Source organism: Benincasa hispida, chromosome 10 (genome assembly GCF_009727055.1).
Source record: "Benincasa hispida cultivar B227 chromosome 10, ASM972705v1, whole genome shotgun sequence".
In the NCBI taxonomy this organism is placed as follows: domain Eukaryota; kingdom Viridiplantae; phylum Streptophyta; class Magnoliopsida; order Cucurbitales; family Cucurbitaceae; genus Benincasa; species Benincasa hispida.
This window is the reverse complement of record NC_052358.1, coordinates 9,249,552-9,319,772: the sequence shown is the minus strand read 5'-3', so window position 1 is coordinate 9,319,772 and position 70,221 is coordinate 9,249,552. Positions and strand designations below refer to the sequence as shown.

Sequence of the window (70,221 nt, the reverse complement as noted above, 5' to 3'; positions counted from 1 at the left end):
AGGGAAACCCCAAATGCGGAAGTGATGTAAACTAGCTTTACGCCCGTTCCACAGCTCTAGAGGTGTTCTTGCAACACTCTTGAAGGGAACACAGTTGAGTACGTACACCATGGTCTCCACTACGACACCCCAAAACGAGTCCCGTAAGGAAACGTAACTCATCATCGAGCGAACCATGTCTAACAAGGATTTATTTCTCCTCTCCGCTACATCATTCCGTTGAGGTGTACCCGACGCTGAGAGTTGGGAAACGTTTCCATGTTCTATCAAATAGTCCAGAAATGTCGAGTCCAAAAATTCTCCACCTCGATCCGATCGAAGTGTTCTAATTTGTCTATCTAATGCGTTTTCAACTTCAGCCTTGAACTCTTTTAACTTTTCAAAGGATTCAGACTTCCGTTGCATAAGATAAACATACTCGTACCTAGAATAATCATTAGTAAAACTGATAAAATACTCATAGCCACTTTGGGCTCGTACATTCATAGGACCACAAAGGTCAGAATGTAGTAACTCAAGAGGCAAGATTCGCACACAGTTAAAGAATTTTCTTCTAACTCACTTAGAAGTCCATTCTTCACCAATCTCTCAATCCTATTGAGATTGATGTGCCTTAAACGTAGATGCCAAAGTTGGGCATTTTCTTTTGGAGAAATTCATCGACGTTTTGATTGAGTTATGACAGTTCTGAACATTTCAGTATTATGGAGGGAATTAATGGCTAACGGCCTTAGCACATATAAATTCGATTCCAGATTTATTGTGCAAATAAAAACACCATCTTTATGAATAAACGTTTTCTTTAAATCAAAAGAGACAGTATATTTACTTTTCAATAAACACTTTACAGAAATAAGTTTCCTTTTTAGTTCAGGAACAATATATACATCATTTAAAACAAGAAACCTATTATGTAAAGCTAACTAGAGTCCTCCCACTGCCACAGCTGAGATGACGTGCCCCGTGCCTACTTACATCATTATCTCACCAGCCTCCAACTGTCGCCAAGATCTAATTCCCTAAAAAGAAGCATGGTTAGTGGCACCTGAATCAATTATCCAGGCAGAATCATCATTCTCCACTAACAAGTTTCAAGCACAAATAAATCATATTTATCTTTATCGGCCTTGGCCTTAGCCTTGGTTGCTTTCTTCTCTTTTAGATACCGAGGCCAGTTTCTTTTCCAGCGTTCATCTTGGTTGCAATGGAAACACTTTCCTTTAGCAACTTGTGGATGCCTCCTTGAGGCGACAGGTGGTGGGTTAGCAGGTGCCTTCCCTTTACTTTTACCACCCTTATTCTTCTTCCCCTTTGCAGAGTTAGAAGAGGAAGGTGCAGATTTCGTTCCTGGAGGTCGAACCTCTATGGAACGTCCTGGAAAGATGAAGTAATATTTCCCTCACCCTTTCTGCCTCTCCTTACTTTTCAGTAAAGATTGTAATGTCTGCAATTCTTTGAGGAGAGTTTGTAAGGTTACTATCTTCACTTTGTAAGAATCACATTGCTACAATAGTGCAGGAAGCTCTCGGCAAAGAATGCAAGGATTATGCTAACCTGGCTGCCCCTCATCGTATATAGACCATTCCAACTCCTGTCACATTGAAGTGGACCATCATGGTTTAGCACATGTTACAGACAGGGTGTGTTCTTGCATTTTTGGGAGTTGAATATTATTAAGAGCCCTCATGTAATAAAGCTGTTTAGACAGTTGTCCAAACATTCCCGTAAGGACTCCATGATCTCACGCGCTGAGACCATAGGCTCATGTTTTCTTGTCAAGACTTCAGAAAGATTTTTAAGATTGTAAGATCAAGCCCTTCTCATTCGCCTTGTCTATCGCTCGTATGCCCTCCCGAAATTTCGAGTGGCATTTGGGCTGGAATAGAAGGACAAGCCACGTGAGAGTGAACATGAGAATCCTTGATGATTAAGGATCGTCATGATCACGTGTTTCCATGTTGAAAAATTATCGCTAGTTAGTTTTTTGAAAGCTTAACAACGATAACGTGGCTGTTTGCCATTTGAAAATATTGCTGAATACGAAACAAAACTTTATTAGATTTTGCTAACACCCTTCTTAAAACCAATTAAGTTTTGCAAAAAACCAGTTTCAATACCTGAGTTATAGACTTCTATTTCGCAATGATGCCCCTAGTGAGGCAGGACAAATGCCACCGATGGGTTGTGATCAGTTGCCCCTTGCGTGGGATGAGACATTCTCACATTTAGGAGAACCAACTCTTGAACTGGAAACCTAACAGCCACCATTTTTTCGGTCCAGAATTGTTTAACTTTAACTATTCCGCATAAGTGTAACCCCTCGCTTTTCGATGCCAAGCCTGCCCTAATGCATTACTGTAGGAAAAAAAATAGATTAGGAACAAGAAGGACAAGTTACGTTATCTCTCTTACAGGGGATTCAAATAAAGAAAACGTGCAAACTATCGATCCCTTTAGGGGGACACTCCCAAGGTGCCTCGAGGCGAAGCGCAGTAACTTTATTCAACCTAACGAGAGAGACCGAGGGATATACTGTCGCACTTCCCGCTCCCACTTACTATGAACATTCTCTCCATCCACCTTGATATTGACCTACCCAAACACCATCCGTTGGGGGGACATGCCAAAGGTGCCGTGAGGCCGAAGATCGATCTCACGGTGTGGACTATTGAGGAGAAAAGTGAAAGGTTTAAGTGAGACATCTTATGCCTCAAGTATCTCCCACTGAATGTTCTACCTAGGGATTCATTAATCTAGACAATCTGGCTACTGATTTTAGTCTAAGTCATCTTTTTAAACTCTGCTCATAAACAACGTTTGTCTATGAAATATGAACAAGTTCAAGTAGTCACATTTAAATACTTTAATGAACTGTCCTTAACTTGCATGCATGCATCAAATCTATCCAATTCACCTTTCCAGGTAAGTTCCCAAGTAGGGGTGTTACATTTCCGTCAACTTAAATACCCCAGCTTAGACAGAACCCGCCTTAGACAAAAAGTCCCTTATAGATAGATTTGCTACACTTTAACCTTTTATTAGCCAATTTAATCTTATTAAACTGATTAAAAGGCTAAAGCCTTAGGGTTGCTAATCGTATTAAAACCGTGATCTTAGGTCTATGTGATCCAAGTTTTAAACACTTTAAAACCATGAATTAAACCTAAGTGAGCATGCATGTCTTTCTTATTTCTTTTAGTTCTAATTTCTCTTTAACTTTTAAAAAGAAAGAACTAAAACTATTGTGCACAACGAGGCATTTATAACATTTATAAAATAACCTATGTGTCATGCTTCATGTAATGTCCGGTCATTACTATATATAACTTTTATATAACACGCAACAACCAATCAAACATGCTACTATTCACCCTTATACTATAACATTTATAATATAAAGATGATGCATGTCAATGCTTTTTATGCATGCATAAATATAACTCTTATATTAATGATGCATGAGCATGCTCTTACATAATTAAATCATGCTTCTCTAAATTATAACAATTACAATAAAGAGATGATGCATGATCATTTCATAACCTAAGTTGGGATTTACTATATGTGCATACCATATGACATATAAAAACATACATCGCATGTAATAAATAAAGGATTAATGGACCGCGATGAGCCTTTACAAAAAAAAAGGGGAATGAAAAACCCTATCTATTACATTTTTCATCGAGCAAACCGGGTCTTGAACCGCCAGGAGGTCTTCATCGTGTAGCAAACTCCAGCAGGTAGACGATCGTTCAACGCGCACTAGACGATAGAAGCATAAGAAAACGATTGCGTAGACGACGACGAGGCTGCGAAGCCTGACCGTCCATGCGATCGTGTAGCGCGACGACAGGTAAACGATTTACCTTGAGTTACTAAGCAATCGTTTAGTCAATTACTAAGCGATGAAGCTTGCTGACCTAAATGATCGTCCAGTGTGCGCATGCGTTAAATGCTGTCTCTTATACACATCTAGATGTGTATAAGAGACAGAGTGCGCGCGCTTTAAATGATACACTAGTGTCTCATCATCTACACGATGCGTGCAACTAGGTAAACGATTTACCTTACGATACTAAGCGATCGTTTAGTCAGTTACTAAGCGATGAAGCTTATTGACCCAAACAATAGTATAGCGCGCGCGCTTTAAATGATACGTGAGTGTCTCATCATCTACACGATGCGTGCAACTAGGTAAACGATTTACCTTACGATACTAAGCAATCGTTTAGTCAGTTACTAAGCGATGAAGCTTGCTGACCTAAACGATCGTCTAGTGCGCGCATTAAATAATACTCAACGATCGCGTACTCGATCGTCAACCCGATGAGATCGACTCTTGATCGCATTCCCTATCGTTTAACCAATGCGTTCAACCGCGATCGCGTACTCCTTCATCTTTACGATGCGATGGACAGCGATCACGTAGAACTTCTTCTGCACGATGCGATCAACCCTAGATCGCCTTCTTCCTTGAAGAGCTGTAACGCTTGCCCAGAATTTCGATGAACGACTCAAAACTTCAAAAAAAACTTTGAATACTGACTCGATAACGATATTAATGCCAAAAAACGCAGGGGCCTTTACAAATAACTGCAAATGTAAAAGGATCTTAAAAAAACCAAGCTAATCATCCCGAAAACATCCATTAATCCGACACATCCACAGCAGATTTAACAATTAAAACAGCGTAGAAATGCACCCACTATGAATGTATATGTCATTTCGTTGCAACAGATGAAATCGGAGTATCAGAACCTAGCTCTGATACCAATTAAAGGATCTCATACCGAGAGTTCCATGAGCGTGTTCAAATCGCTCCGATCTCACCGTGACCGAAATATAACAATATACATTCATCACGTACAGTTATGCCAATAAATCTAATTATCGACATGCTCAGAACAAGATAATTAACAGAGAAAGGGTTCCATACCAGTTGAAGACTATCTTCGAACTTCAGAACCCCAACACAGTGGATCCCTCCAACAGATCTACCAACACCCGGCGGGAACGCCGACTGCAACAACACGATCAAGCGAACACAAACGCCGCAATGGGGACGACACCATCACTAATGAGCCCTGGGTATTCTCGAAGTGAAAACCCAAAGAGTGGGCTTTGGTGAATTTGGTAGAGAACGAAGGACAAACGAGTCGTGTAGGCGATAAGCAAGTGGGAGAGAAAACAATTCTATCGTATAGTAGAAGTGCTTATCGCATAGAGGAGCTACACGATCATGTAGGAAATGTTGAACGATCGTTTAGGAAAAACGTATACGATCATTTAGATATATCGCGAGGTAGACGATCGTTTAGACGGAGAAGCAACTATCGTATAGGCTCTTGGGCGATCTTTTCCTTTCACTAACGCGCGCTTCACAATTATTTTGGGCGATCTGATCGGCGATCGAATGAACGATTCAAAAATGAAAACCTTTTTCATTTTAACCCATCGGTTACCATAACCAACGCTGCCCATTAACCACGTCCGAATGTGGAAAAATGATTAATTATCATATAATTAATCAATCAATTAATTAATTAATATAATCATATTATATTTATATCCTATAGTTTGATATCACATATCTACTAGAGTATTTTCTCCTCTACTTGATATAAATCATATTTATATCTAATTTCCTCCAAAATAATGTATCTCATACATTTAGCCAATTATATCATATATAATTAACCAGTCCAATTATATCATATATAATCGAAATTCCTCTTGTCAATTTGAACATTTCAAATTAACCCAAATACTGGTTCTCGACTTTTATCCAAGCTACCTAGGGGACCTAATGGACCTGTGGCTCGAAGTTCCAACGGTACGTGTATAGCTGACTAAACTCTTTAGCCATGAGATCCACTATCCGTTAACTGTTAGTGATTCCACTAAAGACCAACAGCTGAACTCTTCTTACCACAGATATATTTCTGTGTCCATCGGATATAACAATCATGAGTATGATGACTCTTCACAGATGCTCGCCAATTTACCGTTTTGCCCCTATAGTTACATCTCACTCCTTAAGTACCACTGATTCCTTTAATGAACAATACAACATAGTCCAACTATGTGTAAACACCTCTCGGGCCAAGAGAATGTGTGTGGCGCCATATCGTTCAAGCCCCGGAATCAGCCCTTAAGGGAGCCATCTATTTACTTACCCCTGCCTCGGGGAAGGAATGAATTCCATCTTGTGTAGCTGAGTTCCCAGCTCTCAAATCAAACGAATCCCCAAAATGGTAGGTTTGAATCGGTGACCTGGCCACTTGCACCCATACAAATCAAAGGACTGCCCTCAATGGCAGGAGTTCCCAACTCACTCAGGATTGAGATCATGTTAGCTATGGTCATCCTAGTGAAGTGAAGTCTCTTTCATGAACGGTGTTATATAACGAGATGTTAACACTTCGTGATCAGGTCTTATACAAACTCTTTGTATAGGACGCCCCCACTCGCATGTCACCAACACTACGGGGATTATCACTTAAGACATGATCCACTTGTATGTCACCACATACATGCTTGAGTCACATACAGATAACCAGGGATTTTATGTTTATTGGTTTGTGGTAAAGCAAATAAAACAAGTAAATAAGCAAAATACAAGATGTGAAGTAAATATCATATATTAACAACACAAGCATTCGTACAAACTGTTTACAAACTACAGGACACGAGACTTTAGGGCATCAACCCCAACACATAGGTGACATAACTTTAATTCTGAGTGAGTTGGGAACTTTTGCCTATGAAGGCGGTCCTTTTATTTGTATGGGTGATAGTAGCCAGATTGCCAACTTAACAAGCCTACTATTTTGGGGATTCGTTTTACTGGAGAACTTGAAACTCAGCTACACAAGACAGAATTCACTCCTTCCTCGAAGTAGGGGTAAGTAAATAAATTGCTCCCTTAACGGCTGATTCCGAATCTTGAACATAGTGGCCACACTCTCTCCTGACCTGAGAGAACTTAGTGATAGTAGGACTATGACTTGTTGTTCATTAGAGAAATCAGTGGTACTTAAGGAGTTAGATGTAACTACACGGGGCAAAGCGGTGAATTGGCCCAGTTGTACTTACGAGCGATTTGTGGAGGGTCATCACATTGTTGATTGATCATATGGACACAGAAATATATCTGTAGTGTGAAGAGTGGATGGTAGATCTCATGAATAAAGAGTTTAATCAGTTATTCACGTACAGTTGGAGGTTCAAGCTATAGGTCCATGAGGTCCCCTTGGTAGCTCAATGGGTTCAAGAGTATAATTAGATTTTGGGTTAATTTGAAGTGTTCAAATTAATAAGAGAAAATTCAATTATATGTGATATAATTGATATGATGTATTAGATACATTAATTGGAGGAATTAATATAAATATGATTTATATTAAATACCATAAAATAGAAAAATAACTATGGTTTATATGTTTTATATGATGAAATATTAAAACTATAGGTTATAAATATAATATGATAAGTTGGTTATTATATTTATTTATAACATATTACTTATATGATAATTAATTATTCTTTTTCTCTAATAACCGATTTGAGTGGGAGGTTATTGAAAATTTTATGGTAACTGTGAGATAAAAGGAAAATAGTTTTCCAAAATTCAGTTGATGATTCATTTAGAATAATATCACAAAAGGCTATCAAGTAAAAGTATTTTACTAAACGATAGCATAGAGAGCATACATGATCGAGTTACAAGTTAACTATACGATAGTTACTTGTTTACTCGTTACACGATCGAGTAGCAAAGTCTATACGATAAGCTTCATCTTTCTAAACGATCGAGTATTTCGTCTATACGATAGACAACATTCATCTCCTACTTACTCGATTGTCTACCTCCTGCTTTCTTCAATCCAAAATCATACAGCCCACAACTCCTGGATTCTCACACTGAGAATACCAAGGTAACCGTTGTGGTGGTGTTCTAATTTCATTCGAGGATCGAGTTGGACTCGATTGGGATCGAGGTTCATTCAGACATTCGTTGAGATCGAGTTCTGATCGTTGCATTCGAGTTCGTGCTGTTGAACGAGTTGTTGAACGAACGAGGGAAACTTGAAGAAGAGTTCTTCAAAGATTTGCATACTCTATCCTTTGTTCAGTCTTTTAAAGAAGTATGTTGTAATTTACTGTTTATGCATAATCGTTTCCGTTTAGATTGTAATTGTTTGTGTTCTTTCTCAATGGGATTTGGAACGATCTACTTCTGCTCACATCGATCTCTGTTTATATTTCCTTCACTTCCACCGTATCTAGTGACCTCATCCCTCTACTATCCACCGAGCCCATCCTCCCTATCGTTATAGTATCCACTGCTCTCCACCAAGCCTATCCTCCCTATCTTTCTATGTTGCTTCCCGAGATACCACCTTTTCCCCCATTGACACTACCACATTTTGAGTTGCTTCCACCACAAGTGTTGAAGAAGTTCAAGATTAAGGTCAAGCCGAAGGTGAAGGGCTAGCCCAATGTGAAGGGTGAGCCCAAGGTGAAGGTCGAGCCTGATGTGAAGGGCAAGTCTATGGACTTTAAGGGAGAACAGAGACGAACAAGTAAGAAGAGGAAGATGACACAACCGTATACCTCTCCAATCGCACGACTAGGGTGGCAGGGAAAAAGTAGAAATACATTCAAATAGGTCAACGTCCGACTGACATCGTCCTCTATGACCCAACACATGCTATTCCGGAGGACGTGGTGAATGCGTTCTCTGGTTAACCAATGCAAATATGGGTCCTCACTAGCCGAATAATGAAGTCTTCTTCAGGATGAATTGCACGATGAAGGAGTTGTTCCATGAGATAACATATAACAATTATTGGGTTGAGAATGACATAAGTTAACATCTTCATTACGTTTGTATGCTTGTTATTTACTATTTCCACTCATTAACCTGACTTATATATTATAGATTCTTGATACTTTATTCATGTTTCTCCAATGGAAGTTTATTAGCCAGTCGAAGATATGTGCTCGTTGGTTCATGACGTTGCCACATGGCATATTGGTATGTATTATAGATTATTAAAATTGTGCACAATTGATTTACACTTAACCTATTGTTATCTATTTTGTAGAGTCACTTGAACCTACAGGGTCCAAATAGCTTGTTTCACGTCATATATAAGAAAACGCGTGAAGAAACTACTAAATTATGAGAGAAAGAGCACATGTATGTCGATTACGTGCTCGGATTGGTAGTTGAACAACAGCCTAGATGGATATATGTCGATTTCATCTATAGCTCACTCAACTATAAGCAGCACTGGATTATGTTGGTGATAGACATGAACCTTTGACGTATCCTTTTGTATGACTCATTCCCCAAGTATATCACACAAAAGAATATGGTATCATTACTAGGGCCCCTATGGTTCACTTTCCCTTCACTAGCACATTTATGCAACTTACATGCTGCAAAGCCGACCTTGAACCTAGCCTTTGGAGGTTGAGTTGTGTCAATATAGGCTTCCTCCAGAGGTCAGATACGCTAGACTGTGGGATATTTTGTCTTAAGTTCGTCGAATACTTGGTGATCGGATCCAATCTAGAGAGTTTACAGTAAGATAAAATGCATGATTTTAGGTTGCAGTATGGTGCCGAGTTGTGGGCCGATCAGTTTTTTAATTAGATGTTTCTATTTAATTTTTTACAATTTTTTAAATGTATGAACCTGTTAATTTTATATAAGCAATTCATATATTTCCATACTTATATGAGAAATTTTTGTATGGTGCCACTACTCGATACTCGATTCTTGTCCCCCGATATTCAGTATTCTTAACTCGATGCTTACTGTTTCATAGTTTTCTCTCCCGTCATCCTCGATCCACTGGGAGCTACTCGCATGTCTCAGTGCACACTCACTCGTTCTCTTTGCTACATTCGTATGTCTCGCACAACATCAGAAAAGTAAAAAAAAAACATTAGCAAAAAATGAGGAAAAAAACTAGCAAATTTACTTACTTGAGGTGTGAGACAATATAGTGAAATGATCTGAATGCCTTTATAACTTAATCTCTGCCAAGAAAAACAGGTTTTGTGAAGTGGGTTTTTTTAGAGAGAAAGTGAGCTCAATTTTCTCATGTTTCAGTTCTGTTTGTTCTTAGTTAATAAAAAAAAATTACCACATTTCAAAAAATTGATTTGAAAGAATAGTGAGGATTGTCAAAAAATTTTCCAATTTATGTATGTTCGTACATGAGCATTAATTACAAAGCAAGTCCTCCGACAGGCGCGAGCAATTCAAAATGATCGAGTATACATTAATTGAGTATCAAGTATGACGTGACTATGATCGAGTATACATGTGTCGATTGCACACGTTTCGAGTTACCATGCATCGAGGATCGTGTGACAGGTAATCGAGGATTGAATTCCTTGGTAGGCCCAGGCGCGCGAGGTGCATCTCATGGATGAAGCGGTAAAATTATACGTGGATAACGTTAGTAGAAGGCCACTTTCCATTACTTTTTCTACAAGAGCATTTTTCATTTGGGCCTCCCAAATGAGGTCATCCATACAACAAAGGGAAATTGGAGCATATGGCAAAATTTAAGGTTCATTCTAAAAAATGGTAAAACCGCCCACAAATAAGATTTATGGCAACTCGCGTGACATGCACATGGCCACAAATTCCTCAATCTCTTATTTGCTCTTGTCTAGTTCGTAGTAGTTGTTGATGAAATTACAAATATTGGTAATTGTAGAATAAAAAATAGGGTCAAGTTATGTATATAGAGTAATTACTGATATTCCTCAAGAACAACTGTCTTCCTAATTTTGCTCATATAGTTAACATAATATCAATATTTTATTATTATTTTAGATTCTGTTTAACCACTTTTCGAATTAATCTCACCTTAATTAAATATCCAGATTTTTCTACCAAATTATATTTTAAATATCCATATATTATTAACTTTTATTTTATCCATATATTTTATTCAAATCTTTGAATGGTTTTTTTATTCCTTTATAGTATTCAATTTTATTCAAAATTTTGAATTGTTTTTCATATTTTTTATATATATTCTTAATAAATTAGTTGTATATTTCTCATATTCTTAATAAATTAGTTTTATATACTGTTTTTGCTATTATTTTAATGATTTGGAAAAAGAAATATCACTTTGTAAAAAAATGGCTATAACTTTTGTTACTCACATAAAGAAGTGTTCATCGATTTAGGTTTTGTTGTAGTTTCTTTAACAAGCTACTATTTTTGCTATGACTTTACAAACTTCTCTTTGATGGTCGATAGGAAGAGAATTCTCACTACTATGATTTTCAAAATTTTGAGGCGCATATTCCATCAAATTCATCGTTCCAACAATTTGTGGAATATATCCAAGGTAAACTTTTTCTCTCCACTGAGTTAACTATATTTCGTTTAACAATGTATTGGATTGGTTCTGTCAATTCAAATATAGTTGAAGATAAAAACATTTTTTGGTTGATGTCAGTTTTATCATAGTCCCCCCAAATTGATGAAACTACAAATAGTAATTGTAGAATAAAAAAGAAGGTTGAGTTATGTATACATGGTAATTGGTGATATTCTTTAACAACAACTACCATGCTCATGTAGTTAACATAATCCTCATATTTTATTATTATTTTAAATTTTATTAAACCACTTTTCGAATTAGTCCCACCTTAATTAAATATCCAGATTTTTCTACCAAATTTATATTTTAAATATCCATATATTATTAAATTTTATTTTATCCATATATTTTATTCAAATCTTTTAATGGTTTTTCATTACTTTATAATAGTCAATTTTATTCAAATCTTTGAATTGTTTTTCATAATTTTATACATATATTCTTAATAAATTAGCTTTACATTCTCATATTCTTAATAAATTAGTTTTATATACTGTTTTTGCTATTATTTTAACGATTTGGAAAAAAAAAATATCATTTCGTAAAAAAATGACCATAACTTTTGTTAAATATCACTTCGTAAAAAAATGACTATAAATTTTGTTACTCACACAAAGTGTTCATCGTTGTTGTGGTTTCTTTAAAAAGCTACTACTTTTTTTGCTATGGCTTTACAACGGATTAGACTCCTCTTTGATGGTCGATGGAATGAGAATTCTCACTACCATGATTTTCGAAATTTTGGCACATATTCCATCAAATTCATCGTTCCAACAATTTGTAGAATATATTCAAGGTAAATTTTTTTCCTCCGCTGAGTTAACTATATTTCGTTTGACAATGTACCGTATTGGTTATGCCAATTCAAATATTGTTGAAGATAAAGATATTTTGTGATTGATGTCAGTTTTGAGTCCCCAAATTGATGAGACTACATGTAATTGTAGAATAAAAAATAGGGTCGAATTATAGGGTAATTGCTTATATTCCTTAACAAATGGCCTCTTAATTTTGCTCATGTAGTTCACATAATATCTATATTTTATTATTATTTTAGATTATGTTTAACTACTTTTCAAATTAATCTCACCTTAATTAAATATCCAGATTTTTTTTCCAAATTTATATTTTAAACATCCATATATTATTAAATGTTATTTTATCCATACATTTTATTCAAATCTTTGAATGGTTTTTCATTACTTTATATGTATTCGATTTTATTCAAATCTATTAATTGTTTTTCTTAATTTTATACATACATTCTTAATAAATTACCTTTACATTAGCATATTCTTAATAAATTAGTTTTATATACTATTTTTACTATTATTTTAACCTTCGTAAAAAATGGTCATAACTTTTGTTACTCACACAAAGTGTTCATCGATTTAGGTTTTATTGTGATTTCTTTAACAAGCTACCTGTGTTTGATGGTCGATGGGATGAGAATTATCACATTTTCAAAATTTTGAGATGCATATTCCATCAAATTCATGGTTCCAACAATTTTTGGAATATGTCCAAGATAATCTTTTTCCCTCCGGTGACTCGTTTGACAATGTATTGGATTGATTATGCCAATTCGAATCTTATTAGGATTGTTGAAGATAAAGATATTTTGTAGTTGATGTCAATTTTGTTAAGATCCCCAAAATTGATTTATTTGTAGTGATTAACCATGTCTCATCTATTGCACCAAACATTGGAAATACACTATATTTGAATAATGAAATAGCAAACATTGATCATTCTTCCCAACTTCCTAAAAACAACATTGAAATCGTTGATTTTCAAGATTTCGATTCCTTTCAATCTTGTATTCCCACTAGAGTAGATTTACTTTTTAGGAACAAGTCTGTATTGAAAAAAACAATTTATTTCTTGCACACGTGGATTAGACACTTTGTCAGAATGCATTGTTTAGTGTGTGATAGTTGTCAAGATAGAGTGTATTTGTTGTTTTCAATTGGTTTTGAAACTCACACCCCTTTAGAATTCCATGTGGGGATAGTTTTGACAATTGTTAATCATTATTTTCTAATTTTATGATCCATTTTTACTATTTTTAAATTTTTAAAATATTTTTGCTATTTATCAGAATGAAAACTTAAATTTTACTATTTATCTAGTGAACCTTAAAAAAAAAAAAATTCTAAAAAAAAAAAAAAACCATTTTTCACTTCGAGTGCACTCTTTAAAATTTTCTTTAGTACCCTAAGATCGAATCTACTAGTTTTCCATTTCTTTTGTGGGTTTTCTTTTATATTATTTTTCCATTCAAAATTAATACGTAGCCACCAGAGTGGAAAAACAAGAAAAAGCTCTCTAATCACATCCATTCAACTTGTTCAAATTCATATCTTTACGGCCCTAACATCATTTTGACCAAATGCAGTACCACAAGCAGGGCACTTGCGATTCCGGCGTTCAATTCTTTGTTGAATGCATGAACTGCAGAATAGATGATAACACTTCACAATTACAACCTGCCAAAATCATTAGTAGATATATAAGTAGATCATCATAAACTACAGGAAAAGTCATCCCCAAAAAATCCATATTCGTAATGATTTAAGTGAAATCTTACCTCCTTTGGATGATCATTACAAATACTGCACTTCAGAATAGTTTTACATGCATTAATTTCATCCTGCAATTTCTTTATAGCAGCCTCTCCAGTTTCAGAAGTCAACTTGACCACCTTACTATTCAATTCCTTTAACTCTTCCTCGAGTTTCTCCCTCGAACTTCTGTTGACAAAGATTTTTCAGTTAGGCAGATAAAAGTTTGAATCGCTGCAGCTATATAACAAAAAGATGTACTTTAATCCTATGCAGTGTATGATCTGGGTAAAAAGTTTATTGAATTGGTTAGGCAGCTAGAAGTAACATTTTTTCATCCACGAATCAACAGATCGATTCAATTCCTGTACAGGATGTCCAAATTGACGATATTATACTCTAAAAGTATTTTCCCGTTCAGACGGTCCTCCAAAGAGAGACAAATATAAAATTGCAAGTTCCCCAAATGCAGCTGCAAGTGCTTGCTCGAGGAAACACTTCTACCTCATCTAAAGCTTACATATAATGAAGACGGACTACATTAGGGAGCATCTGGGGTTAAGGGATGGAGTTGTGAACTCCATAAGTCCACAAAATTGTGAAGTCTGGAGAATTGTAAACTCATGGAACCCACAATGTAAGTAGTTAGTAAGGTATAAAATTGAACTTTTTTAATAGTGAGACTCACAAACACCTTGGACCAAACAATGAGTGAAGTTCACAACTCATTATTTAGTTATTCCCCAACTCCTTGGCCTAAACACTGTTAGTGACCAGGCTATCACGTGCACAAAAGAATCTTAGAACGAGGAAAGAGTGAAGATGACATATTACTTCTTTTAACTATTTCAATAATAGCTCATGGTGTTTTAACATAAACTAAAATTGGTGAATTAAGACCGGAAAATAGTCCTAAAACACACCTTTCGCTCTCCAATTCTACTTCAATATCAGTTATCTGCTGCTGTGTTTGCTCATACTCCTTCTCAGAAGAAGAAACTGCCGTCTTGAGCCACTTCAATTCCTTCTCAGCATCAGCTAGCTCCCACTTTGCAATTTCAAGGCTAATGGTAAGATGTCTTTCTTCTCGGGTAGATCTAATTACTTCAGTCAGACTGGCCTTCATCTGCAGAATAATAAAGGTTCTTTCCTTATACTGATAGGCAGGTCATCGTCATGTCATCCTTTGCAAGGGAAAAGAAATCTAACCTGATCTTCAGTAAGAGCAATCTTAGTTCTGAGAGATTCGAGGGAGGCATTAATTTGTTGAAGTTGTTTTCCCAAGGCCTGCTTTTCAGATTGTAAAAGGCTCTGAACTTGCTTTGACTTTACACTTTCTGAAACTAACTGCATAAATCAATGATTAACTAAAATTTATCGTCCAGCTACCAACAGCATTAATAACCATAAGAGTAGATGGTGAAGTTAATCATTCGAATATGCAAGTAAATAAAAGACGCACCTTAATATTAAGATCATCCCTCTCCGTCACCTGCTGTAATAAATGCTGATTCTGTGTCTGCATATCTTCGTACGCTTGACCAATAGTCTACAAGGTAATTTTACAAGTCAAACCATGGGGGTGGGTGGGGAAAAGATTAGGAGTATACGAATATATGGAATCGAAAGCAATCATGTGTTGGGAAGAACTGAGAACAATCAATAAGCAGAGAGCAACAAAAACAAAATGAGGCACCTCTATTTCTGATATATAAGCCTCTGCCTCCCCATCTTTAATTTTTATGGCCTCAGTAAGCTCTAAGATATCCCTGCAATTAAGAATTATAGCAGACACTTTAAAACAATAAGAAATGCCCCTAAAAGGGATCATTCAGAAAAAATGTTGGAGACCAAATCATGCCTAGTTGAGAACATAAAAGTAGCAATAGCAGCTTATCCAAATGAATAAAATTTTCCCCGATCAATTCATTCAAGTCCTAAATGCCCAAAAAAATGGGGAAAAACTGAAGCACCAACCATAATAACTTCATCATATCTAGTCCTCAACAGATCTAAAACCGAGTGAACAAGCATTAGCCTTCTAGAAATATGAATAGAAGCAGACGCACCACTAACATACCCCATTCTGACCAACATTTAGTTTTACTGTGTATAGTTCTCAGATAACTCAAGTAGTTGGGAGCTTAGTCTATTGACATTATTTAGGACACACTGACCAACATACAAATCATTACTCACAAATGCAAAATAGATATATGCTCAGGTGATCTTCATCTAATTTTACCAAAACGTTCTCGCCTCAACCACAAATATTAAAAAAAAATGTGAACAATTCCTTCTTCAATGAGAGTAGAAAAGCCATTTGCACACATGTACAATATAATAACCAGTGAGAAGTTACAATTATATGTAAATAAAAAATATAAATAAAAAAATAAGTAGATGAAGATGAAGAACAAACCTCTCTACGGAATCAAGGTTGGATCTTAACTCTGCTATTTCAATTTCAGCAGCAGAAAGCCGTTGTTGACAAGCAGCTTCAGTTTCATTCGCAGCTTTCACTCTCAATTCAAGGCTATGCTCATCCAAAGCACTTCTTAAAACGTCAGCCTGAGAGCAAGCTCGGCGTTCTGATTCTTTGATCTCCACCAAATCTCTATAATAAAATTTAAAGCACGACGTGTCTTATCCAAGATAGCTCACATAAGAGTTAGCAATATGACAACGGCACAGTGTAATGTAGTCAAACAGTTCAATCGCTACCACAATGTCCTGCAAGCTTAATATGTATAAAACAGGTACTTCAATGGAAAGAAGCCCAACCAGGTCCAGTCCATTGTTCAAGATACAGAATAAGTTGCCCAAAAATTTTAAGACCTCATAATACCCAGGCTAGAGAAGAAAAGTACTACCACACAATTGTCAACTAATATATAAAATGTCTCAAATTCTGACTGGAGACACTTGGAAACCTACTTGATTAGAGTTTCTTGTTTTCATTTTTGGAATAATATCAATACTTCGTATTCAGTGAAATAAAAGAATAACACTCAAAAGCAGAGAAAAGATGGCCCCTTCAGAACTTGGAGGTTATTCAAAAAAGAGGTACAATTTATATACAACTAAAGAACACTTCCAAAAATGATTTGTCGTACGAGTCAAATTGGAAGTGTAATTAACAACCAGTTCAAAACATTCGGCATTCTCCCGGTGAGTGTCATTGAAAGCTCGAGTGCTACTTTCCTTCCATATGTCCAAAAAAGAGAAACATTGTTCTTTTGATATTATGACACAACTAACTTTGTTAAACGAAGTCTTTTACTGACGAGGAAGGCTCCAAGAGTTGCTGAATTTATTAAGAAATTTTCTCCAGAGAGAACTGATGTAGAGTTAATAACTCTGTTGTAATATTAATTACTAAAGCTGGAACCTTAATTTTAAGAGAGTAGTTATACTAGTAACCGGCTGCCTAGGTCATTAAACCAACTTACTGGTTCAGCCGGTCACCCTCAATATGTATAAATAGGCTTCCAGCTTCTTCATTCAATAACATATTCAGATTATTCTTTAGTTCTTGGTATATTACATCAATTGGTATCAGAGCGTTGTGATCCAAAACGTACATTCTCTTCATTGGATTATTACCTCAATGGATGCGGAAGCTTCCTCATCAGCCAAAGCCTTGGAGAACAGAATGGCCTCGGTAGAATCGGCCATTGTGGACATGAAGAATGCGATGAACGACCTTCGATTTATGCTAGCCCAAATTCTGCAGCGAGTGGACGTTCCAAAACCAGTGGAAATTCAAGGACAGCAAGCTTATGGCAATCAGAAAAACAAGAATGCCTTGGCAGATCAATGAAAATCTTCAAGAAGGAACAAATACTGATGGAAATGGCCAAAACTACAATAGAACAGAAGTTGGAACCCAAGAAAGAGTTCAAGAACCAAAGAAGAACTAATCCGGGCGGACAATTTTGGGCTGACACACATATTTCCCCATCAAGAAGGCATAATTGGCAACCAAGATTGTGGGCTCCAGATGCTATGCTCAAATCCAGGATACATGATGCAAGACTCAGACTCTTCGGATGAGGATGAAAACTGCTACTTACCAATTCAAGAAAGGAGAGAATTTCATCAAGGCAGACCACACCTTCAAGAACATCAAGATTACAGGATGAAGGTGGATCTTCCTAGCTTTGATGGCAAAATGGATGTAGAAGCTTTCTTAGATTGGATCAAGAAGGTTGAAATTTTTTTTGAATACGCCAATACCCCCAAAGATAATGATGTAACTAGAAGGCTTACTTCTTTAATTAGCTATAGTTAGTTTGTTAGTTTTGACTTTAACTATAGTTAGTTTGTTAGTTTTGAACAAACTTGTAATCTCTCTATAAATAAAGTCTCTTCCCCCATTTGGAGGAGAGATTCATTTGATTCAAAATATTAGATTTTTGATAAATAGGTAAAATTGGTTGCATTCAAGTTTCAAAGAGGAGCTTCAGCTTGGTGGGATCAACTTCAAACCAACCGGAGTATCATGGAAAGCCACCAATCAAGTCTTGGCCCAAACTCCTAAGACTTTTGAAGAAAAGATTCCTCCCCCTCAACTATCAACAATTCTTGTACAATCAATACCAACTTTGTAGGCTAGGGGATCGATCTATCCTTGATTACATTGAAGAATTTTACCGATTGGGGGCTAGAAACAAACTTCCCGAGCAACAACTTATATCAAGATTCATCCTTGGCTTACGAGAAGATATTAAAGAATTTCTCAAGTTACATCCAGTGGCCTATTTGGCTGATGCCATTAGCTTAGCCACCACCATTGAGGAAAGTCAAGAGGCAAAACAACTAAAAACATACCAAAGAAGACAGAATTGGGAGCGGCAACCTCCTTTCCTTTCATAGAAAGGAGCCATCTAAAACAACTGATCAAGCCTCTTCCTTGATTCAACAAGTAAAGAAAGATGACTATATCCAAGCAATGAAAGTCTAAGCCTGCTGAAACCACCTCAAACAGGAAAAACACGAATCCTTACAACCGGCCAACTCTAGGAAAGTGTTTCCATTGTGGACAACAAGGACATCTCTCGAATGAGTGTACTCAATGAAGGACGTTAGCCATCCAAGAAGAAGATGATTTTGTAGGGGATGATTGTACGGATGACAACAACAATGAACCTACTTATATTGAACCCGACGATGGAGATCAATTATCTTGTGAATGATCACATACAGAAGTGATGCCCTCCAGCCCCACTCATTTTCAGTGCCAATGATCACGTATGGAAGTGATGAGATCCAGGCTGTTTTCATCCCTCCTTTGGCTGCAATCCTTCGAATTTCACTGGAGAAAGCTACAATCAATAGGATTTTCTTAATCCTCCCTTCAAGAAAAATTCCCACTGCGACCATCGTAGCAACATGTATAAGAGTCGCCTTTCTATCTGAGTTCCCTTCGCTTCTCTTGCTGTTGTTCCTCACAAAGCAATTTGGCACTGTGTTGTGTGTCAGTTTCAGGGTGGGGAGCGAAGAGAAACCAGAAGAATGATTCATTTGGATCAACGAGTCAACCCCAAAACGTTTATTTTTTCCTAATAACCAAATACTTTTGTCTGTAAATACTGCATAGGGGAGGTGAAGTAGAGGAGAGGCAACCCTCGCCCCTCAAGGTCTAAAGTGCTCGGTTTCGGTGGGTGTTCCATTGGGTGTTGGTCGAGATAGGTTGGGTAGGGCCGCAAAGGTAGTTGCCCCATCTCTCTTCCACCCTTTCCCATGATATAGAGTTCCGCACAATTCCCTTCGTCTTCAACGTGTTCTCACACCTAAGTCTGAAAGCCACCCCCAACGTCATTCTTTATTTCGCACTCATTGCACCATCAATGGTCGAGTGTGCCAAGTAATTGTTGACAGTGGGAGCAGTGAAAAAAGTGTGTCAAAAAAGTTGATTGCTACCCTTAATCTAAAGGCTGAAGCTCACCCGAATCCTTATAAGGTCAGCTGGATCAAAAAAAGGGGAGAAGCAACAGTTCAAGAAATTTGCACAGTCCCTATTTCAATAGGCAACATTTACCAAGACCATATCACTTGTGAAATCTTAGAAATGGATACCTGTCAAGGCAGACTGTGGCAATATGACAACAAGACTCTCCACAATGGTCGTGACAATACCTACAGATTTACGTGGATGGGCAAGAAAGTGGTCTCATCCTTCTAAGAAAGTATGAAAACAACAAGAAGGTATCTTCTAATCCTAAAAAACAACTCTTTTTCCTAACCAATGGTAAAGATTTCATACAAAGAAATGATACCAACTCAATAGCTTTCATAGTTAAGTGAGATACTTTTGATACTCCCAACCTTTCCACTCTAGATCCTCGAATTTCCCAACTTTTAAAAGACTTTCCTACTCTGATAGAAGAACCTAAATGCCTCCCTCCCCTTCGCAATATACAACATCACATAGATCTTATTTCTGAAAGTTCATTGCCAAATCGACCCCACTACAGAATGAGCCCCAAAGAGTATGCAACCTTACATGAACAAATCCAAACTCTTTTAGATAAAGGCCATATACAACCAAGCCTTAGTTCGTGTGCCGTCCCTACCCTCCTAGCACCAAAAAAGGACGAGTCTTGGAGACTTTGTGTGGACAGCCGGGCCATTAATAAAATCACAATTAAATATAGATACCCTATACCCCTTTTGTCCGACCTATTGGATCAACTAGGAGGAGCCACGCTCTTTTCCAAAATAGATCTTAGGAGCGGATACCACCAAATACGAATACGGCCAGGTGATGAGTGGAAAACAGCTTTTAAGACCAATAAGGGCCTTTTCAAATGGTTAGTTATGCCATTCGGTCTCTCTAGTGCACCAAACACGTTTATGAGACTTATAAATCAAATCTTGTTACCTTTCTTGAATAAGTTTGTCGTTGTTTACTTTAATGACATCCTAATTTATAGTCCTAATTATGAGGCACATTTAGAAAACCTACATAATTTTACACTGTTTTAAAGGAACATGTCTCATATATCAACTTAAAAAAGTGCTCTTTTCTTTAAACTGAATTGTACTTTTTAGGCTTCTTAATAAGTTCACAAGGTATTAAAGTAGATCCTAGAAAAATACAAGATATCATTGATTGGCCACAACCTAAATCAATCAAAGAAATCCAAAGCTTTCTAGTTTTAGCATCATTTTACCGAAAATTTATCAGAAATTTCAGTACAATTGCAGCCCCATTAACTGCTTGTTTAAAAGCTAAACCCCCTTTACTTGGACTAATGATCAAACAAAATGCTTTTCTAAATTAAAAGAAGTTCTTAGTTCAACACCAGTTTTGGGCATCAAGAACTCACAAATTTGCAATGAAGGAAAAGATTATTTGTGTTCCCCAATGCTCTTTGCCAAGGATGCCTCCAGAAGAAACTGGTAATTCTGATACATTCTCCCAATTATATTCAGCTTTTCAAGGAAGAGAGAGCAGAAAATATTTTATCTTCTTGGAAGTTTTCCTCTAAATATGCATTGTCATGTGTTCAGGAATGACAGGTTTGAGAAAATTGGCAAGATGGAGAGACTTCCAAGGAATGGTATTGTTGCTATCCACACTCCAAATTCTTTCGTCTTCAGATGGAGATTTTGGCAAGAAATCAAGAAAATAAGAGAATTTATATCCTCAAGATTTCTTCTGAAAATAGATTCCATGGAAGGGAAGCTTTGTGCCAATAATCTATGATCTCGCTCTATCTTCAACAATTGCACGAAAAGGCTTGGCTAAATTCAGTTAGATGGTGGTCCACTATATGGTAAAATTCCCTAACCAGAAATCTTTCCAAAACTGCTTTTGCCCCGTTTAAAGAATTGTAAGTGATCAAATAGTTGAATAAGTACTGCTGTTTAATGATGAAGGGTCAGGCTTTACAGCAAAAGGATAAGAGAATATCAAATTTACAACCAATAAACTTTGTGCCAAAGGGAGTCTCTTGAAAGCCATTTGAATAATAGATTCGTGTTTCTGTCGGTGATGTCCAACGCCCAGACCAACTCTGACAAAGAGACGATATTCCAATTGAGTCCCACAGATTTTTTTTGCTCTTGAGGACATTTTGAAAAGAGATGTGATATGTAGGGATGCTCGAGAGAAATACTGAATAAGAGTCAATTTCCAACCGGTCAAAAGAAAACTATTTCTCCCCTTGAACTTTTTAGGAGAAACAGAGCTTTCAATGAAAAACATGAAAATTACCAAAGGCAATACAAAAAGCCAGACAAACTAAGGAACCAAACCCTGTAACTGTACAAAATAATAACAACAATAATAATAATAATTAAAAAATAAACTCCAATCCCAATGAATAAGACCGAGTGAAGAGTTAAAGAACTGTCTGATAATCCTAACCAAAGCCCAAAGGAAACGTTAATCCTAGTAAATAATTTCACAATTTTGATGATTTTGGTTCACATTTTGGCTGGACAGAATTTGCAAAGCCTTTGCATTTATTTCTCATTTTGGTAGTGAATGCCCGCGAGAGGATTTAGAGAAATTACTTAGAGCATGCAATGAGTGGAGAGTGAAAACAGAACTTCTTTATGGGAGAAAAATAGCACTACTTGATAACCATAAACCACCACTCAACCCAAAAAGTTTATGCTGGAAGGTTATCGTATATTTAACTAGTTATTTATATTCTCACACCCCCTGCTTATGGGCTGAAATTAGCACAAATCCCACAAGTCCAAGTGACTATCAATATTAATTGGGAAAGAAACGGATTAGAGCATATCAATCGTAGAACTTTCAGCTCTAATATCATGTAATATCAGTTATCACCACTCAACTAGAAGCTTAAGCCATTAAGCCAACAAGCTCTTGTATTCATATTCTTATCAACTCCTCTTCTACAAGACTTGAGCTGAGCATGCAACGGGGGAATGAAAACAAAACTTTTTCACTGGAAAAGTCCACTTCAACAAAAGTAGGGAACAATTCAAACGTTGGAACATAAATCACATGTAAATCACCTCCCTCTTAATTTACTATGACCCCTTACTGGTAAGAGTAAGAGTAACTAATGAACTCCAATCACCTTGTACATCTCCCCTATACATTCTGGCCTACTTAATAATTAAACCTCAATTACCAATCAGATACTTGGATCCAGTTCGTAAAATGATATTGTATAATTATTCAGACGGTGGTACATGTCAAGCAGGAAATTGTCTACCAATCATTTACTTTGCCTATTTTTTCTTTTTTGCAGCACCCATCTTTGACTGTCAACAAAACTTGATAATGATTTGAGAATGATGGTAAAATAAAAAAATTTCGCACCTTTCATCATAAGTTTCCTGCCCGTACATGTCTAGAAATAATTCCAGCTCAAGTTTGTCCTCTAGCAACTTCTCAACCTGCAGTATTAATACTATCAATATTAGTTAGTCTTTGTGGATGGAAATCCTCATTAGTTACGGAATAAAGTCAGCATGAAATCCATGTACCTACACTAGTAATACAAATAAGTGAACCTATACACTAGTAGTACGAAAATGTGATCATACAATTCTTCTGTATTATTCTTTTAAATAAGAAACAGTGCTTCTCTAATCGAAGTTAAAAAAAGAAATGAAGTCCTATATTCTATTTATCCTCAAAGATTAAAACAAATATAAATAAGCATACTAATTGCTTCCTGCCTTAAAATGGGATATCTTCAAAGTTGCACAGAGATTCCCAGGCTTTGGCTCTAATTAAAGTTCAACAACCTAGGGACTTCTGCAGTATTCAGTACTTGGGAAGTGAGAGGACTGTTTATTCGTTTCTGGGTGAGAAACCAAACTTCATACCAAATATATATATATATTAATTAATTAATTAATTTCACCTTGAGCAGTAGTGATGCAGGACATCTTTTATCTTTCTTGGGGAAATCTTGTTTTTTCTCTAGAACCTTGGATATACTTTTGGTTGTAATCTTGTTTTACCCTTCGGGAATTTTTACTTGAGTTAGGAAGCTTTTAGCCTTTTACAGCTGGTTATTCTCTGTTTTGAGGCTGTTAGTCCTTAGTTGCTGTTTTCCGGCCCATGTGTATAAATAGGAGGCTGCAGCTCTTTTGTAACACTTTTATCATCTTAATGGAAATTCTCCTCGCTTGTAGACATCAAGTAGCTGACCTCATGGAATGTTCGACTCCTAAACAGCCCTTCCCTTCCAGATTTTAAACTGATCAAAAACTTGAATGAACCCTTCCAGATTTTGGGACAAGGACTATCAGGACTATAATAACCATCTCTTGCTACAGTAAATACTATTTCAAAACCCCCAATTAGCTACTGTCAATGCTATTTCAAAATCTCCATTTGCACTACAGTTTTTACTATTTTACATTCATCATTTCTTTATTCTTTGCTATAGTGTTTACTATTTCCTTCTCAAACTAAAATAGTTTACGTCTCAAACATATACTATTATAACCCAAACTAAAATAATCCCCAAATATAAACTAATATAACCTAGGACTATAATAACTAACTCCTTGCTCCAAACGCCCCATTAGTGTTCCAATCCTTACACATTCAAGTGTTCCGCAATTTTTGCAGTCGGGACAAAAATCCAGAAAAATTGTATAGAAGGAAAAAATTGATAAATAAATGGAGGTGATGATGAAATTGATGACACAATAACAAAGGAAATAAAATCTGGTTCAACTAAAACATGCATATGATGAATAAGGTCCATATCAATTAGAATAACAGAATTAATTTCTTTTGTATCATATAGCAGGAGGAGAGAATACCCATGCTGACCAAGACTCGCAAAGGAATATAATAATATTCAAGTGATACTAGCCTAAAATATACTAAAATAGTTGAATAACAAGATAGAATTGGTCAGCCCAAAGAACTTTACCAACGACTTGAGGGATTTTATCTCCATCGTTTGTTGAGCACATATGTCTGTCAAACTCTTTTTCTCTTTTGTCTGAATCACCAACCAATAATGGTTACTTCAAATGGATAAGCATGCTTTCATAAGACATAGAAGAATGAAATGTCCAAACTACGAAGATATGATGGATAAAAGGATAAGATCCAACCTTCACAGTTAACAAAGTCTCAAGTGCCTGGACTTTCTCACGTATAGACACTGCTTCATGAGCTGTCTCTTTCCAACGTTTTAGCTGAGATTCCATCATCCCCATTTCTTTAGACAAAGCTGAAGCCATTACATGAAATTCTCCTTTGATATCCTCTCTTGCTATGAATGGAAACACCTTTACAGATCAATAACATATTTAAATGGCAAAGGAAGAAAGAGATTACATCTTATGAACTTACCAGAATCTTGAACTGCCTCTTCCATTTCAATTTCTAAGTCATTTTTTTCCACCAATATTTTTTGTAGCTGATGCTCTAGCTCCTCAATCCGAGAATAGTTATTGTCAACGGAGCTCCTTGCAACATCTACAGACTCCAATTTGGCATTCAAGTCTTTCTCCCTTCTCATGACATGAGACCTGTCAGTCTGAAATCTAAATTTTAAAAGGACCTCGTATCATGGTGAATATCGACTAACATGGAAGTTGAGACAAATTATTTAACCTGCAAAGTTTCGGTCAGTGATTTATAACGCTCCACTTCAGCAGTCAAATGTTGGAGTTGGTCACTCAGTAAAATGTATAAACGCGATGAATGTACATACTTTTCATCCTTCAAATCATTCTTCAAGAATAGCAAAAATATTCAAAAATCACCAAGGAAAAGAAAGTAAATATGGAAGAGTAATCCTAAAAATAGATATTAACTGAAAAAGATTATAAACCTCAAGATCTTGCAGTTGATTTGACAAGGTTACATTATCTTCCCAGGCATCTTGAAGCTCAGACAAACGATCAGCAGCCAGTATCTATATTATCATTCATGACATTAAGTGCCTGCGTGGAAGAAAAAGAGAAAGAGAGAAACCAATCATATAACTATACCTTAGTTTCCTCAATGGAATCCTTTAATTCCCGAAATCCTATAGTTCTCTCTGCAGGTTTTTCAGGTGATAAATTTCCATTCACCACGCCCAAGTTGGGAGCATGCATTGCAATGGTAACATCTTTTTGCATCATAAGACTAACAAGTTTTCTTCTACATTCTTCAAGTTCAGCCATACTCTCATCTAGCTCCTCTATAACCAACAAAGCAAACATAGACAACAGATGAAAACTTAATTACGCCCAACAAACAATGGATTAAGAGTTTTTATCTCTTCTTCAGATTCAAATAAGAGATGTATTAAATCTAATAATAGTCCTCGAGCTCTGCAACATCAAACGAAAGAAATATTCCAACAATAACATTGCATGAAAGCCTAAAATATGGGGAAAGAAATGCCTCAAAGACCTGAAAGGCGTTTAATCTCTGTTTGATCCATCAAATGACTGTGAACATAAGTTTGAATCTCATCAGCATATTCTTTATGCTTCAAGTGGAGAAATTCAATCATCTCTCGTAGATTGGAAGCCTCCTCTTTCATCATCTCATCCATCTTTGACAATTGAATGATAGCATCTAAAAAGCCCGTGATCATATAACAATGCACTGTCACATGTCTGCTTCTACAATTGTCATTCAAGTAAAAATGAATTTCCTACATCTAAGCATCAGATAATAACCTACTGAATTAAAAAAATATATGCCAAATCTCCAGAGGGTGGGTGTGGGGCACAAGTCCATTATTGGCAACTGCTCATCACTGCAATCTCACTATACTAAATAAATAAATCATTCTGACCTTCTGATGATTGTTCCACATTCCAAGCAGAAACTATGTTTGCAGTTTTTTCCCTTTCAGTATCGAGAATATCCTCCAAGAATTTAAACAACTCCATGGTGGATGCATGACGCGAAGTGAGAGCTTCTTTTACATAGTTGACAATTTGTCCATCGCGTCTGACTTCAATAGAATCCCTCAGTAGCAATCTACAAAGAAACATATCCTCCGCAGGACATGAAGGAATTGAACCTAGAAAGTACTTCGATCAATGTAAAGGAAAACGAAATTCAATTCTACTTTCACAAGAAACTGAGAGAGTAAAGATAACATTTCAATAGCCAAGTGTTTGTGTGTACTTGCAACCCAAAAGTACCTTGAGAATGGCCAGCTTGTCCTAAATTTTGTAAGACCTCTCTGCCTCCTCCAGCTTGTAGTCCAAGAAAAACTAAATCATCAATCAACTAATAGAGAGAGAAAGATTAGAGGCAATTAAAAAACAGGAAGTTTATATGAAAATTCAGAAGGAAAAGGATATCTAAGGATCACCTGATTCCAGAGTTGGTTGATGACAATCAATGAGTCATCATAAGAACTCTGCTTTTCCTTCAATTGATAAATTTTGGTTTCAAGATCTTGCAACCCGTGCTTTTGAGAGTCAGTCTCCTGGACAAGTTTTTGATTCTGGAAATGAAGGACGGTTGCATCAACCTGGAATGATGGTCAAAGATCTTTAAAGAGCTAAGTAAATCATTGTGTGTGCAAAATGGTTTTCTAGCTCACAATAATCAAACATCTTAAAGTTTGTTAAATGGCCATTTTTCTTTTTCATTTTTCAAATTGTTCTGATAAAATGACAATCATTCGGATTTTCTTTTATTAGTTTTTCATTTCCTCAATACCCTTGTTTGAAATCAAAACCAAATTTTCATATTTCAGAGATTAAAAATAGGTTTTTGAAAACTGATTTTTGTTTTTTTAATTTTTAAAATGCAAATGACTTTGGAAGTATTAGAAAACAAAGAAAATGATTAGTAAATAAGCTTGTCTTTCAGAAGTAGAATATTACAAACAAAGATGTTACCAAATATAACATGTTAAGGCAGCCCATTGAGCACATTTATAGTTAGTTTGTTGTGTTGTGTAAAAGCCCATTATATGCAGACCCAGTTTAATTCCCTTCTAGAAGCCTTTCTAATCCCGTTACCTGAGGTTTTAATTCAGTGTGTGTATGTTCAAGGCAAGAGTTTTTCATCTCAAGCTTTTCCTGCCTATCTGTAGGCGTGAGAGATCAACTGTGTTTCTATTTAAAATCCTATGTGGTGATGATTTGATGTTTCTTCGGGTTGCTAATCTCAAGCTTTTCCTATATAGCTGAACCCTATTCATCAATTATATATAATAAAAGCTAGGGTTTTTTTTCTTGCAAATCAATATGGTTCTCTCTATGCTCTATTATGTCAATTTATATAATTAAGTTGGTATCAAAGCAAAACGGCAAAGGGTTTCCCTTCTCCTTCGTGTTCCGCTTACTCATTTAAACCCTAATTTCTTTTTCTCTCATCTTCTCGATGAGTACTCAGAACTCAATCGTCAACGATGGGAACGGCCAGATCGGAGATTTCTTCCTCGATCTCTCAAATATTCAGCTCGGGTAACAAAATCTCTACTGTCAAACTCAGTGATGATAACTTTTTCTTGCGGAAGTTTCAGGTTATCACTGCTTAGAAGGCTACGACCTTGAGAAGTATCTTGAGCCAAAATCGAAAACACCACCAAAGTCCATAACCATTCCTCCTAAGATGAATTCGACTTAGACTGCTACTTCTTCATCCGCTGGAACTCAAGTCCCAAATCCTGAACTGTGGAAACGTCAAGATCGTCTCATCTCATCCTAGTTTCTTGGCTCTATGAGTGAGGATAGCTTATTAAATCAAATGTTGAACTTTAATTCGACCAAGGAAATTTGGGCAACTCTAATATATTTACTCAGCCAGACTCGGGCAATGCAATTCAAAAATAAGTTACAAAACATCAAAAAGAAAGTCGTGCCTCTGAAGGAGTATTTTCTGAAAATTCAACAATATGTTGATGCATTAGCTTCAGTCGGTAAGCTTGTATCTCGAGATGATCATATTCTTTATATTCTTGCTGGTTTGGGTGCTGAACACGAATCCATGATAGCTAGATTTGATTCTCTGTCTACTCAAGATATTACTTCCCTGCTACTTACTCAAGAAACTAGGATTGAGAGTAAAATTAGTACAGAAGGTGCTCTGCCCTCGGCTTATCTTGTCTCACAAACAGAAGGTGATAATCCTTCCAGGGAGAACACTTCTTATCAATCCAATCAGAATAATCAAAGAGGTCGTGGAGGAAGGTCCAATCGGGGGGATCAATTGAACAATAATGGTTGGCACAACAGGAATAAGCCTCAATGTCAAATTTGCACAAAGTTTGGCCATGCTGTGGATCGATGCTTTCTTCCATATTTGCCCCCTCGCACCACTAAACCAGGTTCTTCTAGTAATCATCTTCCTCCTATTTCTACTAATTAAAAATAGTTTTCCACAGATGTCTGCTATGATTGCCTCTCCTGATTTGAATGTGGATAGCAACTGGTATCCAGACTCAAGAGCCACAAATCATCTCACAAGTAACTTCAACAACCTATCTACTGGATCTGAGTATGGAGGAGGAAGTCAGATCTATGCAGCAAATGGTTCAGGTTCAGGTTTATCTATACTTCATTATGGTTCTTTTTTTGTCTTCTCTTTCACCTTCTCGGTCTCTCATCTTAAATAATCTTCTTCATGTTCCTTCCATTACGAACAATCTACTTAGTGTGTCTCAATTTTCTAAAGATGTTTATTTTGAATCTCACCCTAATGCTTGTTATGTGAAGGATCGAACCACTGGACATCTACTTCTCCAAGGGCAGCTCCAGGGTCTCTATTGTTTCAATATCACTCCATCTCATCACAAGTCCACAGTGTCTGAAAACAATTCCATACGTCCTCAAGTGTTGAGTACGGTCTCCACTCTATCATCCATTTTCATCGGTTAATTCTGTTGATGTTTGGCATAGGCATTTAGGCCATCCGCATTTGTCCATTGTTCGTTCTGTTCTTAAGCGTTTTAAATGTCCCACAGTGAATATAAATAAAATCCATTTCTGTGATGCTTGTGCTTGGGAAAGAATCATGCTCTTCCCTTCCCAAATTCTACAACTAAATATACTAAACCTCCATAACTCATTGTTTGTGATTTATGGGGACCGGCTCACAGTTTCTCTCGGAATGGATATATATATTACATTAGCTTTATGGATGTTTTTAGTAGATATACATGGATCTATTTTCTTCAATCCAAGTCCAAAGCATTTTATGTGGAAAAATTGTTAGGCCAATCTATCCTTCGTATTCAAACTGATAGGGGTGGAGTGTTTAAGCCTTCATACCTTTCCTTACACAACTAGCATAAACCATCGTATTACATGTCCTTATACATCCTAGCAAAATGACATTATTGAAAGAAAACATAGGCATATCATGGATACTAGTCTCACTCTTATTTCTCAGGCTTCTCTTCCTTTGTCTTTTTGGGATGAAGTATTTGCCACCGCTGTTTATCTAATCAACAGACTACCAATATCGGTACTCAATCATGTCAGCCCTTTGGAGAAGCTCTTCGGTCTCAAATCTTTTTTTTTGTTTTTTTTTAAAAAAAATAATAATAATAATAATAATAAAAGCTTCCATTGAGAAAGAATGAAAGAATACAAGGGCATACAGAAAACAAGCCCACAAAAAAAAGAACCCTCTACAAGAAGGTTTTCCAGTTAAGAGAGATGTCACCAATAGAATAATTACAAAAAAACTTCGAAACCGAAGCCCAAAACGAGACATTAAACTTCACTAAGGACCAAACTTCACTAGGGTCCTCTAATTCTCTAAACACTCTCGAGTTCCTCTCGCCCCAAATATCCCACAACAACACACACCCCAACAGACCAAAAAAAAGGTCTCTCTCTAAAAGGAAGATGGAGGAGGAACTCTCTGATCATCGTACGAATGTCCCTCTGACATGCAATCTACATATCAAACTCCTGCAAGAAGCAAATCCAAACAGACCTCGCAAACTGGCAACCCTAAAGCAGGTGATCCAGGTCTTCCTCCGCCTTCCAACAGAGAATACAACAGAAACTGAAAGGGCCCATCAACGTGGGCAACTTCCTAGCAATCCTATCCAAAGTGTTCACATGGCCTAACAAAACTTGTCAGGTAAAGAACTTGATTTTCTTTGATATCTTTATCCTCCAAACCACATCGAAGACAAACTCACTACGAAGAGAGGGGCCCAGAAGCAAACTGAAGAAAGACCTACAAGAGAAGTCCTCTGAAGGATTGTTCCTTCAAACATGAACATCCCTTCTCCCCTCCCTAAAAACACACTCTTCCAGCAAGGAAAGAAGAGAAGCAACTTTCGTTGTCTCCCTATTGGTTAAATGACGACGAAAACCAAAAAAAAAAAGGACACAGAGCTTCCTGACCAAACAACAAAATCAAATATCAAACGATTTTTAAGGGAAGAAAAAGATATAGATTAGGAAAAACAGGGCAAAGAGGGCTATCCCCCACCCAAATATCTTCCTAGAAAAGCGTATCTTTACCATCCCCCACAAAGCACCTGACCCAAGGAGAAAAAGAGGGAAGCTCAAGCGAGATGTCTTTCCACGGATTTCAGTATGTGCCTTTAACCCCCTTCGCCGCCCACTCAAAGGGGAAGGAGCCATGTTTACTCACAATGATCCTATGCCATAAGGATTCGGGCTCAAAGGACAAAACGCCGAAGCCACTTAACCAACAAGGTTTTGTTACGCAACATTAGGTTACCAATCTCCAACCTACCCTAATTCACAGGGTGTCTAACAACCTCCCAACTGACCAGATGAGAACCCCTCCTTTCATCCACCCATTCCCAAAGAAAATCTCTCATTAACTTCTCGAGGTTTTTGCAACGGCATTGGGAGCCCTGAATAAGGAGAAGTAATAAAAAGGAATGCCATTAAGCACAGATTTTATCAAAATTAACCTACCAACCTTAGAGGAAAAAAACTTTTCTTCCAAGAGGCCAACCATTTGCGAATCTTCTCAGAAACAGGATCCCAAAAGACACGGCCCTCGAGTTACCCCCTAAAGGAAGACCGAGATACTGGTAGGAAGGGATCCCACCTCACAACCAACCACTCTAGCCTAACTACCAAGCTTAGCCTGATCACATTGACCCCCAAGATTTGGCACTTACTCTTGTTGATTTTAAGCCCGGACATCACCTCAAAAAACCCCACCATATGCATGAGGGTGAAGAAAGAGTCTTCTCCACAAGAACAAAACAACGTAGTATCATCAGCAAACTGAAGGTGAGACAAGGCAATCTCATTAGAACCAACTTTGAACGGCTCAATAATATTTCCTTCCATTCCCCTATAAATCAGACGACTTAGAACATCCACCACAATTAAGAACAGAGACAAAGGGTCCCATTGTCTTAAGCCTCTAGTAGCCTGAATCGAACCTTTTGGGGTTCCATTCATGAGAATAGAGTAGTTCACGTTCTTAACGCATCCCCAAATCCACATTCTCCACTTATACCCAAAACGTTTCTTCCCCAGCACCTTATCCAAGAAGTCTCAACCATAAGCTTCTCGAAGTCAAGTTTGAGGATAATGCCTTCCTTCTTTTTATCTCTGTAGTCTTCAATGGCTTCATGGCTATAAGGGCTTGGTCGAGGATCTACCTCCCAGCAACAAAAGCTCCTTGCGTCTCAACTATAGTTGAAGGGAGCACTTTCTTGAGGCGATTAGCAAGAACCTTAGCCAAAATCTAATAGATACCCGTTATTATGAGACTAATAGGTCTGAACTCCTTAACCCTTCGGGCATTCCTTTTTTTGGGAATAAGGCACACAAAAGTTTCCACCATCGAATGGTTCAAAATGCCTATCTCAAAGAACTCTCTAAAGACACTAACTGACTCGCCCTCGAGTAAATCCCAATAATATTGGAAAAAGCCATCGAGAAGACGACAACTATCCTTCACTAAGAACATTTGGGTGTAAGTGTTTTTCCTATTTACGACCATATCAATCTCATAAACTATCTTTCGTTCTATTCCATGCACTTTCATTGGTTATAGCAATTCTCATAAGGCTATAAATGTCTCTCACCTGATGGTCGTCTTTATATATCTCGTCATGTTATATTTGATGAAATGTCTTTTCCTTTTGCCTCTTTTCTACATCTGTGATACAAAATTATCCTACCACTATTTCTATGTCTCCTATTTCTACTAACATTAATTCTAATACACAGAACCATAATGAGGTGAGGCAAATCTCTGTTCCAATTACTGGTAACTCTGACCATCCAAGCCCTACGAATGTGTATCCTTTAGAGACAGGTTATGTTAAAGATCATGGCGATGATGATGTCTTATCTCCAGCTGAAGCTCCTATAGTAGCTTCTGCATCTCTGGCACCTCTGCACCTTCAGCACCTCCTGTTTCTACTCATCCCATGATAACTCGAGGTAAGAATGGTATCTTTAAGCCTAAAGTTTACTTAATTGATTACACTCAACAAGAACCTTGTGATGTTAAAGAGGCTTTAAAACACCCTCACGGGAATAAAGTCATTGAGGCGGAATATAAAGCTACAATGCAGAATAATACATGGGTTTTGATTCCCAAACCACTTGATAAGAAAGTTGTAGGGTGTAAATGGGTTTTTAAAATAAAAAGAAACTTTGATGGCTCCATTGCTCGATACAAGGCTTGGTTAGTAGTCAAAGGCTTCCATCAAACACCTAATATCGATTATACTAAAACTTTTAGTCTTGTTGTGAAACCTGTTACTATTCTTATTCTTCTTACTCTTGCCATAATGAAAGGTATGACTATTCGTCGACTTGATATTTTTATTTATTTATTTATTATTTTGTAAAAGAAACATTCCATTGATAAATGAAATCAAGGAATAACCCCATTCGTCAGCTTGATATTAATAATGTATTTCTTCATGGTTCTCTGCATGAGTTTGTTTATATGGAGCAACCTCCTGGTTTTCGAGCTTCTAGTTCTACACCTCTTGTATGTTATCTTAAGAAAGCTCTATATGGGCTAAAATAGGCCTTGCGGGCTTGGTATTAAAGACTGAGCTCTTGTTTACATCATCTTGGGTTCAAGATTTCACAAGCAGACACTTCTCTACTAATGTGTGTCTTCTGTTGCTTTTTGTTATGTTTTAATATATGTTGATGATATCATTGTTATGGGCAGTTCTCCTTCTGATATAAATCGTTCTTTAAATGCTTTTTTCGCTCTAAAAGACCTCGGGCGTCTTAGTTTCTTTTCAGGCATTGAAGTGTCATATCCTATAGCTGGTGGTCTCTCTCTCTCTTTTTTTTTTTTTTTTTTTTTTAATAAGAACAACTTTCATTGAGAAAAAATGAAAGAATACACAGGCATACAAAAAATCAGCCCACAAAAAAGGGAAATCCCACTACAAGAAGGGACTCCAACTAAAAAAGATCATGTCAATCGAATAATTACAAAAAACCTTCGAAATCGAAGTCCAGTAATACACATGAAAGCGAACAAGAGACCAACTCTCCCTAGCATCCCTCTCAAGCCCCTTAAACACCCTACTATTCCTCTCACCCCAAGCTGATGTCTCTTTCTTTCTCAGTCCAAATATATATTGGACTTGTTAAGTCATACAAAAATGGCAGAGGCTAAACCAATAGCCACCCCTATGGTTAGTGGCCCTATTTTGTCTATTCATCAAGGTGAATCCCTTTCTAATCCTTATTTGTATAGAAGTGTGATTGGTGCACTTCAATAGTAGCCCGGAGTTTTCTTATAGTGTGAATAAAGCTTGCCAATTCATGCATTCACCTACTCACTCGCAATGGCAGTTAGTTAAACGGATATTTTGTTATTTGAAAGGAACTTTATCTCATGGTATACTTCTTCAAGCTCCAAGTGAGCCAAACCTGTACGGGTTTGCTGATGCAAATTGGGCTTCTGATCCAGATGTAGAAAGTCTACTTCTGGTTTTTTGTGTCTTCTTTGGACGTAATTTGGTTGCTTAGGGCTCCAAAAAGCAATCTATTATATCTCGTTCCAGCACTGAAGCAGAGTATCAATGCCTTGCTCTTGTGGCTAATGAAATGGTATGGATTCATTCCCTTTTAAATGAACTTTGTATTGATTTAACTCATCCTCCTATTTTGTGGTGTGAAAATCTCAATGCAGTCCATTTAAGTGTGAATAGGATTCTTCATTCAAAGACGAAACACGTTGAACTTGATATATATTACGTTCATGACCTTGTGTTTAAGAAGAAGATCGTGGTGTGACATCTGCCAGCTATGGAGCAAATAGTTGATGTACTCGCCAAACCTCTATCAGCTACCAGCTTTCAGAATCTAATGTTGTTGTTGCTACTGAGATCGGTTTGCAGAGGATGTTAGGGCAGTCCATTGAGCCCATTTATAGTTAGTTTGTTGTGTTGTGTAAAAGCCCATTTTATGAGGGCCCGATTTTATTCCCATCTAGACGCTTTTCTAATTATGTTACCTAAGGTTTAATTCAGTGTGTGTGTTTACGGCAAGAGTTTTTCATCCCAAGCTTTTCCTATATATAGCTACACTTTGTTCGTCAATTATATATAATAAAAGCTAGGGTTTTCTCTTGCAAATCAATACGCTTCTCTCTCTGCTCTATTATGTCGATTTATATAATTAAATTAACATTCTAGATAAATGCCACGATCGTTTGAACTTCGAAGGCACGCAAGTTTGCAACACGCACTTTAAACTATTGGGCTAGCATGCATCCTATCTGATAAATAAATGTTCAACAGTCACTTCAATTTCTGACTCCATGGTAAAGAACTAAACAACATAACAAATTTGATACAATCCTCAAAGTGTACAAGGGATTGTAAAAAAGAGAAAATAAGGAACATGGGGAGCCTGATGATGAACTGCAGGCTCGGAAGATGAAAGGACCTAGCTTTACATTTAAGAATTCATAAATACAATAAATCAGGGCACCTAACCACGATGAATGAAAGTGCATAAAATGAAGAAAAGCGTATAAATAGCTTCATACTGTGATTGGAAAAAGAAAAAAAAAAGAAAAAAAAAAAAAAAAAGAGAGAGAGACCTTCTAGTGGGGGAAATTATCCAAAATCCATAAATTGTTTGGTTTTCAGCTCAATGCTCATTCTCTGAAACAACCTTCTTCCAATTGTAAAACACATAGCAAAATGAAACACGCTAATGGCGAAATTTTAGGTAAAATGGAGACGCAGAAATCCAATAGCTGTGCGTAAGTACTGAAAAACTGTTTAAACGAACAATTTGTCCAAAGAAAGGAGAAGAAGTATTAATTGAATACAAGGAGGGAGTTAAGAGTTACGCTGTTGTTGTTATGTGGTTGTGAAGTGGTGGAGTTGCGAGCCATAACGGGGGTAAGTGAGCTCAAATGAGGCCTCTTCTTATCAGGCTCATCGGGGTCAGCGCTTTCCATTTACGACTGCGAGAATCGGAACAGCAATTCGAGGCATAAAATTAATGCTTCTGCGAACCCTAGCGACGTACCGGAGTTCTGGGTAGCAACCGGGGCAGCGGCAGTTCCCAAAAGGACCCGGAGCGACAGTTTTCTTGCGACGTCGTTTCACACGCTTCGTATCAGGCCGACACGTCGCTTTGGTGGTCTTCTTCTTTTTTTTCTTTTTTTTTAACCGATATTTTTTTTTGGGGGTTAAATTTTAAACAAAACTCATTTAATTAGGTCCATTTTTGTAATCATTTCATTTTTTGTTCTTTGTTTTCTAAAATTAAGTCTATTTCTTTTCCTATTTTTTATCATGATTTGTATCTTTCTTAACTAGAATGGTTGGGTTCTTAACCAAATTTCAAAAACAAAAACAAGTTGTTAAAACCTACTTTTCTAAGTTTTCAAATTTTAGCTTGATTTTTTAAACCATTAGTAAAAGTAGACAACAAAGGAAAAAATTTGAAGGTTTAAGTAGGGACATTCAAAAAATCCGATAATCCGACCAACTCGGACTACACAACCCAAACTGTAAGGGTTGGGTTAAAAAGTATTAAAAAATTAAATTCTGAGTCGGGTCTCGGGTTACTCCCGTTTAGGGTCGGGGACCCGAATAAGAAAGACAAACTCTTGTCCGTCATGGTTGCACTCGCAGCGTAGTGACATGATCCCCCTCATCTCATGCCTCATGCCTAAACGCCTCACAGTCGCGCCTCTGGCATCACGTAGACTCACAATCGCCTAACGTTTATGGCCCCACGCCTCGATCCCTCACGCCTCACGCCTCCGACCTCATGGTCCCTCACACCTCTACTATCTCGGTCCCTCACGGTCGCCCTTCATGCCTCTGCCTCAGATCTGCCTCAAAAGTCAGATATGTTGTCCTTCACGCCTCTGCCTCAGATTTGTCATCCTTCACGCCTCTGCCTCCGATTCAACGTCCTTCATGCCATATCTTCGTCATCTGTTTCAGTCTCTTGCCAGATCTCTCAGTCCTTCATGCCAGATCTTCACCGTCTATTTCTTTTGGTATGGAGTTTTTGCTTTCTTTTTTATTAATGATGTTGAATCGAAAATTTGCAATATTGTTTGTGTGTGTGTTAATCACTATTAAGTCAATATTATGATGAATTATGAGTGGTTAATCCCTAAATTATTCATTACTTAATTTTTGCCTTACCATTATGTAACTAATTGAATTAATTTTTGTTTAACCTCGCAGTGTCACGAGAATAGTTAGATTCTCCAAAGTCATCACGATGGACAAAGAATCAGACATAGCCGAATCATCATTTTCTAACTTCATCGTGAGTAAAATAACTTAATTTTTATTGTGTACATATACTATTTGTGTGTGATTGATCTTTATACATGGGTTGTTCTTGGTTATTAATAAGTTAGTGTTTGTTTTTTTCAATTGTATAGGTAGGTGTAATTAGTTGTTTACTAATTTCATTTATTTTATAGATGGACAACAGTAGTGGTAATGCAAGTGGAACCGGTAATAATGAAATGTCGTCGCCTCCTCCTCCTCTCCCTCCTAATGTTAGCCAAACTCCTAAAAATATACCACTCCTACCTCCCAATTTCAATCGAAAGAGACCTAATAAACCAACTTTGTTTGTGTGGAATCATTTCATAAAAATGGAAGCGAGTACTAATGATGGAGTTAGGTGCAAGTGTAACTATTGTGGTAAAGATTACGCATGTGACAGTAATACTTATAGAACTAGTACTTTATGGAAGCACTTAAGAAATCAATTAAAAAGTGTCAGAGTGTATCAACATAAAACGGAAGCAACAAGGATCAATAAGCATTTAAATTCACTAATTTTGGCAGGAACTAAAGCATGCTCATCTAATAAAAGAGGGTTTGTAGACATACTTTTGTATAACTCTTCAAGATCTTGATCAACAACAGTTGTCTCCTCGAAAGATCACCATGAACCACCTCAAGATCTTCCCACTATCCTCTTAGAGCGTTAGAACAAGTTGTGGGACTCTAGAACAGCTTGAAGCAATGAATAAACAAGGAGAAGCTTACTGCACCACACTGCTTGAAGAACTCTTCTTCAACCCGAAATTTTCTCTAAAATTTATTTAGAATGCATGCCTCAAATTCACTTCAATCTTCTTTATTTATTGTAGGTGAACATGCAAAGAAGATCAGTGCATGAGTTGCAGTTCATGCTTGGAGTAAATGTGAAGAAGGAAATGGTGTTTGTGTGAGCTAGTAAAAGATGGGTAATGGAAAAACCATTTTTTTTCCCATTTTGTGCATGTTTCCAACTTTTCAATTTTTCCCAAAATTAAATGATTTTCAAAAACTGAAAATTTTATTAATTTTATAAAATTAATTTCATAAATTAATTTTTAAACAATTCTAATTAATTTAATATCAAATATTAAATTAATTTTTACACAAATCCATTTTCATGTATTTAAATCAAATTTAAATATAGATTATCCTATTCCATTTAATTCTAATTTGGACGTTTCAAAATAACTTCTCAAGCTACTCTAAAGCTTATTCATTTGCGAGTTAGTAGGGGGACCTTGCGGACCTACAGATCATGGACTCCAACGATCCGAGATTAATCGACTAAACTCATTAGATGGAATTAATCCCAATTCGTTAACTAATGGGTCACTCCACTATAGCCCATAGTTGAACTCCCCTCGCGGTAGATAGATTATGTCCACATTATATAACCATTATCAGTAAGTCAATCCTTCACAGGTTGTTCGTAATCACAGCTAGGTCAAAATAACCGTTTTACCACTGTGAATACATCTTGTTTCTTAAGTTCCCACTGACCCTCTAATGAACAATTTTTTGATTCATAACACTCATGAATCAAATCCTTTCTTTATCATGAGAAGGTGGGGCCCCGATTGTTCAAGATCTAGAATCAGTACTTAAGAGAACAACCTACCTACTAACCCTAAATCGAGTAGGAGTGAATTCCATCTTGCGGGGCTATGTCCCCAGCTATTCATCCGGTCTTATTCCCAAAATAGGAGGCTTATTGAGCAGTGCTGTTGGACTTCTCTCACCATTTTCAGATCAAAGGATAATCCCGAACAAGTAGAAGTTCATAGCTAGCTCAAGATTAAGATCGAGTTAACCTAGGTTACTTAATAAATGAAATAGTCAATTTTAACAGTAAACGGTCGTTATAAAGAAAAGTGACTATTTTCGTGATCCAGTCTATATGCAAACTCATTGCATAGGATGCCCTCACTCACATGTCTCAACATGAACGACCTGTGGATCACATTGTTTGTACCACTTTACAACTTCTTGTAACAACTATAGAGTGGATTGCATCCAATAATTTTACCAGGATGAGATACCCAATTTCATCCATATACCTATTAAACCATTTAGGCTATATACTGTTAACTTGATCCTGTTTATGTCACTACATAAAGTTACAGTATTCAGACTATAGTCATGGATATGTTTATTGGATTTTCATAATAGAATGCAAATTTATTATTATTGATAAATAGAATGTTTAACACAAACTACGAGTTCTAGGACATTCCCAACAATCTCCCACTTGAACTAAAACTCCAGTGAGAACAAATATATATAATATAATATTGAGAAACATAGAGGGAAAATACAATAAACTAGGGCACCTCTAATACCATAGATATTCTCCCACTTGCCCTAGATTACACTACTCGAAGTTCTAGTCCAACTAGATGGCCCTCGAATACTTTAGTCGAGAGGGCCTTTGTAAATGGATCAGCAAGGTTGTCTTCAGAGACAATCTTTGTGACGATCATATCTCCTCTGTATACTATCTCTAGGATGAGATGGTACTTTCTTTCAATGTGTTTTCCATGTTTGTGACTCCTTGGTTTTTTCAAGTTGGCAACAACACTATTGTTGCCAACTTGATAGGCAGGTGCATATCTGAAACTACTTCCAAATTAGCCAAGAATTTGCACAACCATACTGCTTCTTTAGCAGCTTCACATGCAGCCACGTATTCTGCTTTCATTGTGGAGTCAACGATACAACTTTGCTTAATGCTTCTCCAAACTATAGCTCCTCCGTTAAGAGTGAAAACTAATCCTGAAGTAGATTTCCTGGACCTACGTCAATTTGGAAATCAGAATCAGTGTATCCTATAAGGATCAAATCCTTAGGTCCATACACAAGCATATAGTCCCTCATTCTCTTTAGGTACTTAAGGATGTTTTTTATAGCAGTCCAATGATTGTCCTGGATTGGATTGGAACCTGTTGATGATTCCAACTGCAAAGCACATGTCAGAGCATGTACACAACATGGCATACATCAAACTCCCAACTACAGATGCATATGGAATTCTTGCCATCTCCTCAACATCTTGAGATGTCTTAGGACATTGTTTCTTCGACAAATGAATTCCATGTCTAAAAGGTAACATACTCTTCTTGGAATTTTGCATATTATATCTTGACAACATCTTGTCAATATAAGATGTCTGAGATAGTGCTAATGTTATATTCTTTCAGTTCCGAAAGATCTGTATTTCTAGAACATACTGAGCATCACCCAAATCTTTCATTTGGAACTGTGTTGCTAACCATCTCTTTACGTCAACAAGGAAACTTGTCTCATTCCCAATGAGCAAGATATCATCAACATAAAGAACTAAGAATGCAACAGTCTTGTTGACTATCTTTTTGTACACACAAGGTTCGTCAACATTCTATTCAAAGCCATAAGATTTGATTGTAGTGTCAAACCTTATATTCCAGGATCTGGATGCTTGTTTCAATCCATAAATGGATTGATTAAGCTTACAAACTTTCTGTTCCTGTCCTTTATCGATGAACCATTCTAGTTGAGACATAAAAATACTTTCATCAAGATAGCCATTCAAAAAAGCTATCTTAATATCCATTTGCTATATCTCATAGTCATAATATGTGACAATGGAAAGAAGTATTCTTATTGATTTTATCATGGAAACAGGAGAAAAAGTTTCTTCATAATCAACTCCTTTTCTTTGGGTAAAACCTTTTGCCACGAGTCTAGCTTTTTAGGTCTACACCTTGCAAGTTTGGTCTCGTTTCCTCTTGTAGATCCATTTGCAACCTATAGGTGTAACCCTATGTGGTTGATCTACAAGTTCCCAGACAGAGTTGAAGTACATAGACTCCATTTCATCGTCCATGGCTTTTATCCATTGCTCTCTGTCAACATCTTCCATTGCCTTCTTAAAGGTTAATGGATCCTCTAAACCATCATTCTGTATGATGTTTTGAGTTTCTGTTAAACCCATATAGTGTTCAGGTTGTTGAATAATCCTCCTACTATGTCGAGACATCTTCAACTCTTGGGATGGATGTGACGGGACAACAACAGTTGATGATGGACCAGCTTGATCAACAACTCTTGTTGATATTTCTGTAGCATCTTTAGTTAGTTATTGCAATATTAGTTTACTGTGAGGTAGATGATTTTTAATATGATCCTCTTCCAAAAATGTAGCGTTTGTTGATAAAAATACTTTATCTTCTTGGGGATCATAAAACAATCCTCCTTTTGTTTATTTGGGGTACCTTACAAATAGGCATAATTTCGAACCAATTTGTTAGGATTCTATATCAACACGTGTGCTGGACAACCCCAAATACAGAAATGACATAAACTAGTTTTGCGTCATTTCAATAATTCATACGGTGTTTCTGAAACACTTTTTGATGGAACAATTTTTAGAATAAATATTGCAGTCTGTACTGCATACCCTCAAAAGGATTGAGGTAACTGAGCATAACTCATTATAGACCGAGCCAAGTTTAACAAGGTTTGATTTCTCCTTTCTGTAACACCATTTTGCTGTGGTGTTCCAAGTGTTGTGAATTGGGATTGAATTCCATGATCTACTAGATAGTTATGGAATTATAAATCCATATATTCACCCACCTCGATCAGATTGAAGTGTTTTAATTCTTCTAGTTAACAGATTTTCGGTCTCAGCCTTAAATTCTTTGAACTTTTCAAGAGTTTCAGACTTATGACCGATTAAGTAAATGTAGCCATATCTAGAGTAATCATTAATAAAACTGATGAAATACTGATAACCTCCTCGAGCTTTAACATTCATCAGACCACACAGGTCTGAATGTATACGTTCGAGAGGCTCTTTGGCACGTAGACCTTTGTCAGAAAAATATTTGTTAGTCATTTTTCCATCAAGACATAATTCACATGGTAAAGAACTATCTTCTAACTTATTTGGATGATCGTTTTTTACCAATCTCTCAATCCTGTTGAGATTAATGTGATCAAGTATGAGGTGCCAAAGATAGGCATTAGGAAAAAATTTCGGCTTCTCATTATGAGTCTCAACCGTTTTAAACACCTCTATATTTAAAATGGCTCTTGCTTCAGTTGGTTTTAATATGTACAAGTTGTTTTTAAGTCTTACAGAAAAAATATGAATACCTCTTGAATAAACAAATACTTCATTACATTCCAAAGATATACTGTACATATTTTCTAGCAAACAGGAAATGGAGATCAAGTTTCTTTTTATCTTAGGTACATAAAATACATTCTTAAGTAAGACAAAAGAATCTTCAAAAAATAACTTGACATCTCCCACTGCTTCAGCTGAAATGACTTCACCCGTTCCTACCTTGAAAGTCATCTCTTATTCAAAAAGTCTTTTCTAAGAACTAATTTCTTATAGAAAAGTGCAAACATGATTAGCGGTGCCTGAATCCAATATCTAGGTAAGGTGAAAATTCTCCACTAGACATATTTCAACCACTAGTAAATCAGATTTACCTTGTTTTGCCTTTTCTACTTTCTTCTCAGGAAAATACTTATGGTAGTTTTGTTTCTAGTGCCTAACTTCTCCGCAATGGAAATATTTTCCTTTGGGAGTTTTGTTTTTGTTTTTCTTAGCAGCGGATTTCTTTTTCCCTTTTTCCTTTCTTCTTCATTTGTGCGGTTTTGTCTTTAGAAGAAGAAGGACCAAACTTCTTATCATTAGTGGTTTCGTTCCTGACGTAGACCCTTTATAAAACTTTTTAGGTTTCGAAATTACATTTATTTATTTTTCCTTCAGTTTCATCATTGATTGATAAGTCTGTAACTCATTCAACAATGTGGTCAAATTATAAGTGATTTTATTCATAACAGCATTTGTTCTGAACAACAGATAACTCTCCGGGAGAGATTTAAATATCATGCTTACTTGACTCGTTTCATCTATTATCGCCTCGTGAGCCTCCGCAACATTAAAATGAACCATCATATCAAGAACATGTTCTCTTACGTTGGTTCCATCTTTCATGCGCATGATATAGACATACTTAATGGCTTAATGTCTAACAGAGGATGAGGTTGCTTGAACATCTCCCGTAATGACACCATTATCTCACGGGCGGTGGGCATGACCTCATGCTTCTTATTGAGTACATAAGATATACTCGCTAAGATATAGGCCTGAGCTTTCTCATTTGCCCTCACCCACCTATCATAGATGTCCTAAATGTTTTGATTGGCTGTTGAATTGGGAACCGGAGGACATTCCTCTGTCAACACAAATCTCAAATCATCTATATCTAATATTGTATTGATGTTTGTCTTCCAGTTCGAATATCCCTCACCATTAAATTTATCAGAAGCTAGCAATTGTATGATTGAGTTCGACATTGCTGAAACATTTTAAACAAACTCTATTAAATAATGTATCGAATCCATTTTTTTAGCAAATAATAAAGTACTCAATAAATCTTTATTTATTTGCAACGATACTTTAGTGATTTAGAACAAATGCTACCGAGGGGTAATCAAAAATTCCTTCACAGAAGTAAGACAGTTCTTAACCAAATACTATCTCTAGAATAACTTATATTCTGGTAATTGTTTTGGTTATTATTTTTGGTCAAGATCTTTACTAACAATTGGTAATTCTTGTAAGTGTGACTCGCCATTTTCAGATCTTATAGAACGGTATGAACATACCTCCGAAATAGAAGACAATACCCAAGACGGAACTATAAGACCCTATTGATTTTACTGAAGCCTGGGTTATTCCGAATCCTATGTTACAACCCTTCGAGGGGATCACCGCGGTTAACGACTAGCTAGTACCGCCTAAAAACGAAAACAAACACGACATAGGAATCTCACGGTTTAGACTAATGGAGGAGACCGTAGGACAATGTTGACACATTTTCTTCACCCACTTACTATGAACTATTTCCCTCATTCACCTTGTTATTAACCCATGCAAACACTTTTCGAATGGAGCAGTCGCGGTAAAAGCGACACAAAACCGAGCATGGATCTCACGGTGTGAACTCTTGAGGACGTGAAAGCTAATAACTATATATCAAATATATTTTTAATCTCTCACTGAAGTGTTCTATGTGTTTGATATTTTACTTAGATGTAACGACTAATTTTAAACAACCTAAGTCTAAGTGGTTTATTCAAGTATAATGCTTATAATTGGATTTAACCTACAATGTCTAGGTGATAAACCATTTTATTACCTCACATTGCTCACGCAAGCTCATAAAATCAGTTAACAATGCTCAATCTTTCGGTCATAATCCCTAGGTAGAAGGTGTTCTGTAAATCGTCAACTTAAGTATCCCCAGCCTTAGACAGGTTTATGAACCGATATGAGTTTGTAACTGAATTTTATAAGGTAACAATCTATTTTAACAATTAAAACTAGTTGTTAACCTAAGTGAGCATGCAACTATTCTTTGTTATGGATTTTAAACGTCTAATACAATTTTATAACAGCGGACAAAATTTTAGACATGTTAAACATCCACAACATTCAACAAAGGTATTCAATATTTAATATAACCATTATATTAAATATAACCCTAACATGCATACTATATATTATAACAATTATAACATACTTTCAATGCATGTAACATGCTTCCTACGATGGGGTTTTAAATCTATACGGCATACTGTATGCATATACATGATTTATTTAATTATTACATACATCACATGCATAAACAATTAAATACTAACCGATATGGTTTTAGTTTTGGCATAAACAAGCAAATAGAAGCCTAACTATTACAAACAACTTTAAAACCATCTTTGAACCGCTCGAACCGCTCCAAACCGAACCCGAGCATCTTGAACCAGACTGAATAAGTCTGAACCGGACCAACCAAAAACCCTTTGAGGCTGAACCGGATTGGACCTCGAGAAAACTGGTCGAACCGGCTGCTCTCGGTCCAACCTCAAAATCTCGGTAAGGCTGATCGTGCAACACTGAAGGCTATCGTCTAACATCATCGCCTAGTGCAGAGGTACACGATCGCTCAGTATCTTCTGTCTATCGCATAGTGTGATCGTTTAGCTCTCGGGTAGAACTACACGATCGCTTAACACCATATCATAGCGCTTCATATCATCGTTTAGTGTCCGCTGCAGCTACACGATCGCTTAATTCCATCACATAAAACTTTTATCGCATCGTTGAGCGTCGCAGCTACACGATCGCTTAGTTCTATCATATAGCATTTCAACGCATCGTTTAGCTCCCAGAGATACACGATCGTCTAGCGTCCAACATCACAACGACCAACGCCAGTAGCTATATGATTGTCTAGCTTTTCTTCACATAAATAAACATTCAAATTCACTAATTTTCGTAGGAACTAAAGCATGCTCATCTAATTAAAGAGGGTTTGTAGTCATACTGATAACAGGCAGAAATGTACGTTATTACAGCGCAAAGTTATAAAACAATGCAAGATTGCAACGGTAAAAATATATAATATTGCATCCAAAAGCATTAAGATTGCATTGCGATCGCATGCGTCCATCGCATTAAAATAGCTAACTTATGTATTTTATGCAGGAAAATGCGTTGGCGCAAGGCAAAAATGCGATCCGAAGAAATTATCATCCGAGCGCATTACGAGATTGCGACGCCAGGCTATGCGATCATTTGCGCTCGCGAAAATCTGCTAAAAAAGGTGGTCGCATAGAGCCGACACATTAAGGTGGGCGCATCTGGGTGAAAGCTTAATAAATCACGATAGGACAGAAAGCTGATGACGATTGATTCCGAATTAAGTTGACAAGCCGTTAACGACCTACTGTAGCTGTCTCTTATACACATCTAGATGTGTATAAGAGACAGATACTATAGCAAGTATTCTCAACTTTTTGGTGACAAATATTCGGCGCATCAGACAGAGAATTAATGACATCCTATCAGTACAATCATTCGAGAGAAAAAGTTCTTCACCCTGAAGCTCTATAAATACCGAAGTTCACCTTCGTTGAAGAAGTTCGCTCGATTTACAGAGTTCACCATATAGATAGAAGTTAGCTTTGTTCATAGTTTTTCTTTTACTTAGAAGGCGAAAGCGAGTGAAGGGAGATTACACTGAGAGATCATTCCGGTGAACTCGGAAGAGTGCCGGGAAGCGTCGAAACCAGAGAGAGGGTCAAATCTTATGGAAGCAAGAACATCTTTTGGATAGAATAGAGATAACACAGTGTAAAAGCCTTGGGAAACAAGATATTGCTACCATGCTCTCTACCCTTATTTTCCATTGTCATTTTGTACTCTGAACCTATTTATAAAATAAAAATTGCATCTTTATATCTGTCCACTCTCTGTACATTACGCATAAGTAGCTAAATCTGTCGATTAGGTTGAGAAGCACTTAACTAGCATAACCTAAGATCTTCACTTTATGTGATCATCTTGTATTATGTATGCGTCGTTCGTCCATTAGAGATACTAGGGAGGGTATTCTAAGGATAGAATCTAGGCTTGAAAAAGTCATATTAGAATCTAGGCTCGGGAGAGTCAGATTAGAAATGCATAATCAAGAGATAGAAGCTTAGGAATAAGTTCTGTTTGCTATTAATGTATCGGATGCACCTTAAAGATAGGATATGATTGTATACGGTCTCCTTGTCCTTGTGTGCATCTTTCATCATCACATAGGTAAGAAGTAGAGACTTAGGAATAAGCTCTATAGACATTAACCCATTCATTGCATGCATCCTAAAATTAGGAGCTATCGCATTTGCATTGGAAAATGAATTGTTGTCGCATGAGTGTAGCATGATTGCATAGCTTGAACGCATTCTCAGGAAATGTTAGCTAAAGACCTTCTCAACCCGTTCTTCCACATACTCATTGTATTTGTCGCATAATTACTCTTTTCTCAAATCCGCCGCATACACTTTATACCCTAAACAACAAACCAACCAACACTTTGATTTATTTGTTACCGCAAAGTAATCGAAAATTACCACCACATACTGTGTCCTTAGTCCCTGTGTTCGATCTTGGACTTACCAGGCAACTCAGTAGGATTTATACTTGGGTCTTGCTAAGAAAACTTGCTTGCACAACACATCTTCCACCATCGCATTCCTTACCATTATTTCATCGCATAACAACACACATCACATATCTTTGTAGATCTCTTCAAGATCTTGATCAACAACAATTTTCCCCTCGAAAGATCACCGTTAACCACCTCAAGATCTTCCCCACTATTCTCTTGGAGCTTTAGAATGAGTTGTGAGACTCGAGAAGAACTTGAAGCAATGAATAAACAAGGAGAAGCTCACTGCACCACACTGCTTGAAGAACTCTTCTTCAACCCGAAGTTTTCTCTAAAATTTCTTTAGAATGCATGCCTCAAATTCACTCCAATCTTCTTTATTTATTGCAGGTGAACATGCAAAGAAGATCAGTGTATGGGTTGCAGCTCATGCTTGAAGTAAATGTGAAGAAGGAAGTGATGTTTGTGTGAGCTAGTAAAAGATGGGTAATGGAAAAACCATTTTTTCCATTTTGTGCGTGTTTCCAATTTTTCAATTTTTCCCAAAATCAAATGATTAAAAACTAAAAATTTTATTATTTTTAATAAAATTATTTTTTACACAAATCCATCTTCATATATTTAAATCATATTTAAATATAAATTCTCCTATTCCATTTAATTCTAATTTGAATATTTCAAATTAACTTTCAAGCTACTATAAAGCTTATCCATTTACGAGCTAATAGGGGGACCTTGCGGACCTACAAATCATGGGCTTCAACGATCTGAGATTAATTGGTTAAACTCATTAAACCAAATTAACCCTCATTCGTTAACTAATGGGTCACTCCACTATAGCCCATAGTTGAACTCCCCTCACTATAGATATATTATGTCCACATTATATAACCATAATCAGTAAGTCAATCTTTCACAGGTTGTTTGTAATCATAGTTGGGTTAAGATAACCGCCTGTGAATACAACTTATTCCTTAAGTTCCCACTGACCCTTTAATGAACAATGTTTTGACTCATAACACTTATGAATCAAATACTTTCTTTATCATGAGAAGGCAGAGTCCTGATTATTCAAGACCTGGAATCAGTTTTAAGAGAACAACCTATCTGCTAACCCTAAATCGGGTAGAAGTGAGTTTCATCTTGCAGGGCTATGTTCCCAGCTATTCATCTGGTATTATCCCCAAAATAGGAGGCTTATTGAGCAGTGCTGTTGGACTACTCTCACCGTTTGCAGATCAAAGGATAATCCCGAACAAACAGGAATTCATAGCTAGCTCAGGATTACGATCGAGTTAACTTAGGTTACTTAATAAATGAAATAGTCAGTTTTAACAGTAAACGGTCGTTATAAAGAAAAGTGACCATTTTCGTGGTCCAGTCTATATGCAAACTCATTGCATAGGATGCCCCCACTCACATGTCTCAACATGAACGATCTGTGGGTCATATCGTTTGTACCACTTTACAACTTCTTGTAACAATTACAGAGTGGGCCGCATCCAATAGTGTTACAAGGATGAGATACCCAAATTTATCCATATATTTATTAGACCATTTAGGCCATATACTGTTAACTTGATTCTATTTATGTCACTACATAAAGTTACAGTATTCAGACTATAGCCATGGATATGTTTATTAGATTTTCATAATAAAATGCAAAATCAACAATTTGTCATTATTGATAAATAGAATGTTTAACACGAACTACGAGTTCTAGGATATTCCCAACAAAAAGTACCCGTATAAAGAAGAAGAAAAAGGACAAATCACCCCAACTCTTGTACCTTCAAATGATGGAAAAGAAGTCATGCTAGTAATTTTTTGACGACATTGTTTAGCCAACAAGCGTAGACTAGCATGCGCTAAGATGATAATTATGAATGAATTATCATTCAAATTTGTTAAGACGGAGGGTTTTAGACACTTTTGTAATGTTTCGTGTCCTAAGTTTGATGTTCCATCGAGAGTAACAATCGCTAGAGATGCATATCAATTTTATCTTGAGAAGAAAAAAAATTGAAATCATTTCTAGTTAAAAGCTCTAAAGAGTTTGTCTTACTATCGACACATGGACTTCGTTACAAAATGTGAACTACATGGTCATCGCTGCATATTTTATTGATTCTAAATGAGTTTTGCATAAAAAGATTTTGAGTTTTTGTCAAGTTGCTAATCATAAAGGGGAGACTATTGGGAAGGTGATTGAGAGTTGTTTGTTGGAATGGAGGATTGACAAAAAAATTTCCATCAGCATTGATAATACAAGTTCTAACGATTTGGCTATTTCTTATGTTAAGAGAAGACTCAAAAGTTGGAAATCTGTTGTTTTAGATGGAGAACTATTATATATAAGGTGTTGTACCCACATTATTAATCTTATTGTAAATGATGGATTGAAAGATATGCATTATTCTATTGCTAATTTTCATAATGTTGTAAGATATGTTTGATCATCACCTAGGAGAATGGAAAATTTTAAAGCTTGTGTGAAACAAGAAAAAAAATTAAGTGTAAGGCTCTTATTTATTTAGATGTGGCAACTAGGTGGAATTCTACTTATTTAATGCTTGAACATGCAATTAAATTTGAGAAAGCTTTTAGAACTTTAAAGGAAGAGAAAGAGGACTCAGATTTTGTTGATTACTTCGAGGAAGATGACCGTGGAAATAAAAGATTGGACCCCCAAGTATATCTGATTGGTTGACTGTATGTGTGTTAATAAAGTTTTTAAAAAGATTTTATGAAACCACCACAAGGACAAGTGATTTTCATATGTGACTTCTAATGTTGGTTATAAGGAAATTAATAAAATTTAGTTTGCTTTAAACAAACGGAGCGATAATACCAACTCTGTTCTAAGTATGATGACTATGAATATGAAGACAATGTTTGATAAGTATAGGGATTCACTTGAAAAAATGAATAAATTGATGTTTGTGGCTATGGTGATTGATCCTCGGTACAAGTTAAAGTACTTGAATTACTGTCTTTCCAATGTTTATGAGAGTGATATTGTTAAGGATATGGTTAAGAGTGTGAAGTTATATTTGTATCATCTATATAACTTTTACAAATCACATAACACTTCAACTCGAGGTAATCATAATACCAATGATTCCCAACAATCAAAGACTATAACTATAAATGAAGATGATTATGGTGTGGACGATGAAATAGATGATCTGTGGATAACTTTTAAGAGATTGAGAGAAGAAGAAAATTCATTGGAAGTGGAGAATGATTTGACTTCTTATTTGTTTGACAATGATATAGAAGATAAAGATGATTTTGAGATTTTGTACTGGTGGAAAACGGGTAACTACAAATATCTCATTTTATCAAAAATTGTTTGAGATGTTTTAGCGGTTCCGATATCTATAGTGACTTCTGAATCTGCGTTTAGTAACGAAAGGAGGATTCTTGATTCCTTTTGAAGTTCTTTGACTCTAAAAACAATGGAGGCCTTGATATGTACACAAAGTTTCCACCCACAACTTGAAGAGTTAGAGGCTTGTGAAAATATTGAGTAAGGTAATTAAATGAACTATTTATTGTACATATCTAACATGTATTATGCTCAAATAATTAATATATTTAATTTTGCATGATTTGTTTTGTAGAGAACCCATTCTGTTGTTTTGAAATAAGGAATTAGATTTGGAGTATAATGATGATTTTATTTGTAAGTTTTGCTACCATACGATCAAATATTATTATTACTTATAAATATCCTCTTGATTTAATGTATTCGTAATTTTTTTTCCAACAATAGAAGTGAAAAGACCAAAAATGAAGAAGAAAACTCACTCAAGTCATTCGTCATGGTGTTTTTATTTTATACGCTAATAATAGTTATTATTGAACTTGAAATTTTATGTAATAGACTAATAGTTATTATTAAACTTGAACTTTTCACTGCTCGAAATGGGTGTTGTTTTTCATTACTCTTTTGGAGGTGTAAGGGCTCTTGGCTTGGAGTGTTTGGATATTGAGCCAGAACACCATCATCCGAAGTGAAAGCTATTATAGAAGGAATGTGCCTCTCTCTTGACCAAGCTTCTCGGACAATATTGTTGAACCAAACTTTCTGTGGCTGTTAATTTGCTCAATGGTGTTTATGTTTCTTATTATGAAGTTCAATGTCTGATTTATAGTTTCGTGAGTACACGCTGTTTTTTAGAAAACAAAAAATTGTTCATGTAAAGTGAAGTTTGAATTCTGTTGCCCATGAAACTACTGTGAGGAGCTATGAAATATAGAATTTGTGGTGTTTGGTGTAATTTCTTCCCGAATTGGGCTATCTCCTTGGTTGCTATAGACTTGTGCGTAAATTCTTGCCCTTGACGCTTAGTGAAGTTTCCTTTTTTTTTTTAAAGAAAAAGAAATGTAGGCCGATTGAAGATGGTAAATTGGCAATCATAAATAGGATACTGTACTAAAAAACTAAGTAAATCTTATAAGATATGTTATTGATTTTGAATTTTAAAAATCGCAATCACAAACGACTTTAGCACAAATTAAGATATATTTTCAGAAGTCAAAGTGAGTTTGACTTTGTGACATTCGCATGACCTCTATCCTAACAAATCTAAACACTTGAAACCAACTTTTTGATTGTTTTTTTTCCTAGTGTTTAATGGTCAATATCTCCCTAATTCTCACTTTCACTATGTTGTCGTGGCTACCACCATCCTTTGTGGGCAGCCACCACTAAAAACCTACTCCGACCACTATCACGGACAAGCTTCTGTAACTGCCATCAGCCACCTCTAGCCACCACCTTCGTGCTACTGCTGCTAGCCACCTCCTTTATAGTTTTGACATTACTAAATACCTTTAGAATATAATAAATCAAACAAACTTGTATATATAGGGGGTTTTGTATGAAAGGTCTCTTTTTAGGGTCCCAAATGAAATTTGGCCCAAGATTCAAATTTGTTCGAAAACGACCTCCTGTTTACGTCAATCCCGTGTGAAAATACCATATTGTCTCCACAGATCAAGCACGAAGGGTCTGGCGCTTTAACTAATTCTCACTTCTCATTCCTTTTTCTTGTTCCTCATCAGGTATAACTATAATTTTTTTCGACTTTTCCTTTTGTTCATATTCTTCCTCTTGCTTCTCCTCTGGCTTCTCGTTTTGGCCTCTTGTTCTTCATCAGACACAACTGTAATTTTCTTTTTCAGAAAAAAAAAACTGCAAAACGAAGAAGGAAAAGAAAAAAAAATGGAGAATAAGGAAGAAGAAGAAGAAAAGCGCTGGAAAAGAAGAAGAAGAAACACGTGGGAAAAGAAGAAGAAGAAGAAGAAGAAGAAGAAGAAGAAGAAGAAGAAGAAAAGCGTAGGAAAAGAAGAAGAAGAAGAAGAACACAGGAAAAAATGGAAGAAGAAGAAGGAAAAAAAAAAAAGAAGGCGCGGTAGAACTAACAGGAACCAGAAGAAGGAGAAGAAGCGGAAGAAGAAGAATGCAAAAGATAAAAAAGAAGATGAACGCATAATAAAGATGTAAAATTTTTTCTTTTGCAGATTGAGCAACTGCAAAACGAAGAAGAAGGAAGAAGTGCATTGGAATTAAAGTGGTAGTTTCTCATGGTACTGGCATAAACAAAAGGCCAAAATTAATTGATTTTTAAATATTGGTTTACTTTTCATTTGGACCCCTATATTAGGTGCCTTTCGTACAATTATTTCGTATATAAGAACACTTTTTAGAAAGAATTATCAAACACATACGAATTTTTATTTTAAGGATTTTTTTTATATCAAGAATGCTTAAATAAAAATACATCCTTTTCATGCATCTTCACCCTTTTTTATAGGATTTTTGAAAAGCTTTTTTTGAGTCATTCTAAACCCATCCTTTTCATGCATCTTCACCCTTTGTTTATCGTAGTGAGCCCAACAAAAAGAAAATCACTAAAAATTATATATTAAAAAATGTTGTCATTATAAATTCATAACAAATCATGGCTGGACAGAAGGAATAAATTGCACAGAGATAAAAGATAAATGCAACATACGCTAAAGATTTTTCAAAACTCTACTTGGAACCTGTGAAACACAAGTGCTTTAAATTATTCATAAATCAAATTAATTACTGATTTAATATTATATTAGTGGAATTAAATTGAATGGTCGTTTTCAAACGTCCATCTCAGGTGTAGTTTGTACGAAATAATTGATGGGACAATGTGAAATTTGAGCCCAACTTCTACTTTCCACTTCCTCACGATTTTACATGTACATCCAACCTACCATTCTTCAAATTAAGCCATTAATTATCTTCCTTATCTTATGTCCGCTGTTATTTTGAAATAAAGAAAAACAAATTAACTTCTTTCTAAATATAACAAAATCTTACTATTTATCAACAATAGACTATGATTATGATTGGTAAAAATTCTTACAGATAATCATTTCGATCGGGATGAAGAATCCCCAATTTAAACAAGGATAGGTCAAACCGAGAACACAAAATAGGTCCCCAATCGAAAATAGGGAGAGTATTCCACTCCATCCTTGACCCAACCCCATCCCAATTATTATTAATTATTATTATTATATTATTATATATATATATAATAATAATAATAATAATAATAATAATAAATAATAATAATAATAATATAATAATAACAACAACAAGGTTGGCTTAATGTTATTATAAATTTTATATAACAGTAGCTTGACATACTGTTTTTATTAATTTTTTATTAATTTCTTTTTATAATATAATTAACTTTAACTTTATATTAAAATTACAGCAAAAAAGTATAATTTTTTAAAACTACTAATTTAAATACATAAAATAATAATAATACTAATTTATTGTCTAAAATATTAAAGGGACGTTTGAAATAAGGAGTTGGTTACTATAGTCTTAAGTATTTTTTAAATTATTAATTTAAATACATAAAATAATAATAATACTAATTTGTTGTCTAAAACATTAAGAAGACGTTTGGGATAAAGAGTTGGTTATTATAGTCTTAGATTATTATAGTAAGGTTATAATAAATTGTGTTTTGGATGTAGATTATTTTAGTTTTAGTAAATGAGTGTTTTGAAATAGTGTTGACTATAGTTAATTGGGGGTTTTAAAATAGTATTTACTGTAGTAATATATGGTTACAATAGTCTTAGGATAGTTTTTGCCCCAAACGCTCCCTTATAATTTCAATATAAAATATCAAATTTTAATTAGTTTTAAACAAATAAATAATTCAAAATAAAATATAAACGAAAATTTTTCTCCGCGGGACCCGACCCCCGAATGGGGATTCCTCGACCCCAACTCCGACTTCCCAAAATGGAAAATAGGGTGAGGATGAAGATTACAAATCTCCACCAGGATGGGGATGGGGAATACATCCCCCTCTCCTGCCCCGTTGCCAACGCTAACCGTAGATATCCATCACTGACACTGATAGATGTCTATCACGGTCTATCATTGATATACAGTGATATTTTGTTATATTTGAAAATATTCTCAACAATTTTAACATTATGAAAAATTATATAGTTTTTTTTATTTTGTTTTTCTATGTATTGCAGAAACATGAGGGCAACCCCAAAATTTATTAAAATAATATTTGCAAAAGATTCAAATCTTCGTGGAAGAAAAAGAAATCAACACGAAAAAGATAAACTGATTAATCATAACCTAACAGATTAAATTGTGGTATATTGATCTAAAATTTACCTCAATCCACAAATGTATTGATCATGGACGAAAATAGAAGTAATATTTTGGTGTATGTCAAGATGTACCGATCTTCATGTATACATCCCCTTTCATCACTCACATAAAAAAAAGAATCAAAATATTTTAAGAAATTTGTCACATGACAAGTTATAATTGGACAATTTGATGGGATGTACAAAAATAAATATTATTTGGGAAGCACTTAAGTATTTTTCAAAATTAGGCCACGTTTATTTTTCAATAAATATAATCAATCCATTATAATATAAAAAGTGGAATCCATTTAAATATATTAATAATATTTTATAAATTATGAATAATAAAAGAGTTTATTATGATGGTAACAATTTTGATTATGGAGCAAAGGTGTTTGTTTTGAGCTAAGCTAAGCCTGCTTTTCACATGAATTTTAAGCTTGGCTTAAAATTTAACACAAAATGAAAATGAAAGGTGTGGAGCCCACCCAAACACAATGAATAATAATAATAATCAAACAAACCATATATACAGATTACACACTCAATAATTTTAAATTTAAGGCTTATCCATTTGGTTTGAAGTTTGTTTCTACCTTTCCATGTCCGTTTCCGTGAACTTGTGGCCCATTTGAATGAAACTCCTGGAAGCGACGTCGTATGGTGTTAGTTTTGTTGAGGCAGCTGCTTCTAATGCTTTTTCTTCGTCGTCGGTCATTAATGAAAAGTAGTGGGCGGCGTTCTTGGGCGTTTCTTGTTGGTATAGTTTAAGCAGAAGCAAATGAAATGATAAAGCGAAAATGGTGAGTGCAATTAACAGCCAGCTGAACTGAAGGTTGATCAGCGCCTTGGCTCGCTGAAGTGGCTCCTCCCCGGCGCAACGCACCACCTTGTGCCCATCTTCCAAGTGCATAAAGCAACCTATATATTATACAATTATATATCAAATCCATTATTTTAATATACCATACTATAATTTCTTTATCAATGTTATTATTTGGACAAATGCAATCTAATCTGCAACTAATTTCATACTCATTTTTTTTATATATATATAAAAAAGAAAAATATAAAAATAATCATTTAAAAAAAAAAAAAACTACTACAACGACAGATTTCAACAAATCCACGTAAACGGATAGGTATTAATTATTTACCAACCATTGTGTGTCTTGGCAAACAAGAAATGAGGATAGAAAACTACCAAAAGAATGTTTTTTTCCCATTCTTTTAAAAAATAAGGGAAAATGCATTTTTGCCTTAAATTCGGGGCGTAGTTTTTATTTAATATCTAGTTAGATTTTAAAATGTTACATTTAATTCTTAAGTCTTGAGTTTAGTTTTAATTCAATATCAAAATTTTAATTTTTAAATTTGAAATTTGTTTCAATTTGGTTTATAGATTTCAAGATCATTAAATATTTATTTTGGTCATTTATGGTGATAAGAAATCAATTCATTTAAACTTTTAAATTGGTTGATGATTTAATATAAAATAAAAGTTTGTGAAAAATACCTCTTGTCTTATTACCCCTTCGTTAAATTACTTGTAGATGAGACGAAAAGAAGATAGAAACAAACTAGCTACAAACTTAATTTTCCACTTTTTATAAAAGAGAGAACCAATAATTGTCAAATTATTTTCCGCCGTCATAAATTTTTGAAAAATATTTAGACAAAAATTTTCTGGAAATATCTGTGAATAATTTTTTGGTTACCATACCTTTAGGAATGAAAGAAGGAGTCCAAAGCGCGAAGCCCATGAGCATAAGCCAAAGGCCTTGAAAAACAATGCTAAGAGATCTCACAAACGCCACCAAGAAGCTAGTGGGAAAAGCAATCCCAAGGAGAGTTGTGGCAAAAGACACAAACACAAGAAGCTGAAGAAGCAAGTGGTATTGTCCTTCAGGGCCCATATGGTCAGCCGAGTGAAGGTGAAACAAGAGAAGCTCTTGCCCAAAAGCCACACCCCCAACAAACTGTGTCAGCTCAAAATAAGCTTTCGGACGAAGCCGATCCAAAACAACGCAAAAGGCAGCAAACACAAAGAAAGTCATGGAAATGTTGGAGTGTTCGAAGTTGTGGAGATGGTAGGAAGGGATGGTGCCGTCCGTGTCGAACGGCTGGTGCTGTTGTGGGCCGATGAATAACTCCATGGCTATGGAGGCCGAGGCGCCAACCATGATCAGACACGGCTCTAAGTACTTGAATCTTGAAGTGGGGAACCATGAGAGGAATTTAACGGTATTTGGAGGATCGTTGTTACGAGCTTCGATTTTGGTATTGTTGAAGAGATGCCATAGGCCAATGATGAAGAACCCAAACCCGGGCGCTACATGACCCACTAAAGTCCCCATAATAATAACAAAGAAAAAAGAGAAGAAGGGAGGTAGAGTTATGAAGGGGATTGTAACTTGTAAGTTTATGTAATGTTAACTTATAAGAGAAGGGTCAAACTTCAAAGGGTCTAGAGGGTTCGAATTGAGTTGGCGAGGTTGTTTTTGTTGAAGCTTTGAAGTTTGAAGAAGAAAAAAAAAAAGAAAAAAAGAGGGGTATATTAGGGATATTTAAAGTTTAGAGTTGACTAAAAATATAGTTACGTATTTGATTAGGTGTAGTAGAAGGATTAGTGGGCCAACCCAAGCTCGCAGCCTCTTGGCTTGTTTGGTTTGAGTCTACTCTTCAAGCCTACATTTAACCTAATCTTTTGTAGAGAGGGAAAAAAAGGCAGCCTAATTTTTAATTATTTGTTGTCAATTACAATTTTGCCTTGGCAGGTCAAATTTCGAGACCCAACAGAAGAAAAATATAATACAAAATAACATAACCAACAGCAAGAAGACAATTACCATGCCTTAATTTAACCCTGTATATTAGTAGCTACATGTGTTATGATTTATGTTACGATTTATGTTGTCCTAACATCACTATAAGTGCAATAATATTTAATGGGGTGTTTGACCCGAACTTGAGGTTAGTAGAGTGATTATTAACTTCAAACTCTTACATTATTGTTTACTATTTCTTATCTAGACTAAAATAGTTTATATCTCAAATATAGATTATTATAATTTAGACTAAAAATATCTTCACCTCAAATACAGACTATTATAATTTACTAACTATAAGAGTCGTTGACTCCCCTTCAACCCATTTCACTGCTAGCCTACTATTGGTAATCTAGCTTTTGATTTTGATATTGTAGAATTATTTTTTTTAAAAAAAATATTTGGTTAATGGTCAAAAACCGACATAAATAATATTCAATTTTTTTTTTTCATAATTTCATGCATAATCTGAAAAATGAAATTGGTAGACTTGATTGATATTGAAGAATGAAATGATATCGGTTAATATTAAAGTTATTAAGTTATATTTGAATACAACGAAAATTGAACTTTTGATCTCAATTATGATATTGGGCGTCGTTATTTATTAAACTATATTTGAGTTGATTCGATTGTAATCTAAGTATATACATATAGTGAAACAATATGCTTAATTGAGTAAAGGTAAGAGAATCAAATACTTCTACGATTGTTTAACTTTTAAAAAATAAAAGAGAGAGACTATTGAACTTTGCCTCGATATATACATGTTTCATTTTTATATATAGATGTAAAAAGTTAGTTGCTTTAGATAACTGTCATTTCTTTACTTTATGAATTGATTTGGCAATATTCTATTCTGATTTATAATACAAAACGCTGTCCATTAAAAGAATTGTTTGTAAAATTGGAGAAGAAGTTTCTGAAGTTGGAAATTTATTCTTATTTTTCATAAAGTTATCATTACTATTTGTGCTATGAATCAAGTGCATAAACTCATATCACTCTATTTTTTTTTTTAGTTTTGTTATTATTTTTTATATTTTAAAATTCACGCTACCTACTTCATGTATATCTTCTATTTTATATTGGATACACTATATCTAAAAATTTGTTGGTTTCTTTACAAGATGTGATCTGTTTATATTATAAAATTTTGAACTTACAATTGATCTTTTTGAACAAAAGACCAAATTCAATATAAAATCCTTAACGGTAAATAAAGAGAAATAAATAGTCAAATACAATTTTTAAAAAATAATTCAAAGTTTTAACTTGTCGTGGAAGAATATGAAAAATAATCCAGTAATAAATTAATGGAATGAAATAAAAAAAAAATATTGAGGACTACGTGTCTCCTAAGTATGCATATGATGACGTAGGATTGCTCTTTTGATGTGATTTATTATATTTCTTTAATAATTGAGTGTGAGAATCCAAATACTAAGGACCTGCTGGAACTAAAATAATGTTCATCTTATATTGGGATATCCCCATATTACTTTTACCTATATATTTTCGAGGAGAATATTATATCCATCCCTTCTTATTTCCTATATCTATTTTTTTTTTCCGTGGCTGCAGATGGAGGATTCAACCTTCGACTTCTAAGCAAAGGTTGATGTCCTAGATGACTAGATCTTTACGTTAATAATCACAAAACACTAAGATATAACGGTTGATAACAATTCAAGAGTCAGGGGAGATAGAATGTTGATGCTTGAAAATCCTTCTGTCGTTTACCAAAAGACTGCACGATCGTGTAGACGATGTACCAAGAACTAAAGGATAATTCAATTAAGTAAACGATAGGAGGAAGCGTTAGATGATCGTGTAGACGATAGTTGATTGAAGCTAGACGATCGTATAGACGACAACTGAGGAACTAAACGATCGTCGATGCAATAGGAACTATATGACCGTGTAAAAGATACCTTAGCAAAATCTAAACGATCGTAGAGGTAAGAAGAAAAGACACGAGAGTTTAAGTAGTTCGGCCAAAGGCCTACATCCACTGTGCAAATTGGGAGGTTCTCTTTTATTACTCTTCAAAGTATTATAGAATGAATGCTTTGCTCTCTCGGTTTTTTATTCACTCTTACATTAATCTCACATTCGATTTCGTTTATATATGTGCAAGCGAATCGGTCAACGATGAAGCTCTGGTGGTTACAACACTTAACAGAAAGAGGTCGACAACGGTTCAACTGCCAACTGTATTGTTCTACTTCTTGATTTCGAGTATTTCTGTAACAATCTCCACCTTTGTAAGCATCCAGAGTTCCTTCCCTCTTTGCTTCACTGAGCTGACTTGAGCTACCCAAGAAGATCTAAGCATATGCCAAGCTTATTTAATGGAACGATTTTAGTTAGCATATCAGCTGCATTATCAGAGGTATGAATCTTCATTACCTCAACTTCCCCTTTCTCAATCTCTTGTTTGATGAAATGATATTTGATATTGATATGCTTGGTTCTGCAGTGAAACTGTTGATTCTTAGATAGGTATATTGTGCTCTGGTTATCACAATAAATTCTGATTTTTGTTTGTATTATGTCGAAATCGTTTAGTAAACCTTTCAGCCATAAACCTTCCTTCACAGCCTCAGACAATGCGATGAACTCAACCTCTGTTGTGAAAAGGGCCACAACATGCTGCAAAGTAGCTTTCCAACTAATCAAATTGTTCCCCCACATGAAAACATAGCCTGATAGGGAACATCTTCTGTCCAAGTCCCCTGAATAGTCTGCATCTACATAACCATAAACTTCATCATTCGGATGGCTCATTTTATCTATATAAGACTTTTGCCTCCTTGGATGAACATAGTGAAGGAACTTTTATCAAAGAGCACCTCTGATCAGAAGCAAGATTGTTCCAAACTCACTGTGACAGAAATACCGCATTTACAATCAAACAAACAAGCTATGCATTTAACAATAAATTACGACATGCTTTGAACTTTAACAACAACAAGAGAACAAGATACATACCAGTTGAAGAACTCTTCTTCGCCTTTCAAATCTCGCTCTCGTCCCAGGACTGCACCTCTCGCTCTCACTATGCAAGCCAAATAAATCGTCCACCAAATCACTGTCATCTACCCACCAATGGACTTCTCACGAACTCGATAACAAGGAAGACACCACCACTCGGAACCCTTGGTATTCTTGGAGTGAGAATCCATGAGGTGTGGGCTTTATTGGATTTGGTAGAGGAAAAGAGGAAGGGACGATCGTTTACCACGACTAAGCAAACGGGAGATATCAGGTGTCTATCGTATAGACGGATGCTTGATCGTTTAAGTAAAGGTACACGATCGTGTAGAAAAAAGGACAAGATCGTATAGACGATCGTTTAGTAAAATGCTCAGGCACGCGATCGCTTAGAAAATGCTAGACGATCGTTTAGGTAATTTTATGTGATTGTTTAGGAAAAAGGTGCGCGTGTACACGATCGTTTAGTAAACATTGAGCTATCATGTATGCTCTCGGTTTACTAGGTGATAGGCAGTGTACTACTCGGTGAGCGAATATCTAATCTTTTTGCAAAATGAAAACCATTTTCATTTTATCCTTCAGTTACAAAAATTGAATGCAACCTCCTACTAACTCATTCGATTACGGAGAAAAAGCCGGCACAATTGTCCCATAATTGTTAAATTAAAAAATAAATATAATCTTATTATATTTATAACCTACGATTTAATATTACATCTTATGCAACGTATGAACCATAGTCCTTTTCTCCTCCACTAAATATAAATCATATTTATATAATTTTCGTCCAATTAATGTATCTCATACATCATGTCAACTATATCATATATAATCGAACTCCCTCTTGTCAATTTAAACACTTCAAATTGACCCAAAAACTAATTCTCAACTTGAATCCATTGAGTTACCAAGGGGACCTTATGGACCTATGACTCGAACCTCCAACGGTATGTGAATAGCTGACTAAACTCTTTAACCACGAGATCCACCATCCGTTAACTGCTAGACATTCCATTAAAGACCGACAACTGCACTCTTTGAAGAAAATCGGACATGAGGATTTCCATGAGTAGCGGAAGGATCGTTCCAAATTTCAATCGTATTTGAACATTAACAATTACAATGAAGAAACAGAAACATACAGGCTATGCACAAAACCAAATTACAATATGTTTTTCTATACAATCAAGGGAAGAATTACATATACCTTTGAAGACTCATCTTCAACACCCTTAATCACGAACGCTCATTCACAACAAAACGACAATCACGAATGCTCGATCACTACGACCGCTACATTGCACGATCCACAACAATCTCGAACACAATGATCACCAAGATCACAAAAATAGTGAACAACCTCCATAAAACCTCGACTGTGTCGAGTTGAGTACGACACCACCACAATGGCTACCTTGGTATTCTCGATGTGAGAATCTAGAAGTGTGGGCTCTGTGTGGACTTGGTTAGAGGAAGAGACTGAAGGAAGAATAATCGTGTAAACGATTGAGTAAGTGGGAGATGACAAGGTCTATCGCTGTCTCTTATACACATCTAGATGTGTATAAGAGACAGTAATCGTGTAAACGATTGAGTAAGTGGGAGGTGTCAAATTCTATCGTATAGACGATGCCCAATCGTTTAACAAATGCTATACGATCGTTTAGCAAAAGCTGCACGATCGTTTAACTAATCGGCTAGCTGAGTGATCTATCGTATAGAAATACTCCAAGATCGTCTAGTCTTTCTTCAGTTATCGTTTAGCAAATCTAATTTACTTGACAACCACCGTGAGTAATTTTCGAGAATAGAAACTCTCTATCATAAACTACTAAATTTAGGAAAAAAATTTTTCTTTTATCTCACGGTTACAATGGAACCACCAATAACCTCCCACTCAATTGGTTATTAGAGAAAAAGAGATAATTATCCAATAATTAATATTATTATAAATATATATGATAACCAACTTATCATACTATATTTATAATCTATAGTTTTAATATTTCATCTCATGAAACATATAAACCATAACTCTTTTTTTATTTCACGGCACTTAATGTAAATTTCATTTACATTAACCCTCTACTTGATGAATCTCATACATCACACCGATCATATCATATATAATCGAATTACCTCTTATTAATTTGAACATTTCAAATCAACACCAAGAATTGATTCTCAACTTGAATCCATTGAGCTACCAAGGGGAATTTATGGACCTGTAGCTCGAAGCTCCAACGATATGTGAATAACTGACTAAACTTTGTAGTCACGAGATCTACCATCCGTTAACTGCCAGGCACTCCACTAAAAACCGACAATTAAACTTTCCTTACTACGGATATATTATGTGTTTATATCAACCAATCAACAATGCGATAACCCTTCACAGATGGCTCGTAAGTACAGCTGGGCCAATAACCGTTTTGCCCCTATAGTTACATCTAACTTCTTAGGTACCATTGATTTCTCTAATGAACATAAGTCATAGTTCTACTATGATTGAGTCCTATCTTCTAAAGAGAAGTTGTGACCATTATGTTCAAGCCCCAGAATCAGCCCTTAAGGGAGCAATCTATCTACTTACCCCTTCTTCGGGGAAAGAATGAATTCCATCTTGTGTGACTGAGTTCCCAACTCCCAAATCAGACAAGTCCCCAAAAAGATAGGCATGTTGACTTGGCAATTTGGCCACTCTCACCCATACTAATCAAATGACCACTATCAAAGGCAGGAGTTCCCAAAATACTCAAGATTAAGGTCATGTCACCTATGGTCGTTTAGGTATCAACGACGTTATATAAAGAGTCTAGTTATCTCGTGGTCTAGTCTTATACAAACTCTTTGTATATGACACCCCACTCGCATGTCTCTACATGAATGGTCAGGATCTACCATTGTAGTAGTTCACAACACTTGCAAACCTCTACAAAGCGAGCTGTATCCGTAGTGTCACCAGGATCAGGTATCCCACCTTAATCCTTATACTATAGACCTATTTAGGTTATCACTTAAGGCGTGATCCACTTGTATATCTCATATCACTTAAGGAATGATCCATTTGTATATCTCATATACATGTTGAAGTTTACATACAATAACCATGGAGCTTTGTTTATTGGATATGAGTAAATACCAGATAAAATAACTCTTATTTTATTCATAACAATATGTATAAATTACAAACTACGAGATTTCAAGAGAATTAGGACACCAATCCCAACACTCTTCTCACCACAGATATATTTCTATGTCCATTGGATATAATGAATCAACAGTACGATAACCCTTCATAGATGCTCGTAAGTATAGCTGGGCCAATTTACCTTTTGCCTATGTAGTTACATCTAACTCCTTAAGTACCACTGATCCCTCTAATGAACAATACAACATAGTCATACTATGTATGGACATCTCTCGGGCCATGTGAAGGTGTGTGGCGCCACATCGTTCAAGCCCCGAAATCAGCCCTTAAGGGAGTAATCTATCTACTTACCCCTGCTTCGGGGAAGAAGTGAATTCCATCTTGTGTAGCTGAGTTCCCAGCTCCCAAATTAGACGAATCCCCAAAGTGGTAGGTTTGAGTCGGCAATCTGGCCACTCGCACTTGTGCAAATCAAAGGACCGCCCTCAAAGACAGGAGTTTCCAACTCATTCAGGATTGAGATCATGTTACCTATGGTCATCCTAGTGAAATGAAGTCTCTGTCATGAATGACGTTATATAACGAGACTATAACACTTCGTAGTCCGGTCTTATACACACTTCTTTGTATAGGATGCCTTCACTTGTATGTCTCCACATTAATGATCAAGATCAAACATATGTAGCAAGTCACAACACTTGTAACTATTCTACAAAGTGGGCCGTATCCGTAGCGTTACTAGGATAAGGTTTCCATCCTATATCCATATACTACAGACCATTTTGGTTATCACTTAAAACATGATCTACCTATATGTCTCCACATATATGCTTAAGTTACAACGACAACCAGAGATCTTAGTTTATTGGTTTATGGTAAAACAATTAAAACATTCAATTTTCCATAGACAAAAGTGAAGAAAATATTATATATTATACATCACAAACGTTTGTTCAAAACTGTGTTTACAAACTACAGGACCAACGAGAGTTTAGGGCATCATCCCCAATACATAGATACCTTAGTATCCATTTGATTGCCTCTCAATGTCTTCTACCAGTATTTTCCATGTACCTACTGACCATACTTGTTGCGTAGGACAGATCTGGCCTTGTAGAAGTCATAAGATACATGAGAGATGCTTGGGAATACAGGACAACCTTCATATAGTTCAAATGCTCTTCATCTGTACTCTTTGGACTATTAGCAGCTGAAAGCTTGAAGTGAGAAGCAAGAGGAGTACCTACTGATTTAGCATTCTCCATCTTGAACCTCTGTAATATCTTTGAAAAATATTCAGATTGGCTGACAAGCAATCTGCCCTTTTTTCTTTCTCTTTCTATCTCAATGCCTAAGATCCTCCTCGACTCCCCTAGGTATTTCATATCAAATTATCTCTTAAGAAACGTTTTCACTTGCTTCAATTCTTCTTTGGATTTCCCGGCCAGCAGCATGTCATCTACATAGAGAAGTAGATAGACACTTAAAGCTACTAGAATTTGTGTAAACACACCAATCAAATGAGCTTTTTTTGAGCCCCATCTTAGTATCACCTCATCAAACCTCTCATACCAGCATCTCGGTGACTGTTTTAGGCCATATATGGACTTGTTCAACAAACACACAAGGTCTTCTTCTCCACTTTTAACATAGCCTTGAGGTTGTCTCATATAAATTCTCTCATTCAACAGCCCATGTAGGAAGGTTGTCTTTACATCCAACTGGTCCAACTTCAAATCTTTTTGCACAACTAGGAAAGGAGCAGCCAGATGGAAGTATGCTTCACAACTGGAGAAAACACCTCATTGTAGTTAATGCATTTCTTTTAAGTGAACCCCTTAGCAACAAGCCTAGCCTTGAACTTAGACTTTTGCACACCTTGAATATCTTCTTTAAATTTGTAAATCCATTTGCATGAGATAGGTTTGTACCTTTTAGGCAAATGTACTAATCTCCAAGTGTCATTTTGATTGAGGGACTTCATTTCACCATTCATAGCCTCAATCCATTGCCTAGAATCTAGGCTGTTTGTTGTTTCTTCAAAGTTGGAAGGTTCATTATTACTCAAAGAAATGGCAGCACTCAATGCTACACTAGCAAAATCAGACTCTTGGTACCTTGCTGGTGGTACTAGTGTTTTTCTAGGTCTGTCTCTTGCCAATGAATAGTTGTGTAAGTCCCCATGTGTCTCAACTTGATCACTTGACCCATGCTCACTGGTTTCAGCAGCCTCATCACCTTATAACTCTTAATTTTGAGAGGAAGTAGAAGCTCCATGATCATTTGAGACTCCACCTCAAATATAGTGCTACTAGTCTTTGTAACTGTAGAAGATGGTTATTCTGACATCATGAACATCTTATTTTCTCCAAAGACCATATCCCTACTATTCACACATCTTTTTTCAACTGGATGCCACAGCCTAAAGACCTTTTCTCCTGGTGTAAGGCCTAAGAACATGCACTTTACAACCCTTGGTTTCAATTTCCCTTGGCTTTGGTGTACGTAGCCTACACAACCAAACACTTTTAGGTGTTCCAGCTTAGGTGGCTGCCCTGTCCACCTCTCTTCAGGAGTCTTCAGCTCTATGGATTGATGATGGCATCTATTAAAAGTGTATATGGTGTAGGAGACAACTTCAACCCAATATTTTTCAGGAAACAAGGCATTGGACAACTGACATCTTACTCTTTCCAGCACTGTTCTATTCAACCTTTCGGCTACTCCATTTTGTTGAGGTGTGTACCTCACGGTTCTATGCCTTATCATGCCATGCTCCCTGCAATACAATTTAACCTCCTATCCACAAAACTCTAAATCGTTATCAATTCTCAAATGTTTAATTTGTTTAGAGTATGCTTCTCAATCAAGGTCTTCCATTCTTTAAATCTACTAAATACTTCATCTTTGGATTTTAAAAAGTATATCCAACTCTTCCTTGAGTAGTCATCTACAAATGAAAGAAAGTACCTTGCTCCATTAAGAAATAGAGAGTGAGCTAGCCCCCATAAGTCTGAATGCACATATTCAAGGATTTCCTTTGAAGTGTGCTGTCCTTTGGGGAATTGCTGTCTTGTTGCTTTGCCCAATATACAATGTTCACAAAATTTAAGGCTATCTCCAAACCCCTCGGTAGTATTCCCTATTTAGATAGCACTTGCAGCCCCCTCACACTGATATGAGAGAGTCTTTTGTGCCACAACTCATCTTCATTAGGTTCCTCATCAGTTTCTAACAAAGTTGAGTGTGCCACTTATACATCCTTGATGACATATAAACCATGTACCTTGGTTGCCACCAAAACTACTTTAGAATCCTTAATAATTTTAAAGGTGCCTCTCATACCCCTATATTCACAGCCTATGGCATCAAACATCCCAAAAGAAAGGAGATTCCTCTTCAAAGTTGGAACATGCCTCACATTCTTTATCAATTTGACTGAACCATCAACCATCTTCAAGGACACAGACTCTATTTTCACAGCTCTGCAAGTATTATTGTTTCCCATATAGATCAGCCCACCATCCCACTTCTTATAAGTGCAAAACCATCCCTTGGATGGTGTCATGTAGACTGAACATCCAGAATCTAACACCCAATCTTGAGTCTCCATAATATTCTGGTCTTCACCTTCTTCAGTAGCAGCTAAAACATCTGAATAGACTAGGGAATTCTCTCCTACAGCAGCCTCGGTCTATTTACCCCCTTGTTTTGTTGGTTTAATTTTCTCTTCAAGGCATAACAATCTTTTTTTATGTGCCTTATTTTGTGACAAAAATGGCACTTTATCTTGGACTTGTCACCATTGTTCTGTTTCCCCTTCCCATTTTTCTTGTTCTTCCCCTTTGAGAACAAGCCTTCACCTCCTGGTTAATTCTCCTTAGTCATTTGCAATTCAAGTTCTCTAACTCTTATAGCTGATATGATAACATCTGTGGTAATTCTTTCTCTACCGTACTTCAATGCAGTCTTCACATATTTGAAAGATTTTGGTAGAGAATTCAATAATATGAATGCCTTATTCTCTTCTCCAATATTATCTCCAATTGATCTAAACTCAGAAGACATCCTATTGAATTCATTAAGATTATCCGTGAAGGACTTTGTTGGATCCATCTTATAAGTGAAGAATCTTTCACTCAAGAAAGCTTTGTTGGGCAGATCTTTGTTGAGATATATCTCATTCAACTTATTCCACAGGGCATAGGCAATAGATTGATAGACAATTTGCCTCAAAACACTGTTTGTGACATTAAGAACAATGGTTCCATATGCATTTGATTCAATAGTCTTTTTGTCTACCTCAGAGAGTGTTTCAGGGTACTTCGCAGGGTCCGTAATGGCCAAGAGAGCCTTCTACTGCCCCAGGACTACTTTAATCTTTGCTTTCCACAGTTCAAAGTTTGTCTTGCCATCGAATTTCTCAATCTCATATCTAGTAGTTGCCATTTTTTGTCTTCAAGATTGACTATTCTAAATCAAGAATTCAAATCTTGGAGCTGTCTTGAATTGTTCACTGAGTTTTGATACCACTTGTTGTCCTAGATGATTAGATCTCCACGTTAATAATCACAAAACACTCAGATATAACGGTTGATAACAATTCAAGAGTCAAGGGAGATAGAATGTTAATGCTTGAAATTCTTTCTGTCGTTTACCAAAAGATTGTACGATCATGTAGACGATACACCAAGAACTAAATGATAGTTCAATTAAGTAAACGATAGGAGGAAGCGTTAGACGATCGTGTAGGTGACAGTTGACTGAAGCTAGACGATCGTATAGACGACAACTGAGGAGCTAAGCGATCGTATAGATGATTGAGCATGGAGCTAAACGATCGTGTACACAATGCGATAGGAACTGCACGATCGTGTAAACGATACCTTAGCAAAATCTAAACAATCGTAGAGGTAAGAAGAAAAGACACAGAAGTTTAAGTGGTTTAGCCAAAGGCCAACGTCCACTGTGCAAATTAGGAGGTTCTCTTTTATTACTCTTCAAAGTATTAGAAAATGAATGCCTTGCTCACTCGATTTCTTATTCACTCTTACATTAGTCTCACAATCGATTTCATTTATATATGTGTAGGTGATACGGTCAACGATGAAGCTTTTGTGTTTACAACACTTAACAGAAAGAGGTCAACAACGATTCAACTGCCAACTGCACTGTTCTACTTCTTGATTTCGAGTCTTTTTGTAACAAAGGTCATGTCAATATCACTAAGTCAAAACTCATTTAGCTTATAACTAATTTATTATGTTCTATACATTTTCTTTACACTTTAATGTTACATCTTGAAAAGTCAAAGTAGAATAATACAAATTTACTTAAATGATTAATGATATATTAGAGAAATTTTGAAAATTTGAGTAATACCAGCCTATAGTTGGGGGAAAATAAAACTTAAGGCGAGGAGAAGAAAAGAGTAAAGAGAAAAAAAACGTGGGGTGCAATAAATGTTCTATATATATATATATTTTAAATGATCTCTAAAAACAGATCATTAAAATTGGTAGTAAATGTTTACTTCCTAACGGAAAAAGACTGGAAAAGGAAAAAAGAAAAAAAGAAAAAAAGAAAAAAAAGAAAAGTTAACTCAAAAGATGACATCTTTACTTTTGGAGCTGAAAAAATGCCTATTCTAAAGTTGGAGAAAAAAACTTAAGAAGCTTAAAAAGATGAAAAAATACTCGTTACCATATTGCTAGACAAATGGGATAGCATTAAAGTAGGAGTAATACAATATCTTAATTTAAAATTTGTAGACATTGGAACTAATTAGACGAGAATTAGAGACTAAATGTGATTTAACCTTTGCAGTTATTGCTAGACAATGGGACAATTCATAATACCAAAGTCTAAAAAGAACTCACACTTATTCAAT

The 70,221-nt window shown here is 35.9% G+C and overlaps 2 protein-coding genes across 5 annotated transcripts; both read right to left on the bottom strand.

Moving 5' to 3' along the window:
* Positions 1–13,634: 13,634 nt before the first annotated feature.
* On the bottom strand, positions 13,635–36,500 carry LOC120088110 (E3 ubiquitin-protein ligase BRE1-like 2). 4 transcript variants are annotated; one of them, XM_039045179.1, is made up of 19 exons: positions 36,213–36,500; positions 27,277–27,438; positions 27,104–27,191; positions 26,749–26,979; positions 26,358–26,525; positions 25,949–26,142; positions 25,789–25,872; positions 25,569–25,688; positions 25,305–25,491; positions 25,064–25,224; positions 24,877–24,948; positions 23,301–23,377; positions 16,413–16,607; positions 15,687–15,759; positions 15,453–15,539; positions 15,200–15,337; positions 14,914–15,116; positions 14,017–14,179; positions 13,635–13,915 (listed from the first exon to the last, which is right to left on the bottom strand). In XM_039045179.1, exons 1-19 carry the CDS (start codon positions 36,321–36,323, stop codon positions 13,784–13,786), a joined length of 2,646 nt encoding a protein of 881 aa, XP_038901107.1. In that variant the 5' UTR covers positions 36,324–36,500; the 3' UTR covers positions 13,635–13,783. The 4 variants fall into 4 exon arrangements, with proteins under 4 accessions (XP_038901107.1, XP_038901109.1, XP_038901108.1 ...); XM_039045181.1 differs by lacking the exons at positions 27,277–27,438; positions 36,213–36,500 and having other exon boundaries at positions 26,358–26,572; positions 26,749–26,989; positions 27,104–27,178; XM_039045180.1 differs by lacking the exons at positions 27,277–27,438; positions 36,213–36,500 and having other exon boundaries at positions 26,749–26,989; positions 27,104–27,178.
* A 19,205-nt stretch (positions 36,501–55,705) lies between these two features.
* LOC120088575 (transmembrane protein 45B-like) lies at positions 55,706–57,776 on the bottom strand. Its single transcript, XM_039045968.1, has 2 exons — positions 57,076–57,776; positions 55,706–56,273 (listed from the first exon to the last, which is right to left on the bottom strand). Exons 1-2 carry the CDS (start codon positions 57,707–57,709, stop codon positions 55,945–55,947), a joined length of 963 nt encoding a protein of 320 aa, XP_038901896.1. The 5' UTR covers positions 57,710–57,776; the 3' UTR covers positions 55,706–55,944.
* Between the last annotated feature and the right edge of the window lie 12,445 nt (positions 57,777–70,221).

Bases quoted from the DNA above. Each gene is read 5' to 3' on its own strand.
- LOC120088110 (XM_039045179.1), bottom strand. From the start codon at position 36,323: ATGGAAAGCGCTGACCCCGATGAGCCTGATAAGAAGAGGCCTCATTTG. The intron at 27,439-36,212 runs GTAACTCTTAAC...CCATCATTCCAG, and splicing joins AACCACATAACAACAACAGC to GTTGATGCAACCGTCCTTCA. The intron at 15,760-16,412 runs GTTTGTTCTTCA...TCTTAATTGCAG, and splicing joins AACCTTGATTCCGTAGAGAG to GGATATCTTAGAGCTTACTG.
- LOC120088575 (XM_039045968.1), bottom strand. From the start codon at position 57,709: ATGGGGACTTTAGTGGGTCATGTAGCGCCCGGGTTTGGGTTCTTCATC. The intron at 56,274-57,075 runs GTATGGTAACCA...TATAATATATAG, and splicing joins TCCTTCTTTCATTCCTAAAG to GTTGCTTTATGCACTTGGAA.